This window comes from Dryas octopetala, chromosome 1 (assembly GCF_963921425.1).
Source record: "Dryas octopetala chromosome 1, drDryOcto1.1, whole genome shotgun sequence".
NCBI classification, from domain to species: domain Eukaryota; kingdom Viridiplantae; phylum Streptophyta; class Magnoliopsida; order Rosales; family Rosaceae; genus Dryas; species Dryas octopetala.
The window spans coordinates 22,852,322-22,924,191 of NC_141366.1; the positions used below are offsets into that span (position 1 = coordinate 22,852,322).

The 71,870-nt window shown below is 36.5% G+C and overlaps 4 protein-coding genes across 4 annotated transcripts; 2 read left to right on the forward strand and 2 right to left on the reverse strand.

Moving 5' to 3' along the window:
* Positions 1–16,723: 16,723 nt before the first annotated feature.
* On the forward strand, positions 16,724–35,419 carry TTN7 (Structural maintenance of chromosomes (SMC) family protein). Its single transcript, XM_086249543.1, has 30 exons — positions 16,724–16,975; positions 17,337–17,388; positions 17,517–17,592; positions 19,432–19,470; positions 19,605–19,672; positions 19,775–19,846; positions 20,967–21,046; positions 21,160–21,238; positions 21,338–21,455; positions 21,536–21,711; positions 22,989–23,234; positions 23,354–23,475; positions 25,167–25,311; positions 26,222–26,394; positions 26,489–26,588; positions 27,877–28,013; positions 28,158–28,359; positions 29,304–29,391; positions 29,488–29,637; positions 31,228–31,379; positions 31,498–31,689; positions 31,792–31,975; positions 32,062–32,132; positions 32,208–32,359; positions 32,713–32,881; positions 33,007–33,153; positions 33,461–33,556; positions 33,695–33,869; positions 34,648–34,840; positions 35,125–35,419. The coding sequence occupies exons 2-29, from the start codon at positions 17,374–17,376 to the stop codon at positions 34,836–34,838; spliced, it is 3,615 nt and encodes a 1,204-aa protein (XP_086105669.1). The 5' UTR covers positions 16,724–16,975; positions 17,337–17,373; the 3' UTR covers positions 34,839–34,840; positions 35,125–35,419.
* Positions 35,420–43,306: 7,887 nt separating this feature from the next.
* LOC147299216 (stromal 70 kDa heat shock-related protein, chloroplastic-like) lies at positions 43,307–47,949 on the forward strand. Its single transcript, XM_086228647.1, has 8 exons — positions 43,307–43,960; positions 45,266–45,518; positions 45,656–45,735; positions 45,890–46,032; positions 46,140–46,238; positions 46,445–46,634; positions 46,812–47,210; positions 47,355–47,949. The coding sequence occupies exons 1-8, from the start codon at positions 43,421–43,423 to the stop codon at positions 47,778–47,780; spliced, it is 2,130 nt and encodes a 709-aa protein (XP_086084773.1). The 5' UTR covers positions 43,307–43,420; the 3' UTR covers positions 47,781–47,949.
* Positions 47,950–48,671: 722 nt separating this feature from the next.
* On the reverse strand, positions 48,672–51,709 carry LOC147299217 (uncharacterized). Its single transcript, XM_086235675.1, has 8 exons — positions 51,273–51,709; positions 50,871–50,961; positions 50,617–50,762; positions 50,230–50,473; positions 50,028–50,132; positions 49,742–49,924; positions 49,431–49,635; positions 48,672–49,299 (listed from the first exon to the last, which is right to left on the reverse strand). The coding sequence occupies exons 1-8, from the start codon at positions 51,707–51,709 to the stop codon at positions 48,809–48,811; spliced, it is 1,902 nt and encodes a 633-aa protein (XP_086091801.1). The 3' UTR covers positions 48,672–48,808.
* Positions 51,710–53,094: 1,385 nt separating this feature from the next.
* LOC147299218 (asparagine--tRNA ligase, cytoplasmic 1-like) lies at positions 53,095–57,432 on the reverse strand. The gene is made up of 7 exons (XM_086235686.1): positions 57,244–57,432; positions 56,030–56,612; positions 55,070–55,660; positions 54,133–54,389; positions 53,914–54,043; positions 53,740–53,798; positions 53,095–53,514 (listed from the first exon to the last, which is right to left on the reverse strand). Exons 2-7 carry the CDS (start codon positions 56,516–56,518, stop codon positions 53,331–53,333), a joined length of 1,710 nt encoding a protein of 569 aa, XP_086091812.1. The 5' UTR covers positions 56,519–56,612; positions 57,244–57,432; the 3' UTR covers positions 53,095–53,330.
* Positions 57,433–71,870: the final 14,438 nt, after the last annotated feature.

Genomic DNA, 71,870 nt, shown 5'->3' on the forward strand with positions numbered 1-71,870 from the left:
GTTAATTTGTTTTAAATTTTAAATGCCTCTCAACCTAGAGGTGTCAAACGGGCCGGCCCGGCCCGGCCCGACCCGTTTAAGTTGAGTCCATCGTGCTTTCGTGCCGTGCTCGGGCCGGCCCATATAGTTAAGATCTAAGCCCAGCACGGCCCATGGCCCGCGAGCCATTCGTGCTCGTGCCGTGCCTTAAACGGGCCGGCCCACGGACCTATTTTTATTTTTATTTTTTATGGTGATAAAACTAATCTTATGATATTTTTTCTTATTTATAATTAAATATTAACATTATTTTTCATGAAAATTGAATATTTTTGTTGAAAAGTTCTTTAAAAATAGAAAAAACAATGTTAAAATAGTCGTGCCTAATTCGGGCCCATTTCGTGCCCGTGCTCGTGCCGTGCTTGGCCCGTGTCGTGCTCGTGCCGTGCCGTGCCCGATGGGCTAAAAACTTCGGCCCAGCCCGGCCCATTTAATCGTGCCGTGCCGTGTCGTGCTCGGGCCGGCCTGACCCGTTTGACACCTCTATCTCAACCTTTGGATGAAGATGCATCTAAGATTAGAAAGTGTGTGTCAAGATGTGTTGGTTTTATGTGTCCATTGAGCTTGACTCTAGATAAAATATAGAATATAGGGAAATGCTATCTATATTCTCCCTTCTACCTTCTTTTTTGGACTTTCTCTTTTATTATTTTCATTCCGTAGTGTAGACTCATAATCGTAACTGTTTATTTTTTAGATCACTCTTTAGAAAAAAAAAAAAATTGAACTAAATCAGCATGACCAAACAATTTATGAATTAGTTTATTTTTTGCAAAGAAACATTCATCTAGAATATATATGTTATAAACAATATAAATTATGTGGATGTCCATGAGTGTATTTAGTATTAATTTATCTCTTATATTTATCTAAGATAAATATTGTATGATGATTGATAAGAGTTCTATTTGATGTAAATTAGGAGACCTTAAGAGTCAATCCATGGTCATCTTAGAGCCTATAAATAGAGGCCTAATCAAAAGGAATAATACACTATGAATTCTCCCCAATTCTCTCTTATGTTCTCTTGTTATTTTCTTTAGTTTTATAACAATTTACATGTTATTAAACATAAGAGAAAAATTCACAAATGGTCCACGAACTATATCATTTTTCCCAAATTAGTCCACTAATTAATTTTTGTATCACATTGGTCCATTAATTCTATTTCGCGGCCCAACTTGGTTCATTTCGTCTATTTTGTGTCAACTTCCGTTAATTCTGGCCATGTAACTCACACGTGGGATTTTTGTGAGGATTGGTATTTAAAATTAAAATAAAAGTGAAAAAAAAAATTGGGATTTTTGTGAGGACAAATGCAACACCCCTCCCCCCTCCCACCCCCTCCTCTCATCTTTAACACGCCGACATCCCTTCTCATCACCGGCAACCCTTCTCCCTCTCTTTCTCTCACTTCATATCTACTCTCTCTTTGCCTTTCTTTCTCACTGCCTCTCCTCCCTCCCTCTTTCTTTCTCCGGTTCTTCACAATCAAACCACCAACCCATTCAAATTTGCAGGTGGGGAAGTTGGTGGCGACTTGAGTGGGGGAAGTCAACAGCAACTAGGGTGGGTGAAATCGGCTGCGACTGGGGTAGGCGAAGTCAGTTGCAGTAGGTGGGGGAAAAAAAGGAAGAAGATAGTAGCGATAGGGGTAGGCAAAGTCGTCGGCGACTGGAATGGACGAAGTTGGCGGCGACTGGGGTGGGGGAAATGGAGGGAGGAAGGAGATGGTGGCGGTGGTTTGGAAGAAGGAGATGGGATTTTGGGAATGTAGCCGGCAACTGAAGGTGGGGGAAGTCGGTGGCTGGGAAAGTCGCCAGAGGTCACCCCTTGGTGGGGTGGGGTGGGGTGGGGTGGGGGAAAGGGAGGAAGGAGATGGTGGTGGTGGTTTGCTGGGGTGGGGGTGCACGGGTGAAGGAGAGGAGGGAGGAAGGAGATGGTTTTTTATTTTTTATTTTTAATTGATTTAAAGTTCAATATAAATTTTAAAAAATATATAATAATTTTTATTTGATTTTTTTTGCACAAATTTTAATTTGATATTAATATATATTTTTAATATTAATTTATTTGAAAAGGTAATTGTTTGTATTTCTTTTCAAGATTTTCATTTAGGACAAGAGGGAAGGCTTGTCTTGGGGGATGAAAATACTAATTTGTCCTCACAAAAGTGCACATGAGACACACATGATGGACTTTAACGGCCAAATGGGTTAAATGTGATGGAAAGGACCAATTTGGGCTGCAAAATAGAATTAATGGACCAATGTGATATGAAAATTAATTAGTGGATCAATTTGGAAAAAAATGATATAGTTCATGGACTAGTGATGCATTTTTCTCTCAAGATAATTATCCAACTCATAAAAATCATATATATGTGTTAATTCAATAAATTTATTAAAACTCCATGAAAATTTTGGCTAAAAGATATGAAAAGGACAAGTTTATAAGTGCAACATATACATTGGTAATATAATAAAAAAAACGATTACACAAGCCACATGTATTTAATTAATTTTATATAAAATCACAACTAATAGTCTAATAGTTTGATAAAAAAAATAGCAATAGTATTTTAAATAAGTAACCATTTTTATTATTAAAAAGATAATACTACAACATGACTTTTCTATGAAAAAATCATGCAAATATGACTCTTTCTTTCACACGAAAAATCCATTCATAATGTTGTGATCATATTCATATGAAACCTATATTTAAGTGAGAATGTATCTTAAAGCATTGATTGTTGTCCACCATCGAATTTGTCAAAACTATAATCAATGTTTTAATAATTTTTTTTATTAGAAGTGAGATATTGGGAGAAATTAATATCAATTTTTTTTTGCCACCATATTTTGTAAGGGATTAAATTTGATATTTCTCACATTGTTCTAAATCTATTTCTTATTTAATTTGACTATTTTAGTCTTGTTATTTTTATAAGGGCATTTCAAGTTATTTGAAAATTTAATTAAACTTGGTTTGTTGTCGTTACAAACATGAATTTTTCTTTTACACAAAAAATCTATTCATGATGTTGTGATCATATATATATATATATATATATATATATGAAAACTATATTTAAGTGAGAATGTATCTTAAAGCATTGATTGTTGTCCACCATTGATTTTATAGGTGGACTTGTTCTTCAAAGCTGCCATATGTCACTTTATTGGCAGGAAGCTTATTCAGTCATCCATTGGAAATAATGACAAAGTCTCAAAGATGGTAAGTAGTTTTTTTATTTAACTTTTTTTATTTCTCAGTTGTTCTTTTCCTTCCTTTTCTAACATTATTTTATTCTCTTGTAGATGGGCTCAAGAAACATGTGCATAAAGTTCTTGAAGACACAATGAAAGATGAATGAGAAAAAAGGAAGAGAGACCAAGAAGGATCATTTTTTGTAAATGAAAATAGAGCAGGGAGGATAGAGAATACCAGAGACCCAGTCAATAGACTTCATCATGTACTAAGAGTTGTAATACAAAAATCTCACATACAGTTGTAAAGATTGTAAAGATTGAAAAAGGATCATTTTAGAATATTCCAACTATTGATAGTTGATAATAGGGCCACTTGTGCAAAGTAGGAGGCCCAATATTAAGTCACTGGTTCATCCACTGCATTCTTTTAATAGAAAATTATTTAAGAATGTGGAGAATGTTTTTTCTTTTGTCTCATTTAGGACAGCTGATTAAATATACTAATGTTTATCCAATATTAGTTGGGAGTTATAGTTATTAACCAAACAAATCCAAAGAAAACTTATTTCTTTAGATGGATCAAAACTAAACCTTAGTAGTAGTACAGTTATAGGAAATTATTCTTTGATAAGAGATTTACTTTTTATTTATTTATTTGATGCTACTATGCTAGTGGCTTTAGTTGTGTTTTTACACATTGAAGAATTGTAAAGGTTAAAAATAGAATTGTTTAAACACAATCATACACTGAGCATAACTATTGTATAAAACCACACAAGCCGCCAAGCCAAGGCAAAACCTCCTACCCGAATGAACATCCTCTGCCTTCAAATCAACCTCTGGCATTCTCCTCAGAAGCCGGCTGCCAAGTCAAATCCCTAAGCAAGCAACTAACACCCACATTCCATAGGAGGCACGTACAGACATTCTGTGTACTTGCCACATCATTGACCTACCAAGTAGACCATGCCAAGAGGATGCAAAGCCAGGTTGCACCACTTTGGGTCGGGTCAACGATGTGTTGACATACCTGTCCTTTCACCTACCTGCTAAAGGTCTCATTTATGGCCTCTATGTATAGTTCCACAGCTATTTAAGTATGGTTAGATGCATAGGCTTCGTTTCGTGTATAGAATAAGATTAGAATGGATAAATTAGCCAAATTCATGTCTATTCAAGGAAGAACATGAATGGTGTCTTCTAACTTGAAGGAAGAAGATGAATTATTTAATCTTACCATTTTTGGGGGGATTGGAATAGATAAGTCTCCCATTATGATTAGTCTATCTTAATACACCTTATTCCTTCAAGTTATAAATTTCTTCCTTGAATACACATGGATTTAGCCATGTATCATATCTAATCCTATCATATGCACCAAATGAGACCATAGTGGCAAAAAATAAAAAGTATGGTTAGACACATTAGTTGCACTCACCCCTTGCCATTACTATGCTAACTTAAGCGTCAAAAGAATTTAGGCTTGTACCACACTGATGCCATTCCTCCTTACCTCAACTCTTTCATCTTAAAAAGCGTGTGTCCCACCTACCGGCCTCACGTCACATAGTAGTGCTCTCCTCAAATTGGAAGTCAAACCTAATGACCGCTAAGCCGAATTTTGTGCAACAACAATTGGCGTCATATGTGTGAAAGACATATATTCCTATTAGATCGCTACCAATAAACCTCAAAACGAAGATACAAAGAACCTTGCATTTCCCCTCAAAAATCAAAGATATTGATTATAAGGAGCATCCCGTCAGCGAACAGCACGACACTCCTCTAGAGAGTAAAAGAAAGAAAAAAGAGAACAAAGAATATTTGATTCAAAAGCTCAGAGATGAGCTAAAGTGTACCGAAGAAGCCCTTCAAACATACAAAGAACCTTGCATTTCCCTTCGAAAACCAAAGATATTTACTATGAGGAGCATCCCGTCAATGAACAACACATCACTTTTTTTGAGTAGGGGTGGGCATTAAGACCGAAAATACTGAAACCATTCCGTTCCGTGCCATTTCGTATCGTTTGGTCCCATCCCGTTTTTTTTTTTCCAATCTCATACTGATCCCGTACTGTACCGATCTCAAACGAGATGTGATCGGTCTTGAAGGTTCAATATTGGGATGGTCCCATCCGGTACCGATTAATTAAAATTTAATTATTTAATTTAATGGGCCCAAATATCATTAAGCCCAATTCATTTTTTAACTTGGATTTAAAAGATGAACATTGTCTTGAAGAACTTGAATTTTATGAAAGTGTTGAAGCATGTAATGTTTTGTTTATTATCTTAAACTTTACTTGGTTTGCTTTGTAAGTTTGTATTTGTTTTATAAGTTTCATGGACTAAGTTACTAATTGCTATGAATTATTTTGTGTAAAAAAAAACAAGTGTTACCATTGATGCCACTTGTAGTTTGAAGAGTTCAAATCCAAAAGCAAAGGAAAAGTAATTTGGATTTCAATTACTTATGAGTTTGAGATGTAATAAGCCATAAGGCTTAATTCTAATTTATGAGTTTGAGATGTAATAAGTCATAAGGCTTAATTATGTTTGTTGTGTTTGTGATGTAATAAGCCATATGCTTAATTATGTTTTTCAGTTTTTTTTTTTTTTAGTTTGGGATGTAATAAGTCATAAGGCTTAATTATGTTTTTTAGTTTGGATTTGGTAAATAAGCCATGAGGCTTAATTGTGATTTACTGATTTATGAGTTTATGTTTGAATTTGAAACTTTGAATATTTGAATTGTTGAAGTTTATGTTGTATTGTTGTTTATTTGAATTTTGAATTGTTGAATAATTGAATTGTTGAAGTCTTGAAGATGAATTTTCAATCTTAAAAACAGGTTATTACTTGAATTCTTGTTCCGTTTGCATAGTTGAATAAAAATAGATTATGTTTACAGGTTATTATTTGAAGATGAATCTTGAATAAAAATTTAATAATTGAATTTTTATTATTTTTTAGTCTGGGATCGGGATGGTACCGAACCCGTACCGAACCAGTTTGGTACGGAACGAGATGGTACCATAATCCCAAAACCCCAATCCCGTCCCGTACCAATCCCGAACTCAAATCATGAGATGAGAACGAGATGAGGTAAGTCCCGTCCCCCCCATCCCATGCCCACCCCTACTTTTGAGAGTAGAAGAAAGAAAAAAGAGAACAAAGAGTTTGTCACGGCCCGATTTAGAATATGTCCATATATCTCGAATTGAGGTGTGAACCACATCTTGATCGAAGTAAATAAAATTTCTTCAACCACGATGTGATAAATTACTAGGATAAATTAAAATAAGTTGGCCTATAATTTAAACTTTGTTCCATAATAAGAAAACATAAACTTTTAATTGAAAATTTGGTATAACTGGTTTATTAAATTACACTCAATTATATATAAAGATAACAACAAGATAGCAAGCACAATAATTCTGGCACATTTCTAAGCATCACTTTGTTGTTTCCACCTCAGGATTGATACCTGCACATTGCCGAAGGGTTTCATTCTTCAACTGCCAGCAACTAATTCAGAAAGCAATGGCGGTTTTCTATCTCCTATACTATATATAGGTTGCTGTGCTGTCACGGCCTCTCTTTACTTCCGAAGCGAAGTTCCTCCTCTCCCTTTGAATATTATTACAATATGGGTTGAAGAATTGGAAACAAAACGAAAGGCATAATCAGCCAAATCTTCGGGAAAACAAACATATGGGAAGAAGAGAGGCGAACAACTGCATGCATAGTTCCGGACGGAAACCGTCAGAAGAAAGACCAGAAGCAGTTGAGACCTGAGGTGAATTCAGAAGCAGCTAAAGCCTACTATTCTATCTAATTTATTTGCTAGTAATCTCTTAAAGCTGCTAGGGGCCCCTATCTCTATAGTGTGGTCAAGGGTTATTTTATAGCGGATTATTTACCCGGATAGAGATAGAAACTCTTACACACCGTGGGAAGGTTAACAGTGTGAGCTTTAAAGCTCAGTAGAAGCTTTTAGTTCCTCATGGACAATTATTATGCTTCATCAATATTTAATAAAATAGTAAATAATCACAGTTAGATGACATGCGTACAAGATAAACAATGCATGTACTCACTCCTTATCTACTCATGTTGACACACACAAAAGACAAACATACCTACATGTCTCATACCGTGCATCCTACTTCTGTGGCCCCGAATGTTCCATGTATGAGCCAACACCTATCCGTTCTTTAACCTCACATATTTTTAATATTATTCTTTCCACTTTTCCTTCAACAATTCTTCCACAAATCATGGGACTACTAAGTACATCTATCTTTCTCCTTAGTGTCTCTAATATAAATCATGAGACCATCAAGTCCATCTCCCTCTCTTCTTGGTGTCTCAATTAATCGTTTTTTTAACACTGTTCACAACCACACTTTCCTCATGCACTTATAATTATGCATGCAAAGCCATAATCAATAATGAAAATTAAATAACCATGATCACAAATATATCTTCAATATCATGATTAATAATGAAAATAGTAATTAGAATCAAGCCATGTAATTCCACAATTAATTTTTGTGAACAATAATAATGATTGAACAATATTAAAATGTCCAAGTAAATCATATAATGATGAGAATGAGAACACTTTGAATTGAATAAAGTAGAATATATCACACCGAGATTATATCAAAGATTATACCAAAGAACAATATATATATATAATTGTATAGTTATATAGTCCAATCCTTGGGTATGACCTACCTTAATTCCTTGAAGGGTTCTCTCTCGGTTCGTTCCCACGTGCTTGGTCTAAACAATTAAAAAAAAAACAAATTATAGTTTAGATACAATTTAACACAATTTAATTTAATCTCACTCGATCTCCTTTTAAAGAGAGTGTAACTCACACTCTAATTTATAGGTGTCAAGTTGTCGTGAAACTAATACCATTAGACTCGTATCGAAAAATAGAGTTGGGAAGGTGAAAATTGGGCGAAAATGGTTGTTGAAAACAGCCGCATGCGCCACCACGTGCCGGCGGTGCGAGTGGGGCTGGTTGGAAAGGGTCATCTTCAACACTCTGTTTTTCTGGTTTTTGGCAGATTTTTGGTCCAACTTTGACCCGTGTTTTACCCTATCAAAACTTCATCAAATCCTACAAACTTATACGCATTTTAAAGTCAGATAAAAATATTTCAAAACGGAGTTCTAGAACTCAAGTTATAAGGCTCGAAAGTAGACAATGTGAAAGCTGCGAAATTTTGGAAAAAATTTTCAGATTTTTATCTCAACTTTGGCTCAACTTTTAACCTATCAAATCTTCACCAAACTATGCAAACTTATACTTGTTTTAAAGCTCTGCATCACTTCTTTACAACCATAAAAAGAACATAAAAAATGGACGGTTAAAACTCAAGTTATAAGGCTCGAAAGGAGGTCATACGAACATGCAAATTTTCTGGAAAAAATTTCCAGATTTTTCATATTTATTTGTTTTTCATTTTCTTTCAATTCCAAACCGCAAAACATGTTTCTAAGGCTATAAAAAGACTATCTACAACCTCATTTTTAGTTTTACAGCATAAAACAAAGGTGTGTAAACAAAATTATAAAACAACAAGTTTTAGAAAAATTTGATAAGGACACCCATGTTTCCATGGGTTCCTTAAGCTCACCTTTTTTTATACCCCCTTGAGTTCTATAGAGGCTAAAAGCTGTGAGTTCCTTACTAGAGTATCCAACCTCTCATTCTCTAACTCTTTCTCTTCTTGTTCTTGTTCTTGTTCTTGTTCTTGTTCTTGTTCTTGTTCCTCTTCTCTCTCTCTCTCTCTCTCTCTCTCTCTCTCTCTCTCTCTCTCTCTCTTTCTCTATTTTTGTTGTTACGTACGAGTGCTCTTAACTCACATACAAGCCTCTTATTTATAGCCAACTTCTTGGTTCAAATAACCATTTAGTTGGCTCCTCTAGTTATGCCATTGTTATGACTACTCTTTACTAAGTGGTGACTCACCTCTCTAAAAACAATTGTCAACATTGATCAAAGGTTCTAGTGGTGACTCATAACTCTAAAAACAATCTTCACCATTGATCAAAAATATATTCAATAGGTTGATAAGGATACTCAATCCTTGAGTTAATATTGATCGGCATCTTCCTCCTCTCACATAAAACTCAGCCATTCACAAGCTCACACATACACACACAAAACCAATTAGAAGAAGTCACCTAAAAATATCTAAGTGAAGAAGTTGCTGGACTTTTACGTGTCCAGCCAGCAAAATATATATATATATATATTTTTTCCGAGACATTACAGAGTTTTTGATTCAAAATCTATCTAGTTATTCTTCTGATAACCCATGCTAGGGTGAACTTGAATTGTGGTAATATTATTGTATTGACGGGTCTGAGACCTTTTGGATTGTGGTTGGGGTGGCTGCTATTAAATAAAAGTGTTTTCTTCATGTTTTACAGGTGGAAATAGTTCAATTCTTTTCGTAGAATTTTCCCTTTAACTGACTTCCCTATTTTAAACTCAAGGGTAGTCCAAGTTAATGGGCCCAATGTCTATATGATCGATGTTGGACCCCACATGGCCATCTTAGGATTCAAGGTGGATCTCGAGGTCAGTCATGTCACAGTTGGTTTCAATAACTGATACTGATGTTCTGTTTTGTGTTTGTGCTTATTTCCAACGTTTTTCACTGGCTAATCAGTAGTAAATATTTTCAACACTATTTTTAAACCTAGCTAGTCAAAGTCCCCTAAGGGAAAGTTATGAACATATGTGATGTTTACCCTCTACTGTGCTCTTTGAGTATAGATCACATTCTGGTTGACGACTTGGATTAAGGGCACAGCCTTGCTTTTTTTCGGCTCCAGTATTTATTTGGTTTAGATCCTTTCTTGGGTAGGTCAATGTTGTTGATGATCTTTTGCGACTTTTGTTGTGTTCTATATCTTTGACTTGTATATAAATTTGAACATCTACTATTTATCCTTAGGTTGGTATCATTTTGTAACATTAACATCTTTATGCATGTGTTTATCCAGGTTACTTTTGTCTTTTACGTAACCTTGGTGAGTTGATTATTTATCAAAAAATGTTTTATTTAAATTATTTATTTTTGCTGGCAATAAAAACTTTTATCCAACACGTTTTATTTAAATTCAAAGGTTTAACCTATTCCTATTTTGAGAATATTTGGGATTATAATACTTGAGATATTAGTGTTATAGCCTCAGGTGTTCTCAAAGTAGGTGTTGTTGTGAGGTACTTGGGTTTTGGGGCATCACAAGTGACTACCAAAATCTGTTCAAAGAAATTATACAACTTCTCATTTTCTTTCTTGTAAACTTTAAAGGATATCAAACCTTATTGTATTTCCTATCACAATTAAGCTTAAACATTAGTTGAAGAATATTCAAAAATATTTTAAAATATTCATGTTCAACCATATTGAACAGATAATTATGCTTAATAATCATTTTAGCAAAATCCAACATACTTATATCTTGGTCAAACTTATGGTTTTTAAGGACGGTAATAGATTTTGTAGCATCTTTTGTCACTGTTAACAATTCTTGACCAATATCTTGAAAAATTATTGGGTGTATCCGATACACCGCCACGTGGTGTAACCAATTCAACGTGTAAAAGTATTATTAGACGGTATATTTATATTAGTAGGGTATAATATTAATAACATTCAGTCATATTATGACACGTTGGATTGATTATACCACGTGGCAGTGTATCGGTTACACATAATAATTTCTCCAACATCTCTACTATTTCTCCCAATACACCTAGTCAAGTGACTCTTTAAGTGGGTGGCTAGCTAGTTCCTTTATCAGTCCCCTTTCACCCCACAAATTCCCTACGTGCTTACACTTTGCAATTACATTCTCGTTTAGCCCTTTAAATTTATCAAATTACAGCCATACCCTAGATGTCAACTTCCTTCTGTTGGGAGAACTTGAAGCTGGAGGTGAATCTTTCACTAGCTTCTATAACATTTCCGTCATCATCTGTCTTCCTTAATCTTCAACCATCCTATGAATCAGAAAATCACGAAATAACAATTAACATAAGAACAGAAGAAAAGAAAATAAAGCATGAATATTTGATTAAACAAATTTAAAAGCCCATATAATCAATGACACTACAACAATCAATCATAATTTTCTTAGAAAAAAAAAAGAAGGAACAAATTTCCAGAGATAATTGACATACCTGTGAGGTTGTGAATTAATAAGAAGTTTCTTTTTTGTTTTGAATTTGAACAATAAGGATGTGGATTCTTGGGTTTTGTCAATAGAGGCAGATCGATTGGGTTTTGTAGGAGCATATTGGATTTAATTTGTGGATGGAAGCTTCAAGAAAGGGTCTTGTAAGTCTTATGTTGGTCGTGTGGGATTGGAGAGTCTAGGACTGAAAGTCTTTATGACATGTTTACTAATCCGTAATCGGAATCAAAATAAGGACTTGGATGCCGATTACGGATTACTCATGTGTTTACTAACCATATAAGAATAAAAACACAAGTGGGGCCCACATGATATCAAAAATTCAACTCCTTATTTTGGAGAAATTGGATTCTTGGGTGATGGGTAGTATTCTGATTGTTGGAGAAACAACCAATTAGGAGTCCATTTTTTTTCCCATTATACCCTCACATTATTTCTACAATTCCAAGTTTGCCCATTCACTAGCATATAAAATATTTATTTAGAACAAAGGCATTTTAGTAATCAAATTGGTTTCAATTCCGATTCAAGTGAATTAGTAAACAGCTTATATATAATCAATAGCATTTATATTATGATTTCAAATAATTTAGTAAACAACTTCAATGGAAATCCGGATTCTAACTCCTCCTAACTCGATTACGGATTAGTAAACATGCTATTATTAGAGTCTAAGAGCAAAAGTGTTTTAATTTCTACAACTTCCAATGAGTCAGTGACACAGAGAAGCTGGAAAGTTTTAAAACATATCTTTTGATTAATTATCCACTTAACCTTGGTTTTGGCAGACATAATGTCAAAAAGTTATCAGGTGTTTTGGGCAATTTTTTAATCATTTACTTTGACATGTAAATTTTAAATAAATTGAAAGTGTTTTTTTAATGAGTAAAATAATTTAGATATTTATAATGTATAAAAAATTCAAATTACTATTATATATATGGGAAATTCTATTTATACTCAATAATTTTCTTTGGAAAACAGTCGCTAATAGCACCTTTGCATGATCCGTTTACAATTTTATCACCTAATACTAATCTTTGCGGAAATAACACTTTTGCCTTTTTGGACACGAATTATCCCAAATGCCCTTTGCAATCAAATCAAATTTCAATTCAAACCCTCACCAATCTGCATTTAATTTTCTTTAATAAAAATTTATCTTTTACACTTAACTTATTATGATCAACCAAAACTCCCACCAAGCTCGTGTCTTCTTCCTCCCACCTACCCACAGTTACAGTGTCCAAACCACCCACCACTTTGCCGCCGACCACTTCCTCTTCCTCCACCTCTTTCTCTCTCTCTCCATCTCTTTCTTTCTCTCTTTCCCTCTCGCTCTCTTTTATGTCTTGCAGCAAAATACCTTGTTCCCCCTCTCAATCTCGATCTTCATCATCTTCATCCTCTCAAACCCACCACCATCCTCAGCCCAACAACAACAACAAACCCCTTAGCCTAACAACAATTTGGTAGTGAATTGTCGACCATAATTAATATATTGGTCTTTGTCGACCATAATTAATACATTGGTCGTTGTTGACCATAATAAAATGTCGACCATATAATTGACATTGACCAAAATATAGAGGACCATGGAAGAAGAAAATGGCAATACCTAGCAACTCGGCTACGACACCAAGCGCTCGGCGCTGGAAATTTGTGAAGAAGAAGAAGACCACCACCACCTATTGGTGATTAAGTTGGTCTCGATGAGCCAGAGGACCTGGAGGTTGGTCAAGGTATCGAGCTCTGGCGGGATCCGACCAGGATAAAAGGGGTTGTAAGAGAGGTTTAACGTTTTGAGCGTGGTGATTCAAGCAAACCCAGAGTTGCAGCGATTGGGACCATTTTGATTCAAGCAAACCTAGAGCAAAAATTAAAGCAAACTCAGAGTTACAGCAGCTGGGTTCATTTTGATTCAAGCAAACCCAAAGGAAAAATTTATAGAGAGATTATAAATTAATTTGTTTTTTGTTTTTAATTTTTAATTCTTTCAATATTATTTTTGTGGTCAAACATGGTTCAATGACAAAAAGTAATAACAAGAAAATGCAAGGGGCATTTGGGACAATTCATGTCCAGAAAGTGTTATTTTTGCAAAATTTAGTGTTGGGTGCTAAAATCGTAAAAACGTTTTGAGCGTGGTGATTCAAGCAAACCCAGAGTTGCAGCGATTGGGTCCATTTTGATTCAAGCAAACCTAGAGCAAAAATTAAAGCAAACCCAGAGTTACAGCAGCTGGGTTCATTTTGATTCAAGCAAACCCAAAGGAAAAATTTATAGAAAGATTATAAATTAATTTGTTTTTTGTTTTTAATTTTTAATTCTTTCAATATTATTTTTGTGGTCAAACATGGTTCAATGACAAAAAGTAATAACAAGAAAATGCAAGGGGCATTTGGGACAATTCATGTGCAAAAAGTGTTATTTTTGCAAAATTTAGTGTTGGGTGCTAAAATCGTAAACGCATCATGCAAAGGTGCTAGTGGTGGCTATTATCCATTTTCTTTTCTTACCCAACATTAATTTTTTAATTTCTTCATTTTCGTATTATACCCAACCTAATTGACTATTATACCTTCATTTTTTATTACCCAACATAAAATTGAAATTTATTTTCTTACTCAAAATAACTCTCATAACGAATATTACCAAACACCCAACTCTATACAAGCAACCCCTCCATCGAAATAGCAAGCAGCGAACGATTGAGCCTAGCCATACCCAGCGCACCCAGGACCCGCCGCTGCTTGCCGATGTAATCCCTCCCTTCTGGCGCAACCACCCACCGCCATTGCTTGCTAAGCAAACCGTTTATTTTACAAACGGTGGTAGCCCCAAATATTCTCATTTTTCTATCAATTAGATAAATCAAACATCTTTTCTAATTTTGTTGGATTGATTTTTCAAATTTGTTGATAAATATGATGTTTTTGTATGAATTTTAAAACAATAATTTGAGTTTTTGCAAGTAAATGCGGTTTATGGGTATTTATGGCGGAGGGATTCCTTCGGTACTGGTATGCCGAATATGAGGATAGTATTCGGTAGCCAACCACCGAATTAATTTAGTAGATTGAAACACTTCCACTGAATGATTCCAAAAATACTTGCATCATATGTGTATTCGGTGAGAGAGTTTTGATTACTTGTGAGTTGTTTGGTAGATGCCAACCGAATGTGAGTATGTTGTTTGGTGACTGCCTGTCGAATGGCCCATTCGGTTGGAACCCATCGAAATTTGTTATTGTGTTTTGTACTGGTCCACCGAATGAAACGCAAAACAGAAATTTTCGAAAGCGTCATATGCACGAAAAATTACAGAAAAAAAGAAAGGAAAAATATGCACACATACCCCATTTGGAGGCTCCCAAATAACGATTTCACTGTCTATTCGTCTAAAAAAACTTGTTTGGATGAGATGAGGAAAAAAATTGTTTAGGATTTGAAATTGGTTTTGAGAGTGAGGTTGATGAAATGAGGCTTGTTTGTCCAAAAATCTTAAGCTTTTGAATCCTACAAAGAGCACAAAGAACCCTAGGATTCTCAAGCAACTTGTCAGGAACACATAACCACCAATAAAAAAACCTATCAACAAGTGAATAAGCAAAGTAAAGCGAAAATCCGGGGTTGTTGGGTGTGGAAAAAAATTGAGATTTTTATTCTAAACATAATTTGTCCTTGATGGTCATTTCATTGTGGGATATAATAGTCAATTAATGGTCAATAATTTTGTTGGGTAAAAAATGGAGAGTGTTGGGTATAATAGAATTTCTCTCTCTATATATATAATATTTATAGGAGAAGGATATGTGACATTCTATTTTTGACACAATATTTAAATGAGGCCCACTCCATATATGATTTCAATTTCAATAACCTGAACCATTTATTTTTTAGGTCTTTATTAAAGAATCATCATTGCAAAAAATTAGGTAAATCGAAACCTATTGGGCTATCTAATTTTGATCAAACAAATAAACAATTTGAAATGATGACCATTTAATATTTGTAGATGAATATATAGTTTCCAGTTTACTTAATTTTTTGCAAGGATGATTTTTTAGTGAAAGCCTAAATATTAGACGGTTCAGATAATTGAAATCTTACATGGAATATGATCCATTTAAATAGTGTCAAAACTTGTGTTAAAAATGTAATGCCACGAATCTGCCTCATATTTATAACCAAATGAAAATAAACTATATTTTATATTAATTCGGATCGATTAGCTTAAATCTATATTTGATCCATACGGGTTATCGAATTCGAATTACAATTAGATTAGGGTGCCGCTATTTGGACACAACTTTTTTATCAGTAGTCCAACACACTCTTTATACTCACTTTCAATTTAAAAAGTTTAAAAATTTATTAGTACACCCAACATTTTATCGAAAAATACCCTTACTAAAACCCAACCTATTCCTACTCTTTATACCCAACAACACACTCAACACCATCACCATCATCACCAACCAACACCCAACACCTCACCACCCATTGCCCTTACATCAAATAATTTATTTTAGAACTGTAATAGTTTGAATCCTAATTGTTTAATGTCAAACTTTAGCACAAAGGGGAGGGTTTTGAAATTTTTTTTCGAATTTTGTTCCGCACGGATTCACCAAATAAGTAGAACAATGTTCAGCGCTGCACAACCGAACGGGTGAAAGGATGTTCGGCAGCGCACAATTGAAAGTGTAGAAGGATGTTCAATTGGCAACCACCAAACACTTTTATTTTTTTAATTTCCTAGAAGTGTTCGTTAGTTTATGGCTGAATGAACAATACTGTTCGGTGTGTTATTGCCGAACGACTCATAACATGTTCGGCTCTGGTGTGCCGAATATGTTGCGATTTCAGTTTTTGAAAATAAATATTTAGTCTATTAAAACTCAAAGAAATGATGAAAATACTTCATTTAAAGATTCCCAAACCACATTTTAACTATCTATTCGTCAATATTAAACTTGTTACACTATTTGATAGAGAGTTGAGTGGAAATGTGAGTGGATAATTGATGTTGGATATAAGTTCAAGTTAATTTTATTTTTTAAAATTAAATGTTTAAGTCCTTAAAATGTCAATTTACCTTAGAATAAAATTGAAAATTATATTTTTATTAAAAGATAGGGAATGTAAATGAAAAATTTGGGTAGCGGCACACCCATTTGGAATAAATCTATATCGTAGGTCGGATTCGGATGGGATTCGAATCGGATTCGAATTAATGATTTTCATTTTCCGATACATACTCATGCTTTTTGAAGAAAAAAACTCCCCAAAATTTCACGTTTGCCGCCTTTTACTTCCTTTCGATCTGCGCTAAAAGTTACTGCTTAACCTGCGCACCACCCCAGCAACGGAAAACTTAGAAGGAAAAGACTCGGAGTCCTCCTTTACTCTACTGCTACTCTCTCTCTCTCTCCGTCTCTCTCCTACTGTGCAACACATGAACTGAATTGGCAGCTTCAACTGGTAAGTCTCTCATTTTTTTCAAAGCTTTGCCCCAAATTCAGAAGCAATATATAGTTTGGCTGTGTTTGAAACCCTAGAACTAACTCCGAGCTTCAATTTTTCCATTATTGAAGTTAAATTTCATTTTTGGTAGACTGCGTATATATGGATTGGGTATAGTTAGGGTTTGGGTTCAGTTCACTACCTTCACTCTCTCTGCGGTGGTTGTGTGCTTTAGTTTCGGTCACGAAGGCCCTGTTTGGTTTCGTGGATTTGGCATTGGCCTCTGCAGTGTCAAATCCATGGTTTGGCTTTCCTAAATAGGCCAATTCCAAATAAGCCACTGACGTGTTTTTTTTTCGAACTTTTTTTTTTTTTTTAGATTTTCTCGCAGAGGTTGATAGTCTGGTGATTTCAACATGTACATTAAGCAGGTGAGTTGGTGATAGGTGGAGTACTGTTACTTTGTTTCTCTGAGTGACATCTATAGTGTAACGTTCTATTCATTTTTGGAGTTTTTGTTTTTTCTAATAATTTATTGTTATTTGCGGTCCTGAATTAGGTTATAATTGAAGGATTTAAGAGCTACAAGGAACAAGTTGCTACTGAGCCCTTCAGTCCAAAAATTAATTGTGTTGGTAATAATATCCTTCCTTGCAATTGCATTTTTTGATTTTCTTTGGTGTTTGTTCTTTCTTTGCTGGTGTCATCTGTATGGTCGAAAAGTTTATTATATTTTTTTTAATATATTGATTAGCATATGCTTTGTGAAGTGGACATGCAAATTATTAAAACACCTGCTGCACAATGAAATTAAAACGTTCATTGTTATCAAATGGTGTATTAGAGAGAAACCAATGGGGGAGGGGGAGGGGGAGGGGGAGGAGAGCTAGAGAGAGAGAACATACAAACACTATTCCAGGGATTTCAGGATTGGGCAGAAGATTATTATCCTGGAAGTTGACGAGAAGTCTTATGGAGAAAGCAAGGGGAAAGTTTAAAATCTGAAAATTTCTCCATCATGATAGATGGGAGGCCAAGGGGAAAGTTTGGGGCATCAAGAGGTCTAAGCCAAGGTGACCCACTTTCGCCTTTCTTATTGACATTAGTAGTGGATGTTTTAATCAGGTTAATGGAGAAGGCAAAGGAGTTTCAGTTAGTGAAAGGGCCGGAAGTGGGAAGAGAGAAGGTGAAGTTTATCAGAGTTGCTATTCCTTAATGGTGGAAAATTACTTGGGTCCTTATTGGAACCACCAAAAAGGTTATCACTCTTTCAAGATGTGAGGTTTTGGCCTCTATGTTCGGCTGTTTGGTGGAGGAGAAATAATAGGCTTTTGGAGATACAGTGGAATTAGTGGATTTTCTGTAGGATAGAATTAGATTTTTGGTTTCTTTTTGGGTATCAATGTCAAAGCATTTTAGGCGATTGGGGGGGGAGTGGAGTTTTGAGCTAAATTTATATTGTTTGTCTATGATGTGTTGATAGATTTGTTTTTGATGGACATCTTGTCCATCCTCCTTGTTCTCTTACTTTTTAAATAGAAGTTTCTATTTCTTAAAAAAAAGAGTTGTGGTCTTCTTGAATTACTTTTTAATGGTGAAGTGGATGATGCTTGGCTCCATGGTGGATTTCTTATGGCTCTGGATGGGTTATAGGATGAAAAGGGAGTTTTGTGATTGTTGGCGAATGGTTTCCTTACCTTCAGGATGGTGTATATGCAGGGAAAGGAACAAGAGATGTTTTGTTATTGTGGAGGTTCCAATCAGTATTTTTAAGCTTTCCATTCTGCTCACACTATCTTTTTGGATCACAGCAGCCCTTCTCTTGATACTTTTGTGCCAAAAAGTTTTGTTCTTTTTTATTCTTCTTGGTTCTTGTTGTGAATAAAATTGACTAATAAAAAAGGTTCAGTATCAGAGTTGAAACAAATTACGGTTCTTCCTTTCAAGGGTTTCACACTGGTCTTTGAAATTGGCATGTACACTATAGTACTAATCAGCTCAAATTATCAAATTTTGCATCCTTGGTTTGGGTTATCGATTAACTTATTGTCTTGTACTTTGCTAACCACTTCATCATATCTAATACATTTTATATTTTTATCTAGAAAATTTGAAAATTTATGGACTAATATGTTTTTATGGAAAAAGACTTGATTTTGACCGTTGTGCAACTTCGTAGCATAATATATAATCTTGTGTGTATGAGCATCTGATGTAATTAAGAATTTGTGAGAAGAAATGAATCTCTTACAACCATAGAGGGATCACACTGCAAATTCTAGTATCAATATTTTGTCTATTTTTATACTTTTCCATTTCCTTTAAAAGTAGGTATATCTGTGTTGGAGATTTTCTCCAGTAAAATAAAAATGTCAATGGTATGTCTGTATCTGGCTTTACTTCTTTCGCGATGGCATTTTCTATTATGTTTGCTTATAAAATTCCCTATCTATTTCAACCATGTTCTACTGCAGTTGGTGCTAATGGGTCTGGAAAGACGAACTTCTTCCATGGTAAGTGAAAGCACAAAATGATCATTGCAGTGGTTTTTTTTCCTTTAGTTGGTATTTTTCCTTTGGGGAAATATTAACATTTACCTTCTCAAATTTTGTTGGATTTGAAATATGTTTTTTTTTTGTGTGTGTAGCAATTCGGTTTGTACTAAGTGATCTTTTCCATAACCTTCGGAGTGAGGATAGGCATGCTCTACTCCATGTATGTATCACCAATGTTTATTTTTGTTTTCAAGCCATCCTGTTGAATCACTTGCTTAATAAACATTTTTAATTCAATATACTCTATTTCATAATTGAACAGGAAGGTGCAGGGCACCAAGTCTTATCTGCGTTTGTGGAGATTGTCTTTGATAATTCTGACAATCGAATCCCGGTAATATTTTCTATTATATCACGTCAGTCTTTTTTTGTGACTATTTTTTTTCCCTTTTTCCCTTTTTTCCTTTCAGTATTTCATGAGCTTGAATAGCATCTCTCTCTCTCTCTCACCCCTGCTCCACTCTCTAGCTCTCCCTTCCTCTCTTCTAGTCTTCCTCTTGCTCTCTACGCGCACACATATGTTGTCTTTTTCTTATGAATATGGGAACTTTGCTTAAAGGTGCTACCGTCTAGTCGTTGTTTGTGGTCATTCAACGCAAATTACATCACTTTCAAAGATTGTTGTGACACATCTTTTGTGTGTGAGTGGTCTCTGGGCCACCTAATCATGTTTTTCCATTTTTGTTGGTGCATGGATTTTGCGTCTCTAGGACCATACCACAATGTGCTTGCGCTTGAAAAAGTTTATTTCTTTCTTTTAAAAAAAGCGCACACACACAAATGGGGATATTAAATACCTGCTTTTGTTTTGTTTGTTTGTTTGTTTGTTTTTTTTTTTTTGACAAGAAACTGATAACTTTTCGGTACAAAAAAAAACTAATATTTTATTAAAATGGAAACAATAAAGTACAGATTGTGGACAAGGTTTCCACATCAGCAGTACCTCTTACATCTAAAACATAATGCCACCCCCTAAATCAGAACAATGCAATCCCCTAACTGAAACACTAACTTACAGCAGATTTCAAATCTATCCTGATATCAGGAAAAGAAGCCCCCCCCCCAAATTCTGAAGATCATGCCCACAAAGCTGACCAAAATCTGATACTCTTCCACTCCTTTATAGTCCTCCAACATCCTCCTAATTTGCTCCATCAAAATGACCCAAAAAATTGCTTACACCATGCACCCCCATAAAGTTTTTGCTTTCTTATTTCTTCACAATGCCTTAAGTTTTGTCACAAAGCAAAGCATAAGAGCCCCTAGGGATAACCGCTACGGATATTGCATAACAGACCCTAGGGATATTGCATGCTTGCTTGTATGGACTAGTGTTTTTTTTTTTTCAAGTTCCAGCTTTCTTCTCCACCTCTTCAACATAAATTGAGGCATTTGGCATGTTTGCTTATATGGGTTATACTTCTCATTTTCCCTTTTGCATCACTTCTTGATAGGTTGATAAGGATGAAGTGCGTTTGCGAAGAACAATAGGTTTGAAGAAGGATGAGTATTTCTTGGATGGAAAGCATATTACGTGAGTGTATAATTTTTTGAAAACAAATTTAATGTGCTGTATATTACACTGTTTAATTATTAGATCCCTTTCCATGGTTTTTGTTGAATGAAAGAAGATAACTTTATTTTCAGAAAAACCGAGGTTATGAATTTACTTGAAAGTGCTGGGTTCTCTCGCTCCAATCCTTATTATGTTGTGCAGCAAGGAAAGGTAAGATTTTTCTACTTGTTTGAACTTCATTGTTATTGTTTTAGTATGCTTGAAGATTAACATTTTGTTTATCTTTTTATTTTGTGGACTGTTTCATAGATAGCGATGTTGACACTGATGAAAGACTCTGAACGACTGGATTTACTGAAGGAAATTGGTGGTACTCGAGTGTATGAGGAGAGACGTCGAGAAAGTTTGAAAATTATGCAGGAAACTGGCAAGTCATTATTATTACGTCGGTTGCTCCTGGTGTGTTATATATGCTTTCTTACACTTTCTTTTTTCTTTACTAATCAGGAAACAAAAGAAAGCAGATAATTCAAGTTGTTCAGTACTTGGACGAGAGATTAAAGGAGCTGGATGAAGAGAAAGAGGAACTGAGAAAGTATCAGCAGCTTGACAAGCAGCGAAAATCTTTGGAATACACTATATATGACAAGGAACTTCAGGATGCTCGCCAAAAACTGGCAGAGGTTAGTTGATGCTAGATTCTAGGCCATGTTAACGTCACATTGTTTTTGTTCTCATTGCTCGAGTAGTGTTATTTTGTATTATTTATTGTTTTAAACTCTGTGGGGATCATAATTTGGAAGTGCACGCAATTGCATATTATTGCATGCATTGATAGAGAGGAGGAGAAGAAAAAGTTGATCAAAGCCTTTACTCTTTTTTGTGCTTGTTTTGTTATTGTCATATGGGGAGATAAATGTGCACATTGCGAGACCTGTGTACAAAAAAAGAGGGGAAGGGCTATATTTATGTAAATAGCCCCTAGTGGGCTGGGTGTGTATTTACATTGTAATGTGGTCCAAGTACAGATGATTAATTGTACATAAGGAGTAGCATATGTGATGGACATTTAATGCACATATAAGATGTGATGATCATTGACTGATGAGAATGAAGGGACAAAATTTCTAGAGGTCCTTATTGGTTTTTCATCTGTTTTTGATTGTTGCTCTATGGGTAGATAAGAGCTTCATTATGAAATATTTGAGTTCGTAGTGGCAGGAATATGTGAAATTGAACTATACGCATTGTTCAGAGTTGATCCTTGTCTGAAATAAGTGTCTTTGTTCCTTGAAGGATGGTAACACATAGAAGTCTTTTGATCTCAACGACTCAAATTGATTTCCTGTGTCATATGATATTGTTTACGCTACATGGATGCCTCTTACTCCTTTGACCTCTTTCTCTTTTTCTCCCACGTAATTTTAATTTATTATCCAAATAGTAAAATATGAGGATCATACAGCTTTGTGGCAAAAAAGAACTGAGATATTAAGTCAACATTGGGCGTGTACTTGGAAAAAGATAGTAACTTTTGAAGTCAGGGTAAATATACAAGTATTTAGTGTCTGGTTATCCACAACTTTTGGCTAGTTTCCTTTTACAACTGTGGGGGCATGTTTGATGTCCAGTGCATGTCTGGCACATAAATGGTTCCCTCTGAAGTGTTTGTGCTCCTTTCACTCTACATCTTCAAAGAGATGAACAATTGTGTTATGGTGATTATTCTGTTAAGGGAGTTTGAATAATTAGTAGAACAGAGAAAAAAGCTTCGGTTTGATGGTAATACAGTAAACTAATATGGAAACTGTTTTGGAAGTACCACAATAACAACTGTCCCTGATATGTATTATGTGTCCAAAATCTCTCTTTCTCCCCCACCCCCCTTCTCTCTCTGTACAAAGACATACGCAATGCTGACCTTTATCCGTAAATCTTCATTATTTTCACCTTGATTCAGGTGGAAGATGCTCGAAACAAGGTTTCTGAAACGTCAACGAAGATGTATAATAGTGTGCTGGATGCCCATGAAAAGTCCAAGGACTTAGACAAGGCTTTGAAGGATCTCACAAAAGAGCTTCAATCTTTAAGTAAAGAGAAAGAAGCAATAGAAAAACGAAGAACAGAAGCAATAAAGAAACACACAGAGCTTGAGCTTGATGTCAATGATTTGCAGGAAAAGATGTCTGGAAACTTCCGAGCCAAAGTAATATTCCAATTATGTTCTCTGCAGTGGGTTTTTTTCTTCTTTTTCTTTTTGTATTATTTGTTTCCATGATAGGTGGGACATAAATGCTGCTTATGTTGATGTTTACATGCTTCCAGGAAGATGCTATGAAACAGATGCAGAGTCTGCAGAAAGAAATTCAGGAATCAATGGATGAACTTGAGAAAATAAATCCACTGTATGAGAATCAAGCCATGAAGGAGAAGGAGATAACAAAAGGGTATGTCCATAGGAAAGTTGATATTATAAAAATTAACACATCAGCTTGTGAAGGTTCTTCCGTAGTTCCGTTTCATCCCATTGTAAATATATAATTTCATTCTCTTTTCACAATGTCATGAATATTCATAACATTCATGTGTAGCTCATTATACAAAAATTAATTTGTTCATCGAGTCTTTCTCTTTAGACAAATTCTTTGTTTATTTGCACACTAATTCCAAGTGCCTACCCCTCTGCCTTCTCCCTCTACTCACTACACTGGGTAAAATTATAGGTTAATAAATTTAAGTAGGTAAGTAGGTCCAGGTAATGAATTATAGAATGTTTTGGAGTCGAGAGAAAAATCTTAAACTAAAATGGGGGTTATTGATTGGGAACTTAATGCTTAGGAATATAGCTCTTTTCGGTAAATGGTTGTGGAGATTTCCTCCGAGCACGGCAAGCAGGATTCATTCTGGTGTTCTGTTATTCCAAGTGAGAGTCTGGTTTGTAGTCTAGTGGGTGGGACTCTAGGATTCTAGAGCGAGGTGTGTTTCGTGGTCCTTGGAAATTCATTTCTCAATGATTTCCTTCTTTCATCTTGTGGTCCAAGTTGGTGGTGGGGAATGGTTCTAGAATTAGATTTTGGGAAGATGTTTGACTAGGAGAGTTTTCCTTTTGAATCTTTATTCCCATCATTTATATCGGGTGTCCCATAACCATTTTGCTGTGATATTATCCGTGGTTTCCTCTCTTCTCTATACTTATGTTTTTTGGGAGTTGACTTTTAGGTGTAAGTTAAATAAGAGAGAAGTAGCAGAATTTTCAAATCTTTTGTCCCAAATCAGTAATGTCTCTTTGCGTAGTAGACCTGATAGACGTGTTTGGAACTCTTCTTCTTCGGGAATTGTTTCTTGTAATTCATTATTTCTTTTTTATCATTACTTGCTAGAAAACCCTGATCCCGTCTTTTGAGCCTTATAGAATGATTTGGAAGTCTCTTATCCCCACTACAATTCAGATTTTTTCTTGGATGGTGGCCCATGGGAATATTAACATCTGTGATCTTCTCCAAAGAAGAAGACCAAATACTTGCTCGTCGCCTCATTGGTGCTCTTTGTGCTTTAGAGTTACCATACTTTTCTACATTGTTGTACCACTCAGTTTTGGGTGAACTTGCTTCAGGCTTTTGGTTTGGTGGGTGTGTTTCCTAGAGATTGCTACTCTTTCTTGGTGGAGGTTCCTATGGGGGTTAATTCGAATAAGAAGGCTACTACTTTGTGGCGTTGTGCAGTTTTGGAATTTTTGTGGACTGTTTAGACAAAGAGAAACAACTGGATTTCTGAGGTTGGGGTGGGGGGGACTGTATGCCTGTATTGATGTTGGTTTGTTGTTATCTTTCCTTTGATGGATGTCTTGTCCGTCTTTCCATGTACCTTTTATCCTCTTTATAAAAGTGCAGCCTATGCTACCTTTCCCTGCCCCCCATCCTCCTTGGTTTTGCTTTTACTTTTAGAATTCATTTTTTCTGTTTTCTAATATTGTATGTCTTCTTCACTTGATTGAACTATAGTTTTGTAACATTAATGTATGTTTGTACACATATTTTATCAAGTCTCTCAAAAAGTTGGGAATTTATTCTGACACATGGAGAAGTCTTTGTGATAGGTGCTAGTATCTTTGCTCACAATTGGTTCTTTTGGTTAATAGAATAATGGAGCGTGAGAAGCAGCTTAGCATACTTTATCAAAAACAAGGTCGTGCCACCCAGTTTTCAAGTAAAGCTTCTCGTGACAAATGGCTCCAAAGGGAAATTGATGATCTTGAGCGAGTTCTTTCTTCAAATATGGCACAGGTATGCTGAATTCTTTTTCAAGCGATTTGAGCCTCTAATCACTATATTAGAATGCCAGTCATTCATTGACTTGTAACTTATATCTACTTATACAGCTTGTGATATAGAATCCTTTCTACTCCACAACCGTTTCCCGAAAAAGGCCATATTTTGCCTACCACTAAACCACCATTTTCTAGAGAGTGAGATGCAGTATCCTATCCAAGCAAATGCTCCTTGCTCCCTTCACCCAAACCTTCCCACAGAAAACCCTTATTAGATTATCCCTTATGAAAAAAATATCCATCATTAAATTCTCTAATCTCTAAGTGCCTGTGCTTGGAATTCCAAAAGGAGAAAGGTAAAAAGTTGGCACAGTGTTTAAGACTGATTGAATAAAAGTAAGTATACCTCCTCTAGATAGAAACACTTTATTCCAACCTTCCAACCTTCCAACCTCTTTTCCATTTTCTCCACACCGGATCCCCCTGCATGTGGATTACCTAATGAAAGCCCAAATATTTCATAGGCCAACTACCCACGCTTTGGGAGTTCTGAATTAGTTTTGTTGTGATGTTTGCTGAACCAGTTTGTGTTTCTTAGGGTTCTGTTGGGGTTCTGTGCTTTGATTGCTGCTTTGGAGTTTTGTTGTGTTATTTTCTGTTCTGGCTTTGTTTAGGCTGCCTTGTTTGTGTGTTCAGTTTGGTGAATGCTGGTTCACTATGTTATTTTATCATCATTTCCATTAATATAATCATATCAGTTTCCTTTAAAAAAATAGTTGACTTGACATTCCTCCTTCCAGCTCTTTTGTCCATGTGCTTAAGCTACTAGTTACTTTATCTCCAACATTTATCAAGTCATCTATATTGTATTTATTATTTGCACAACATATCTACTTCATTTATTTATCTACTCTTATATGTTCTAGGAGCAAAAACTTCGGGATGAAATTGAACGGCTTAATGCTGAGTTGAGCGAGCGGGATGTCTACATTGAGTCTCGAAGAACTGAAATTGCTACTATGGAATCTCTCATCTCACAGTCACATGAAGGGTTCAGCCATCAAAAAGCACAGAGGGACAAGATGCAGAATGAGCGCAAGTATGATCTTTTGCACTTACTATTTTAAATGAATTTGTTATAACTGTTCCAATCTGATTGTTTTTTATTTTTTATTTTTGGGGGGGGAGAGTAGGTCCCTGTGGAAGAAAGAAACTGAACTTTCTAATGAAATTGAGAAGCTGAGAACAGAAGTTGAGAAGGCAGAAAAGAGTCTTGATCATGCAACTCCTGGTGTGAGTAATTGCTTTCTTCACCTTTTGTAGCTTTTCATATGCTGAACATGGTCTGTCAAGTTAATGTATGAAAAACTTTTGCCTCTCCTAGCAAAGCTGCGCTCCCTGATGGAATAACCCGGCTAATATTTTCTTCGTTACACAAATTCTGCCATAAACTCAAAGCTACCAGACAATGAATAAGCAGGTGGTCACCAGTTTCATATCTAGCTCTGCACATAATGCACCACTGAGGTGACAAGCACATAGGTCTTCACCTTTGGAGTCTGTCAATTGTGTTCACCCTTCCATGTGCCCCCAGAAAACCCAATAACTGCCCCTTTGAGGTGCTTTTGCTTTCCAAATGGAAGAATAGGGATAAAACACTGAGCTACTCACATTGCTGCATAATCTTTGAAAATAGGAATTAACTGAGAATTTCCCTGAAGAGTCCAGGTGCCATCTTCTCGTGCCCTCTCTGCTAGCATGCAATCTTATTCCCTTCAGTATGCTGCAACTCAGCCAACTCCCTGGTTTCTGCTTCTCTTAAATACCTTCTAAATCCATATTCTCAGCTTAATTGTGAAGTAGTAGTTACTGCCATCCTTGCAATAACCTCATCTTGAGATCTATCTAGAAATATTGTATAGCTGAGGAAAAGCTGTCTTTAGAGATTTAATGGACTCTATGGCATAGTAGCCAGAGAGAAATTGCCCATTTGCTAGAATTTTTGGGTAAGGGAAGAAGTGGTTTAGGTCTCAAGAGCATATTGCTCTGATATTGGGTTGAAAAGAAAGATTGAGCAATGGTGAAAGGAATCATCATATTTTCATATTACATATTAATACACGGGTGGTTATTTGGGTGCTTTGAATTAAGCTAATCAAACAATCTTATCTTGAACCAAACAATCAGACCTTAAATTAAGCTTAACAGATTTAATTTAGGCTCAATGCCTAACAATCAGACATTAAGCTTAATTACTAATAATCATCCTATCAATGACAAGGTACAATAGTTTAGACCTTCTCAAGGCTGTTTAGAAAGTAGAGAAGAATTTAAGCTATTGTTCTATGTTAAAAGTGCAGAAAAGAATCTAAGTTATAATTATTATTTTTATTCTAAATTATGATTCAACTTGTTTTGTTTTGTTTTAATTATGTATGACCTTCTGATTGTAGCTTTCCATTGATGCATTTTCAAATAATAAGCTTTTTTCTTCTCACTTTTCCTTGTTTAAAATAGTTGGATTTGCAAGAGTTCCTTGGGTATTATTATATGTATCATCTCACTTCCGTAATACTTTCAGGATGTGAGGAGAGGGCTAAATTCTGTTCGTAAGATCTGCAGAGAGTATAATATTCCTGGGGTATTTGGCCCAATTATTGAGTTGCTTGATTGTGATGAAAGGTTTTTTACTGCTGTTGAGGTTACTGCTGGTAACAGGTATTCAGAATGTCTAAGCTTTCTACACATAATCTCTTAGTTGTTGCCATATCTACTAAATGGTGTTATGATCTATTAGCAATTTCCTTCCTCGCTGCTTTGCAGTTGAAGTTATATAATTTGATGTCTGTTCTTCCTGAACAGCTTATTTCACGTTGTGGTCGAAAATGATGAAATATCAACTCAGATAATTAGGCACCTTAATTCATTGAAAGGTGGAAGGGTTACGTTTATCCCTCTGAATAGGGTGAGGGCTCCACGAGTAACTTATCCACAGAATTCAGATGTGGTTCCTCTGTTGAAGAAATTAAAATTTTCTCCAAACTATAGCCCGGCATTTGCTCAGGTTAGCTTTTACCTGGATTATCTTTCTTGTACCATTGCTTGTTGTTGGGTCCCCGTCTGATTTGTGATAGAATTTTAGTAATCGAGTTGTGGGTTTCTGAGAAGTTATGATGTTAAATCCTTGGTTGTAGAACCACTATTTTCAGCTTTAAAGGTGGACTCTGAATAACTACCTCTACTACCAATATTTCTAACATTGAACCATTCAAAGAGAAGACTAAACTTAATTCTTGAACCGCACAACAGTAACTTCTCTATCCTAAAATCCGGTCTATTCCACTCCTTGCAAAGAGTCCACAACACTGCATGTGGGAAAATTTCCAAATCAATGTCAGAATTTTGTTGGAGGAGCACTCTTTGCAACTTTAAATTAGTGTCTTACAAAAATGGCTTCATTTGCTTCTAGATCAAGAGGCTTGCAATGCACTTAGTGAGCCCGGAAAGTCTGACTAAATTGATTGTGACAATAGTGAGAGAAAGAAACTGGTTATTTTATTAGAAGTAACATCTGTTTCACACATGGATTATTTAATTGGTGTCTTTTAGCACTGGTATGTAATTGTTCTTGTTCTTATGCTTCCAACAGAGTGAATGGTGGAAAAATAATTTAGATTGACCTAAATATTTGGAATGTTGTCTCACTTTTGGTATATTGTATCATGCTTGATATAGATAGAGGTTTAAATTTCGTTGGTCTACTTCTTAAGTGGCTTCACTTTTGGTAAATTGTATCATGCAGTCATGCTGCATATAGATAATAGGTTCAAAATTTCGTTGGTCTACCTTCTTAAGTATGTGGGTTCACTTGAGGAATATGGATTCTCTACTAGGTATGAAGGCTTACTGTATGATGTCCATTTGTATGGGTATCTTAGCATTGTTGAATGAAAACTGCTAATAGTGTTAAGAATGACCTTTCATAATTATATTTTTCATCTTTTTTAGGTATTTGCAAGAACAGTTGTTTGTCGAGATCTGGATGTGGCTACAAGGGTTGCTCGCACTGATGGTCTAGACTGCATTACTTTAGAAGGTTTACATAGAGCTGCAGTCTTTTGTGTGCATTATTTGTTGCATAACATTATTATTTTTCCTAATATCTTGACAAGTCACTACTTATACTCAACAGGAGATCAAGTCAGTAAGAAGGGTGGTATGACAGGAGGATTTTATGACCATAGACGCTCAAAATTGAAGTTTATGACTATAATTATTCAGAACACAAAATCTATCAACATGAAGGAAGAAGAACTGGAGAAAGTCAGATTTATGCTTCAAGATATCCTTTTGGAATGCTTTCATATACTTTCTCAGCAGTTATTTGCCATTGTCGCTTTTAATTTAGATCCCCCCAAATGCATACGTTTGAAAGCAGGACATAAAACTCTTTGAAAACCAAACCATGAACTTTGTTGCCTCAAAATCCATAATTTAAAATAACTGCATAAAATTGACAATAATAAAAACTAAATCAAAATAAAACTTGAACCACCTAGCAATAAAATTGCCAACATAAATCGAAACTTATCTTAAGAAAAGCATAAATATAATCCCAATAGCCTAAACTCCCTAAGGGGTTGCGGCTCTACCAACTCTGCCTAATTCGTTTATGTGTGAAGAGCATCATTGTTACCTAATCACAATAAATTACTAATGAGATTACTTAGTAAGTAAACTACAGCATGCTTCAAGTAAACAAACAAGCTTCAATACATAATACTATTTTTTTTTTTATAGGAAACGTGAAACTTGAATTAATGGGGAAAAAAAAAGTACAATCAAAAGTGGACCAGCTGTCCACAAAAGAGACTACCTCAGCCTACAAAAACAAGGACAAAACAAGGACACAAGCTGACAAATAAGGAGAAACAACATACAACCGTAGGAAACACAGAAACAGAACCACCCAAAACTTACAAACCAAACAAAGGTGTCCCAACCACACCCAAAACCTACAACCACAAGAAATACATAATACTCATACATATATATCTTACATGCATGAAATGCATTGCGTGCATTAACTTAAACCTTATTTTAAAAACTAATATTTTTCTATATAAAACAAGAGACCTTAGCGGCTTAGTAGGACTTAACTTATACTTATCTTATTGGAGCCATAGGTCACAAGTGGTAAACCACAAGTGAGACACTTACCCAATAAACAGTCATACCTAAAGGTTAGAGCCCTACTCCTACCATGATCATCAGTAGGCCCTATCACATACACCAATACGTCTCCACACGAATGTGTAAACAATTAACTTATTTCTCAAAGAATTCCTACCAAGCATATAATAGTCTAAAAGCTTCCCTAGATATCAAAAGAGGGATCCCTTTTGGTTAGAAGTTAAAGGGATCACATGTGGGCCAACCCTCAGTGCGATCCAATGATCCGAATGGGCCATTTGTTAGGTCCTCATTCAATAATCATCCTTACAAAAATCAACCGTATTGGAAAACATCTAGTCATCTACCTGTAATAATAGACGAACACAATTAAAGCTGAATTCAAGAGATGGATAAATTCCAGGGTTACGTTTTCTCTGCATCCTATTACAGGTTTTTTGAGGTTTTTTTTTTTTTTTTTCATTAGCTGAAACATTATCTTTCTTACTCTTAACTACTACTATTTACGTTGGGTAAAGGTCTGAGAAGGAAATAGAATAAAACGTCTAGTGTCTTGTGTGTTTGCTTTAGCATATATTCCCAAAATGTTGAATGATAGATAGTGGCATTGAATGGTAAGGGTAAAAAATTAATAGTCAGACTACCATATAGTTCTCTTATGAATGTCACTCTGTACTCCTTCATGGTCCTATATTTCAATGTATAGTTTTAAGCCTTGTTTTTACTAAATTTACCTCACAGATAGACCAGAAAATTACAGATCAATTAACTGAGCAGCAGAAAATTGATGCTAAGAGGACCCATGACAAATCAGAACTGGAACAGCTTAAGCAAGACATTAATAATGCTAATAAGCAGAAACAGTTGATTTCTAAAGCTCTTGGGAATAAGGTATTTTTGGGAACTGAGATGACTTCATATTGCATTGCCTGTGGAATCATTAATTACTAGCTGTTTGTTATATCATTTGTCTGTTCTTCCTACTTATATTCTTCCCTCTGGTTTGCAGGAAAAATCACTTGCTGATGTGCGGACTCAAATTGATCAGCTTAGAGCCAGTATGGCCATGAAGCGTGCTGAAATGGGCACAGATCTCATTGATCATTTAACGCCAGAGGAGAAGGATCTTCTCTCAAGATTGAACCCTGAAATAGCAGATCTTAAAGAGATGCTTATTACTTGCAAGACAGATCGCATTGAGGTTAGCAAAACATAGTTAATTGATTGTTATATAGTGTTCTATGCCTTTCTGTGTCCTTATGTGCATATTTCATTCTAATGTCTCCTCATATGCATTTTACAGGCTGAAGCGAGAAAGGCAGAGCTTGAGACTAATTTAACCACAAACCTTAAGAGGCGGAAGCAAGAACTAGAGGCCATAATATCTTCCGTGGAGACTGACAATTTGCATGGTGAAGCTGAAATAAAGAGCCAGGAACTGAATGATGCTAGATTATTGGTTGAAGATGCAACCGAGCAGCTCAGAAGTGAGAGGATTGACCTGCTTTTTTCGAATGTCCAGTTCTGAAATTTTAAGTTCTGCTCGTGTTTTGACTACAGTTTTGTTCATCAGGAGTTTCTGAAAGTATAGATGGCCAGTCCAAGCAACTCAGGAAAATTAAAGATGAAAAGACCAAGTTAAAGGTAACGCTATTCCTCATATACTGTTAGATTGGAAATGCTTGTTGCCACTGCTAAGATGATCACTTCTGAATGCAGAATTTGGAAGAAAATTATGAGAGAACACTTCAGGATGAAGCCAAAGAGCTAGAGCAACTATTGAGCAAAAGAAATATGTTTCTTGCTAAACAAGAAGAGTACTCAAAGAAAATCAGGGAATTGGGTCCATTGTCATCAGATGCTTTTGAAACGTATTACTTCTGTCTATATTTTGAAATTTTATCTAATAATTGATATCTGGAGCTCTTTTAGGTCTCAAAATTCTCATCATCTATTTTGGTATTGACTAGATTTACTATTTGTTGAAATTATTTGTATCCTTTAGAGTTTTTACCACTTCTTCTGCCACCCTTTCCCCCCCCCCCCCCCCACCTTTTACTTGAGCCAGAGCTCTAGTAGCTTAGGTCCTTTAGGGCTATTAGTTTGTAATTCATCATGTTGATGCATACAGTTGGCTAGGTTCATATTTGTTTATTCTTACGTGAAGATGTAAAAAAATTGGATAGGTTTGTATTTATTTGTTCTCTTACTTTGGAAATGTTAGGTATAAGCGAAGGAGCATCAAAGAGTTGCATAAAATGTTGCACAGATGCAATGAGCAACTGCAACAATTTAGTCATGTCAACAAGAAAGCACTCGATCAGTATGTAAATTTTACAGAACAACGAGAAGAACTCCAGAAAAGGCAAGCTGAACTGAATGCGGGTGATGAGGTATCAACTCACTAGAATCTCTATCAGATCTCTTGTATTGAGTTGTTGTTATTGTTGTTTTTTTCCTCCTTAATGGTTGGCTAACATTTGGTATCTTGACTTTATTGTCTTTTCAAAATTTTCAGAAAATTGCAGAACTTATATCTGTTTTGGATCTAAGGAAGGATGAATCAATAGAACGTACTTTTAAAGGAGTTGCTAGACACTTTCGAGAAGTTTTCTCCGAACTTGTGCAAGGTGGTCATGGTCACCTTGTTATGATGAAGAAAAAGGTTTATTGTTGAACTGCATCTCTTTAGTTTGTCCACTTTCTGTCCAATCCCGGGATGCATGGACTTGGCTTGATGCTTTGTGTTTACCGGTCCAGTACAGCTGAAAGAAAATTTTATTAATGAAGCTATGTTAGATCAGTGGCTGAGAGACACTCAGACCATATAAATGTTGTTTTACAAAGTACATTTTTTTATTTGAACGAACATAAATTTTTTTCCCAAAAACAAAAAAGCAGAGGCACAGTTAGATTATCTATGTACTGTTTTCTTGAAAGATGTCTTAATTTTCATGTGATATTTTCCATAGGATGGTCCCCATGGTGATGATGATCAGGATGAGGATGGACCTCGTGAAGCAGATTTGGAGGGAAGAGTTGAGAAATATATTGGTGTAAAAGTGAAGGTATGTACTTTCTTGCAGAAGCTATATTTTCTTTTTAACAAAAAATGACGTCTCCGTGGTACTTATTTGTGATATAAAGTGGCAAGCACTGTAATTTTGTTATGGCATTTTTTTTTTTTAATCTTCTTTCTGTGGCAGGTTTCTTTTACTGGGCAAGGGGAGACTCAGTCCATGAAGCAATTGTCTGGGGGTCAAAAGACTGTTGTTGCGCTGACACTTATCTTTGCTATCCAGCGATGTGATCCTGCTCCCTTTTATCTTTTCGATGAAATAGATGCAGCACTGGATCCTCAGTATAGAACTGCTGTTGGAAGTATCCTTTCTGTCATATTTTTTGTGTTTTGTGTTTTGTTTCTCTCCCAGATTAAATAGTTTTTTACTGAGATATATACCATAAAGCCTTTCATATCCGATCCTTAGCCACCGCCACACCATGGTCAAATATATGCCAGCCAACTGTAGGGGTCTCCATCATGGTCAAATGTATGTCTCCTAGCAGTAGGTGTCTCCATTTGTAGTTCCCTTTTCAAAGATTAATCTGCATAAATGGTTAATGCTGATGGGTTGCAATTTACTTATGTCCTTGCATGTGCCTCTCTATCATAATGATTTATTCACGAGGGTCGTAACAGAATGAGAATGTCTGAGAACACTAGATGACATGCTTGGTATTATGATAATCCATATTCAGGGAGCAGTTGGAGGGCCGAAATCTATTGCAAGTCATGATGGATGGTGAGGATTTCAAAAAAGGTAGCTTGCATCTCAAAAATGCCTGCCTTGCTTGTTTACGTAGGGCACATTGTCAAGTTTTGTGCAGGATACATGCTGGATACAGATTGTAGGTTCCAATGTACTGCACATCAATTGGGGGATAGATTTTTCCTTATGAACAAAGCCTGCACAAATGCAGTCTTTTTTTTTTTTTTTGGATGAGATGCACAAGACAAAGGTGAACTTAGGAAACAGCGCCCATATTCAAAATGCTAATCCTTTCTATACATTTAATGGGTGCTTTCTCTGCATTTATTTCAGATATTCTTTTTTGAAAGTTTTATTTCCATTGGTGTTCCTTAATTACCTGTTGATAGATATGATCCGACGCCTGGCAGACGGGGCAAATACTCAATTTATAACAACAACATTCCGGCAAGAGCTTGTAAAAGTTTCGGACAAGATATATGGTGTCACACATAAAAACAGGGTGAGCCGTGTCAATGTTGTTTCGAAGGAAGATGCGTTGGAGTTTATCGAACATGACCAGTCTCACAATACTGACTGAAGGTTAGATCAAGTTTTGTATTTGCATTTCATTGCTTATTTTCTTCATGAATTTGGCTTGGTTATTTAGGGAACAGGTTGCAATAAAAATAATTTCTACAAACTGAGGTGTTCCTGAGTTAAAAAAAAAAAAATAAATAATGACTGATTTCTTGGGGGTGCTTATGTCAATGTAGAGACTGCCTCTTTTCTATGCCGGCCTGGGTATGTAGGCTGGCAGTGTGATCATTTTATTCTTATATTACCTATTTCTGGAACTGAACAAATTTTTGTTTTTGCCCTTCCAGCATAGTTCAATAAAAGAATGACGGAGCAATTTGCGTTCTGGATGTTATGAAACATTCTTGTCATAGCTGTTAAATCCACACATTCATAGAGGAGTCGGATCTTGTACAAAGTAGGTTTGCTGCTGTAGGCTTAAGACTTTATAGATGCTGTATGTATCAACCATGAGTACATAATACTCGAGAACCATGGAATGGCATCTTGAACCTAAGAAATTGTAATCGAAATTTGATTATGCTGTTCATATATATATGGCATATTATATATTATTATAAGATTAAGAAAATTCAGGTTTGCTATCTTCTGATTTCTTTTACACTCTTTGGAATGGCACCTTGAACCTAAGAAATTGTAATCGTGATTCTGCTGTTCATATATATAATACATATTATATATTATTATAATATTAAGAAAATTCAGGTTTGCTATCTTCTGATTTCTTTTACATTCTCTTTGGAAAGGTTTACATCATGCCCAACCGGAGTTGGTAAAATGTGTTTGGACAATATTTGATTTTCCTATGTGATTCTATCACAAACTTTTACAAACCATGCAATTGCATGATTTACCTGTCCCGAAATCATAGGTGTAATTCTATTTTACAAAATAAATCCTGCAACAAACTCTGCTTCCGCATTGTGGAATTGGTTTTGTGCAAGTATATATTATTTTGAAGAGCTAATTACAAAAACTATCCCAAAACTATAACCGGTTTTGCATTTTACCCCTTACTATTTTTATTGACACTTAAGTTACTTAACCCTACAGATTATGCAGCGTCCAAGACTTTATCCCATTCGATTAAAAAAAGTTACAAATTTTGTTAGTTTGCATACATGGCACATATGTGGCACCATGTTGCTATTTGTCTCAGACCATTTTTGTCTTTATTAGTGTACATCTATTCTTGTTACGTGGCACCACATAAGTCTAACGTATGCAACACTAACGAAAGCTGTAACTTTTGACAGAATGGGGTAAAGTAGACGATGCATAGTCTAGCGGGTGAAGTGTCGTAAAAATAGTAATGGATGTAAAGCGTAAAACCGGTTGTGACGCCCTAAAATTTTCTCCTAATTTATCTTGAGCTAACGTTTTTTTTTTAGGGCTGCTATTTGCACACCCTCTTTTATCTTTTTGCACACCTCTTCTGAAAAAAAAAAAAAAAAAAAAACTCAAAGAAAAAGACCACTTTGGCCTTCCCCTCACCTACACACTCACACACCCCATTCCCATCTCCCCCCCCCCCCCCCGTACACACCCCATCTTTTTGCACACACCGGCGCAACACCGCCACCGTGGGCAGCACCACCCCCTGTATGCGCCACCCTCCTGCACCACCCTTTCATTCTCTCTCTCTCCTCCCTGCTGCACTACCCTCTCATTCTCTCTCTCCTCCCTGCTGCACCACCCTCCCCGCGCCCACCACCATGCCAAGCTCGCACAGCCACGCCCACCACCATGCCAAGCTCGCACAGCCCCAACGCCCGACCACGCCGCCGACGCCCGACCTCGCTCTGCCCAGCTCGCACAACCACGCCGCAGCCCTGCCAAAAGGATGAGCTTCGTAGGCCGTTTGGCAGTCATCCGCCGAAACCTGCGGGTTCGTTCGGCAGCCATCCGCCGAAACAGGCGATTTCCTTCGGCAGCCACCCACCGAACATTCTAGTTGCCTTCGGCAAACACCCACCCAACCTTCGGCAGCCACATGTTTCTTCTTCACCGTCAACCTTGGCCGCCGCCCACACGCTGCTACACCTCTGCCCGCAGCACCTCGTCTTCCACCTCGAAGCCCAGAACCAGCCACCATTAAAAAAATATATATGCAATTCGGCAGTTCGGCGGACCGGTGCCGAACCGGGCTGTTTGGTTCGGCAGTCATCCGCCGAATATAACAGGATTGTTCGGCGGATGAGTGCCGAACGAAACAGCCCAGTTTGGCACTGGTCCGCCGAACCTGCTGAACTGAAATTTTTTTTTAATGGTGTTCGGAGGGTGGTGCTGCTGCGGAAGAAGAGAGAGAGATAGGAGGGTGGTGCTGCGGGGAGGAGAGAGAGAGAGAGAGAGAGAGAGAGAGAGAGAGAGAGAGAGAGAGAGAGAGAGAGAGAGAGAGGTCGGTGCTGCGAGGAGGAGAGAGAAAGGGAAGTGGTCAGTGAGGGAAGGAGAGAGGGAGGGAGGTGGTCGAGGGTGAGGGAGGGGCTGTGTGTTTTTTTTTTTTTTGGTATGGTTGATGGGGTGTGGTGGGTGAAGGGGTGTGTTGTGAGAAATTTTGTGAAATGTATAAAATAGGGGTATTAGGGTAATTGGAGGGGTGTGTTAAAGAGAAATTTTAAATTTTGGGAGAAGATAGGGGGTGTGTAGGAGAAAAGTGTGTGCAAAAAGAAAAAAAAGGGTGTGCAAATAGCAGCACTTTTTTTTTTTTTTTTGAGATTTTAATTAAACTCATTATAATTTTTAGGCTTATTAGCACATTTGCCCCCTGATTTTTAGGTTTTTTCTCACTTTACCTCCTCATATTTATTTGTTTCATATAATCCCCTGAATTTTTATGTCGTTTCCCACATTGCCCAATTTCGTTAACTTCGTCTACACCACTGTTAGAAATGCTGACGTAGCGTCTACGTAGCGGGGCAATTTCGTCTCTTTAGCCACAGAGGACCAATCTTTGCCATGTTTGTGCCATGTGGTCATTTGTGGGACCCAATATGCCATGTTGGCAACCTTACCACATTTTTTTAATTAAAAACATAAAACTGAAATTTTAATTAAAATAAATAAATCTCTGGATTGTGGGTTTGAGGTGAGGCTGGGGGAGGGGAGAGGGTGTGGGACAGTGGGAGGTGCTGGGTGGAGGCGGGCGAGGGGGAGGGGTTGGACCGAGCTGGGGCTGGTCGGGGAAGAGCTGGGCCGAGCTAGGGCTGGGCGGGGAGGGGCTCGGCTGTGTGGGGCAGATCGGGGCAGAGCGAGGGTCGGGCTAGGTTGGGCTGCGTGCGACGGATCGGGGCAGGGTGAGGCTGTGCAGGGCAGGGGAGGGGTTGAGTGGGGGTGGGCGGGGTGGGGGAGGGCTGGGCTGCATAGGGCAAATCGGGGCAGGGTGAGGCTGTGCGGGAAGAGGCTGGGTGAGGCTGGGCGGGGCGGGTTTAGGGCTGGGTGGTATGGGTCTTGGCTGGGCAGGGATGAGTTGGGGCTGGGTGGGGTGTGGCTGGCATGTGTAGGGGAGGGGGAGAGAGAGAGAAAGAGAGAGAGAGAGAGAGAGAGAGAGAGAGAGAGAGAGAGAGAGAGAGAGAGAGAGAAAAAAAAAAGAATGGAGGAGGTTGTGGGCATATGCAGTGGGTGGAGAAGGTGGGGTGGTCGGAATGTGCAAAGTGTGGGAAGAGTGGGATGGCCGGCATTCGCAGTGGGTGGGGAGGGAGGGGTTTGGTCTTTTTTTTTTTAAATTTAATTTAATTTTAAAAGTTTTATTTTAATTTAAAGTTTTATTAGTTTGTTAATTTAAATATTATTTTAAATATATTTTACAGGTGAAATGACAAAATTACCCTTCCACGTCAGCTAAGGGTAGGCATTAAGACCAAAAATACTGAAACCATACCGTTCTGTGTCATTCTATATCGTTTGGTCCTATCCCGTTTTTTTTTTTCTAATCCCATACCGATCCCATACCGTATCGATCTCAAACGGGATGAGATCGGTCCTGAAGGTTCAATACCAGGATGGTCCCATCCTGTACTGATTAATTAAAATTTAATTAAAAATTTATTTATTTAATTTAATGGGCCCAAATATCACTAAGCCCAATTCATTTTTTAACTTGGATTTAGAAGATGAACCTTGTCTTAAAGAACTTGAATTTTATGAAAGTGTTGAAGCATGTAATATTTTTTTTATTATCTTAAACTTTACTTGGTTTGATTTGTAAGTTTGTACTTGTTTTGTAAGTTTCATGGACTAAGTTACTAATTGCTATAAATTATTTTGTGAAGAATATGCAAGTACTACCATTGATGTCACTTGTAGTTTGAAGAGTTCAAATCCAAAAGCAAAGGGAAAGTAATTTGGATTTCAATTACTCATGAGTTTGAGATGTAATAAGCCATAAGGCTTAATTTTAATTTATGAGTTTGAGATGTAATAAGCCACAAGCCTTAATTATGTTTGTTGTGTTTGTGATGTAATAAGCCATATGCTTAATTATGTTTTTCAGTTTTTTTTTTAGTTTGGGATGTAATAAGTCATAAGGCTTAATTATGTTTTTTAGTTTGGATTTGGTAAATAAGCCATGAGGCTTAATTGTGACTTACTGATTTATGAGTTTATGTTTGAACTTTGAAACTTTGAATATTTGAATTGTTGAAGTTTATGTTGTATTGTTGTTTATTTGAATTTTGAATTGTTGAATGATTGAATTGTTGAAGTCTTAAAGATGAATTTTCAATCTTGAATAAAAATAGATTATTACTTGAATTCTTGTTTCGTTTGTAAATAGGTTATGTTTACAAGTTATTATTCGAAGATGAATCTTGAATAAAAATTGAATAATTGAATTTTTATTATTTTTTAGTCTGGGATCGGGATGGTACCGAACCCGTACCGAACCAGTTTGGTACGGGATAAGATGGTACCATAATCCCAAAACCCCTTATCCCATCCCGTACCAATCCCGAACTCAAATCATGAGATGGGAACGAGATGAGGTAAGTCTCGTCCCCCCCATCTCGTGCCCACCCCTAACGTCAGCATTTCTAACGGTGGTGTAGATGGAGTTGAAGGAATCGGGCAATGTGGGAAACGACATAAAAGTTCAAGGGATTATATGAGACAAATAAATGTGAGGGGGAAAAGTGAAAAAAAAAAAAAAACCTAAAAATCAGGGGACAAATGTGCTAATAAGCCTAATTTTTATAATCATTTTTACAAATTTAGGAAACATACTTTTTAGTGCTCTTGGATTTATTCAACTAGATTTTCGAGGTTATTTGGTCAAAGTAAAACTATTACATAGTATTCATCGATACGAATTCAACGACTATCAAATCATTATTCAGCATGAAATAATCTAAGAACAAGAAGTATCTACGGATAGGTTGATTTTGTTAGCAAAACGTGAATATTATAACACTGGCTGAGGTGGTATATATTATAGGAATGTAGTTAAGTAAAGATTTAAGGCATTAGTTGTAGGAAGGAGCTATTCACGCTTGTCTCGTGCACTCCCCGGTCCTGGCAAGGATGGGAGAGTACACGAGGAGAGCGTGAATGACGCTTGACCAGTAAGTAAATTTTACACAACAATGAAACTAAATGCAGGAAAAGGAAATTTGTTGAATCGGATAAGCATCTATTGACTAGAGTCTTTGTCAGATGTCTCCTATAGAATTGGTGTTATTATCTATATTGTGGTCTAATTACTTGTTTCTGCATGCAATTTAGTTTTAGGTTTTAGCTCTTTGCTCGAGGTCTTGTGTTTGGGTTCCCTACCCCAAGTGCCGTTGGTTGAAGAAAATGTCTTTGCAAATTTGCATAGAATTAGAAAACTTATATCTCTTTGAGATCAAAGAGAATGAATTAACAGAACTTGCTTTAAAAGGTCTTGACAGGCACTCTCCACAAGTTCTTTATCATATATAATAGACTAAATGATGTAACATTTGATATGTTAATGTCACGTCGTCATTTTTGGGTCATATTTCACCGTAAGGACGTTGCACTACAACCTCCATTTCAAGTTCTCTTACATTCATTCAAGGATTTTTGCACTGTATATATTAACTAAAACTACAACCCAGCATGAAAATTATCAATAACAAAGAATGACGGTTCACAACAAGATTTCTCATGCATTTATGTAGGGGAAAAAAGACAAAAAATAATGCAGCAATAAAATATAAGCATAGTCGGAAGTGTGTTCTATTTTTAGATTGTGAATCTGGATATGACTGATTTGGTTGAGTCTTCACTAAAGGCATGGTTCAAATGAGGAGCATATACATCTAAACATTTCCATGCATGTAAATAGCGATTCAAGATGAATAAAGGCTGTTCTAGACACAATCCAAACAGGTCAAGGTCAATTTATGCTCATGTATGAGAACTCCATGGAAAAAATAAAGAAATTACAACATTCTTTTTTATTGGGGAAAAAAATGCATGACCTTCAGCTCAACTTACTTAGTTGGTTGTCCTTTAGACCAACAATTTTAGTTGTCATAACCTATAATCTAATAAACTCTTCTTTTTAACTCTTTTGATCGGACTTTACTCTCTTCGGAACTTGTCTAACACAAATTTTGGCAAAGTTTTGTGAGCGAAAGTAAAATCGTAGTGAGACCGGCCAATACATTTAAATTATACATTTTTTAATTTTTAAAATAAAATTACTAATTTATTTACCTAGCATCACGTAGCGATTGCATTATTAAGTTCTAAGACAAAAATTAGAATGCTTGGCAACTACATATGCGTCTGTTAATATCTATAATTTTAGTGTATCTTCAGTTACAACATTATAGCTACATTATATATTTTTAATAAAAAAATTGCCTAAAACTACAAGCACCAATCTAATTGGTTTGAATATGTCCTCAATCAAACTTTACCAAACCATATAGTTAATTGAACCAAACCAATTCTTTTATTGGTTTGATTAGTTTGAGCAGTTTGAGAGAGGATAAAGAAAAAAAAAAAAAAGGTTGGCTCAAGCATGAGTTTCTTAAAGTTGAAGAACGGGCCTGAAAGATGATAAGCGACAAATCTCCGCCATATACATCATCTGGTGAGGAGTTCCCTTAAGAATAAAGAAAACGAATAGAATCTAATTCATGTTCATGCTAACAAAGAGCGGATCGAAGATAATAAGAATACCTCTAACTTTTGGTCGCTAGAGAGTTGAAAACCTGTTGTCCGGAAAAGGTAGATTGGGTAGGCTCTTTGGAAGAGCGGCAGGAGAACATCCCATTACGAAGAAATTAAGAAAGACAATAGAAAAGAGTAGCAAACATAGAAATAAAATGAAGGCATTGACTAGAGAAAGGTTAAGATTAAGGGGAGAGAAATAATGACAATAGTGGAAGAAAATGAATATGAGAAATTTTTAGAAGTTTTATTTGGTTTCGTTTATGTGGTTTATAGCCATTTAGTTTGATTTATAAATTGATAAATGTGTAAGACCAAACCAAATGGTTTTGTTTGGTAGATATAATTGTTTAAATACACTTTGCTAAGCATGTGCATTGATTAGCTATAAGCAATAGCTAAAGTTAAAATTTAGGTAAAAGTTACAAAATTCATCTACATTGGTTAGCATTTAGTTAAGTTAAAATTGCAATACTTAAATTTTTAGCTAAACTTAACTATTGCAAGCTCAAAAGTCAAGAAAAAGCTGGACCTTATGTGCACAGATGCTCTTGGCATGAGAGAGAAACTAAGGATGTGGCTCACGCTAATTGAACGATATACTGCAGCTAGGTCCCATGCTAAAAGCTAAAAGCTAAATAGGTGAGTTTTAGTTATAATATTTATCAATGTACAAGTTTGTGATTTTAGCTAAAAGTTATAACTAAATATTGGTTTTAGCTATAGCTATAACTAAAACCAATGCACATGTTAAAGTGCGTTTATGTTTTTGTTGATTTACAAGTATACGCTGGAGTTGGTCCGATGACACTTTAATGGCTGAATTAAACATTTTGTTCACTTATTTTATTATCGTTATTTGTAAATATATGCTTAGAGATTGTAAACAAGCACCTAGTAGCGCACCTACTATTATAGAGAAAAATTTACTTATAATAGAGATAGAGACTAATTTGACATCTCAATATATAGTTTATGTTTTGAAATTAGGAAAAATTATATATAATAAAGTATAAAACATAAGTGTCATGGTTGAAATACTAAACAAAGAACTTTCTCTAACTATTATAAATCTATTATGAATAAAATATTGTCACTCTAAAAAAAATTGGTTAAATACACACCCTAACTTTTTTGTGTGGAAGTACACTGTACACACCCCCTGCCTTTAACTCTAGAAAAGTAATGTTTTGGTAACCTACCATCCCTTAGCTGATGTGGTGTATTCTCAGCCGAGAGATCTTAATTGAACGGTCAAGACTAAAAACAAGAAGAAACAAGCAGAGAAACAGCTGATGTAGAGGATCCTGGTGCCCTTATCTCCTTCTTTCTCCGCCAACTCTCTCATCTACTTCTGCTTCTCCCGATTGTAGGATTAGGGTTTCTCTACAACTAACAAAAACCCTAATTCTACATCCCCAATTTTGCACTTGAAAACTCTCAGAAATGGCGTACTCCACAGCTCAAATCAACGTCCTCGGCTCTGCGCCCGGTTCTTCATTCAAGAGGCCCAATTTTGCAACCCCGAGGACGGCGTTTTTGGGTCAGAGACTGGGCCAAACGGTGCCGTTGAAGGGCTTCCTGAGCCTACACTCCAATGGAGTCAGAAGGGTCGGACCACTTCGCATTGTCAACGAGAAAGTTGTGGGTATTGATTTGGGGACGACGAACTCGGCCGTTGGTGTTATGGAGGGTGGGAAACCCACCATAGTGACCAACGCCGAGGGTCAGAGAACGACGCCGTCTGTGGTGGCGTACACTAAGAACGGGGACAGGCTTGTGGGTCAGATTGCGAAACGACAGGCCGTTGTGAACCCGGAGAACACCTTCTTCTCGGTGAAGAGGTTCATTGGGAGGAAGATGTCTGAGGTAGACGAGGAGTCTAAGCAGGTGTCGTACAAGGTTGTTAGGGATGAGAATGGGAATGTCAAGCTTGACTGTCCTGCTATAGGGAAACAGTTTGCTGCCGAAGAAATCTCAGCTCAGGTATAATTTTATTTTAGAATTTTGTGTTTGGCCTGTGTGCTTCTGTGTTTTTGGTGATGGGTTGTTGAAATTTTACTGTTTGGCTCTGTTTAGGTATTGGGAAAATTAAAGAATTGAAATATGGTGAAGTTCTTAGAGTAACTCGTTGTCTTATGCTGCTTTAGTTTGTATAAAGTAAGATTTTCACGTTTATTGTTGGTCGTACAATGGTGGTTATCAACATGGGTTTGTGGGAATTTGTATATGGGTCACTTTTGGGCGGTAGGAAAACGAAGGAAAATGGATGAAACGCGATGGTAATTTTGTTTTAGGCTGGTTAATGGAGAGTGGAAAACTTGCATTGAATGAAGCTAGTGAGTAGAAACAGGCACAACTGAGACTGAGATTGCTATATTGTGATGTTTCACTGGTGGGAAAATTGCGTGAAGAGTGCTAGGCACAATTGGGTTGTTAATTTGATTGTTGGTGAAGGTTTACATTTGAAATATTAGCATACCCATTTGCCCACCCTAACCCAGCCTAAATAAATGGGTAGTAGATCAGTGGGTATGAATGGGTTATTATGCATTAAGTTCTAAGCGAATGGTAATATACTACTATGTTGGTATCAGTCGTACCCATACCCATTTACCTGCCTTAAATAGTTGGATATAAATGACATGATGTTGAGGTTCATCTGGATTGAGATGTTCTGGTCGGTGGTCACAATGGTTGATTTTCTGTAGAATGTGGTTGAGTAGCTTCATGATCTGCTGGTCAATATTCAGCATTAATGTCTTTTTATGTGAAAACTGCCTTTTTTCTAAGTCTTGGCCAACACAAACCCTAAGAGTCTTAGTATTTTGTGGCTTTCCCAGTTTCTGCCTTGATTGCCCAATTTGCGACCCTTATGTACCATGCATATAGATTCTGTATTTTCTTCTGTCTGTTGAGTGAATCCATTATGGTATTGATAAGACTTTTTTTATATGGGATTAGTTTAAGTGTACATGTATGTTTACATATGTATTTATCTGCATTCTTGATAGTTCATTTGTGTGGATGTCAGCACATGATGGTGGCTTTTGCCAGGAATGTTTGTTGTTGTCCATTAATGTGAATTTGTGTGGTTCATGTGGTTTGTTCTTCTCATATTATGCTATGAACGCTAGCTGTCCTAGTTTCCAATCTTATGGTATTTCACTTTACCCTTAAAAACTGTTCTAATTGTCTTCTCCAAGTGAACCATCTGCATGAGGTTTATTGCTGAAACCAATATTATGCCTTGGTTATGTTATTGTTAATCTCAGTTTATCACTGATTTAGGTTTTGAGGAAGCTTGTGGATGATGCTTCAAAGTTTTTGAATGATAAAGTCAATAAAGCTGTGGTCACTGTGCCTGCTTACTTCAATGATTCTCAAAGAACTGCTACAAAAGATGCCGGCCGTATTGCTGGTTTGGAAGTTCTTAGGATCATAAATGAACCTACTGCTGCTTCTTTAGCATATGGGTTTGAAAGGAAGAATAACGAAACAATCTTGGTATTTGACCTTGGAGGTGGTACTTTTGATGTCTCAGGTATAGTGTTTGTTACTGGTATACATTGCCTTTAGTCAGTTATGTCAATAAGATATTGATTTGTATCTTTGTTAGATTTATTTATAGATTTCTCTTTGCATGAAGAATATTTACAAACTTGTCTCATTCCATTACAGTGTTGGAGGTCGGTGATGGAGTGTTTGAAGTTCTATCTACTTCTGGAGACACACATTTGGGTGGTGATGACTTTGATAAGGTTAGGATTTTTTTTTTCTGATGTACTATGATTAATACGCTTAAGATATATATATATATTTTTTTTCATTTGTTTCCTTAAGTCTTCTCCTTTTGGTGAAGTTTGAGGACTAAATAGTGATAAGGATGGTTCTAATGTTGTTGTTATTATGCAGAGGATTGTTGATTGGCTTGCTGCAAGCTTCAAACGAGATGAAGGAATAGATTTGTTGAAGGATAAACAAGCTCTTCAGCGGCTGACAGAGACCGCTGAGAAAGCCAAAATGGAGTTGTCATCTTTGACTCAGGCAAACATTAGGTATGTTGCTAATATCTGATAATTTCGATGATTATCTCTCTCTCTCTCTCTTTCTGTGTCTTTTCATTTCTCACAATGTTTTGTTTGTGATATTTGTAATGTTCCAGCTTGCCTTTCATTACCGCGACTCAAGATGGCCCCAAGCACATTGAGACAACCCTTACAAGGGCCAAGTTTGAGGAGTTGTGCTCAGACCTGCTAGACAGGTATGCACTATTGCTTCAAAACTTGTAATGAGATTATTCATATCTGCATATTTGTGTGCAGTTCTTTTGCATTGCTTATTTCACGCTATCACATTTAATGCTTAGGATTGTAGAAGGTTTTCTGGGTGCTATCTTTGTGGGTTTTCCTGGTATAAACCCTGGAAATTTTGCATTCTAAAGTAATTCTCATTGCTATATTATTTCAGGCTTAAAACACCAGTTGAGAATTCCTTGAGGGATGCAAAACTCTCCTTCAAAGATTTAGATGAGGTGATACTTGTTGGTGGTTCAACACGTATTCCAGCTGTTCAGGAGGTTGTGAAGAAGCTAACAGGGAAGGAACCTAATGTTACAGTCAATCCTGATGAAGTTGTTGCCCTAGGGGCTGCAGTTCAGGTGGGTCCATTATTGCTTTCTACAATTAGCAACATCCTATGTCCAATGTTGTATAGTTATCATCTTTCTTAACTGGTAAAGTGCTTTACAGTTATTGCTTCTTTCATTTATGCGCCAGTTTTTCTGGTTACTATTATGATTGCCTGACTGGTGCTACTTTTATTTGCTTGATTCTAGGCCGGTGTATTAGCTGGAGATGTCAGTGATATTGTACTCTTGGATGTGACACCACTGTCTCTGGGATTGGAGACCCTTGGTGGCGTCATGACAAAGATCATTCCCAGAAACACCACTTTACCTACCTCAAAATCAGAGGTGTTCTCAACGGCTGCAGATGGGCAGACAAGTGTAGAGATTAGCGTTCTCCAAGGGGAGAGAGAATTTGTTAGAGATAACAAATCTCTTGGTAGCTTCCGTTTGGATGGTATCCCGCCTGCGCCACGTGGGGTTCCTCAAATTGAAGTCAAATTTGACATTGATGCCAACGGTATTCTCTCGGTAGCTGCTATTGATAAGGGCACAGGGAAGAAGCAAGACATCACCATTACTGGTGCTAGTACATTGCCCAGTGATGAGGTATGTTTATGATGTAGTTAACTAGCGAATAAAAACACTGTTAGCTTTATGATATTAGATTTGAAGCTAAAAGTCTAGGCATGTCTTAGCCCTTTGTGTTTTAAGTCTTGAATTAAATTAAGGGAAACTTCTGGAAACATACAGGTGCAAAGGATGGTTAGCGAAGCTGAAAGGTTTGCAAAGGAGGACAAGGAGAAGAGAGATGCCATTGACACAAAGAACCAGGCTGATTCTGTTGTCTACCAAACTGAGAAGCAGCTGAAGGAGCTGGGAGACAAGGTACCAGCCCCAGTTAAAGAGAAGGTTGAGGCAAAACTTGGAGAGCTTAAGGAGGCGATTTCAGGGGGTTCAACCCAAGCTATAAAAGATACCATGGCTGCCCTTAACCAGGAAGTCATGCAGATTGGCCAGTCTCTTTACAACCAGCCTGGCGCTCCTGGTGCTCCGGGTGCTCCTGGTGCTGATGCTGGTCCAGGGCCATCACCTGGTGCTGAAGCTGGGCCTTCAGAATCATCTGGCAAGGGACCCGATGGAGATGTTATTGATGCAGATTTCACAGACAGCAAGTGAGGAAGATGGTTGGATAGTTGGTAGTTTTCTTGTTTATTTTGCTTTGTCAGTAAATGTATAGGAGAATTGATTTTGCCGGAATAGGATGCGGTGTTGGAGATGTTGGAGTTTATACCTATGTTTCTGAATGGGCAAGAGCAATCTGTTTAAAGGTGGTTTATGAGAGCAATTTTGTTTTTTTTGTTTTTATTGAACTGTGCCATCTATTTTGTTCACAAAGCTATATTCATATCCAAAGGAGCAAGGTGAGGATGCAGAGATTTGGTGACATGTGTAAGTTAACATAATGATGACGTGCACTCTCAAAACAACAGGCAAATGTGTGTGACTTTTAGAGGGACCCTATTGGTCGAACTAGGTTATGAAGCATGCTTATTTTGTATGTCTTCTCGTAATCTATGAAGGCATCGACATGGATACAAGAATGACAACACCGGCCAGCATGGTTTTAGTTACCAACGGCTCTTGGAACAGCAAGCAGTAGATGCTAATCTAACCAATGCATCCTTTGTTTTTATATCATTCACATTTGCCACCATGGTTCGTTATCTTTCTCTGCAGTCAAACATTTTTTTATTCTCAGTCCTCTGTATTGCATTTTGTTATATTTCTTTGTATCTGCTTTTGTTTTCAGGTGAGACTTCTGTAATCATGTATAGAGCACAAGTATATTTACCTGAATGTTATCCAATCTTTGGTGTAGTGCAAATGAACTATAAATTCAAAATATATACTTTGCAAATTCAGAGTTAATATTGCAAATTGAACTATAAATTGTGTCATGCATGTTATTTATCTAGTCATCCTGTATTTTGGTGTAATGTTTATCTTTTGATCACTGTCACATTTTCTCTCTCATTGTGACCTCTTGTTCTTCCATTCAATGAAAATCGTTTGCTAAAGCACACGACATCATTGCATTAAAAAGAATAACAATGTGGAAATCCAATGTAATAATCAAAGAGGACAAGAAAAAGAGACAATGCATGCCTAAACAATACTAATTATTGATTGTTTGAAGCCAATGCCTAACTTGACTGATTAGCAGGCTGAGTTGTAAGTCCAAAACCAAAGGGGAAGAGTGGATCATAATGTGCATCACCAACATTCATAGGGAGCTGATCAACTGTCTTGAACCAAGTCCTTGGAAGCTTTCCAGTGAATCCATAATCACCAAAAAGAACATCAGCAATTCCTTGCCCTTCAGTTCCAGGCAGCCATGCAGCCACAATAGCATCCATTGAAGAAACGTAGGGCTCAATCACAACCGGGCGGCCGGATACAATAATAACAACGCATTTGGCTCCACCGCAGACGTTGGTGATAGTGTTTGGACCCGGGTCTGCAATCGTCAAATTCAAACTGTCCCCGTTTGTCTCGGCGTAGGGGTGCTCTCCAACAGCAACAATGGCATAGTCGAACTTGTTTGACTTCACAAAATCAGCATCAGGGTTTTCACTAAAGACAACTTCTGTGCTGGGATCAACTGCAGCTTTGATGGCACTTAGGATTGTGGTTCCTGTACACAGATGAATATTATGGTCGAAATTAATTAAGCAGATCGACTATGACATTATATATTGTAATGCAAGGCTTAACATTTCCAGTGTTAAATATACACTTAACACAAAAAAGCAGATATAAATATACCAGCAGTGAGGTTGTTGCCACCAAGTCCTTGCCAAGTGAGAGTCCACCCACCACATTGATAGCCCAAATTGTCAACATGGGTTCCAGCAACTAGGATCTTCATAATCTTTTTAGGGAGTGGCAGTACTGGTGTGTCTGCATTTTCTCCATTCTTCAAAAGGACAAGTGACTTCCTCACTGCTTCCCTTGCCAAATCTCTATGAGCCTGCAATTAATAATTATATAACATAACATAAGCTTTCATGAATACTTGATCATCATTCATCATGTGCATTAATTATTTTAGAAGGTTTAGTATAAGAGATCAAAACCTGGCTTCCAAGCTTGTCAGCGAAGCTCTGATCAGCCAAGGAGTTCTCAAACAGACCCATCATGAACTTGACTCTCAAAATTCTCCTAACTGCATCATCGATACGGTTCATGGGGATACGTTTGGTATTGACAAGGTTGGTTACAGTGCCAATGAACTCAGTATGATTGAAGGGAACCATGACCTGAAAAATTAACACAATTTATTAGAGTTGCATAGTTTGCAAATCAGAATTAGAGTTATATTTGATTTGTATACATACTGAAGATATGTATGTAGCAACTAACCATGTCAATGCCAGCTAGAATACCAGCAAGAACTGAATTCGGGTAATCCGAATGGGGTGGATAGGTAATTTTGTCAATACCCTGAAAGTCTGAGATGACAAAACCCTGAAATTTGAGCAATAACATGGTAGTAATTAGTACTTCTCACTCATTCATTCATTCATGTCCAAGTAACTATTTGAATTTTATTTTTAGTGTATACCCTAAACCTAAGGGTGTTTTTGAGAAATCTGGTGACAAGGTCACGATTAGCATGCATCTTCTTTCCATTCCAGCTGGAGTAGGACACCATGACAGTGGACACACCCTTGATGATAGAATCGTCGTAAGCAGGCATGTGAATGCTCAACAATTCATGCCAATCGGTCACTGTGTTGTTCTCATTGATGCCCTTGATGGTACCTCCATCTCCAACAAAGTGTTTTGCACAGGCTGCTACCTTATCCCTAAATATCATAACAATAATTAAGCAGGAATAATGCTAGAGGGACCTCCATTTTGGTATCGCGTTGTGTACGTATATAATGTGGTACCAAAATGTGGCACAAGTAGTATTATCCAAAGCAAAATTGATACTTGTTCAACTTACTTTCCACCAACGTAAGGAACGCCCTTCCTTGAACCAGCTGGAATTTCGCCTTGCAATCCAAGTATGATGTCAGTCATTTGTTTTACGATTTCAGGATCCTCACTATAACTCTCGTAACACCTACCCCATCTCGGATCTCTGCAGACCTATTATTTTATGCACATTAAGGTTTAAGATTAGTTTTTTTTCTTTATCAAATTAGTCTGTAATTACTAGAAAAGCAGCATTGCAAGTTCTCTTCATGGATTGCTTACCGCAATGCATGGTGCAAATACATAGTGAATGCCAGTAGCTCTAACTTCAAGAGCAGTTGCGGCACCAATCTTTTTCACAAGTTCTGGATCCCTGCAACATGGGAAATTTGTCATATACAAATCAAACAACATTAATTGCAAATTAAAACATAGTTTTATTAGTTAACTATATATGTCAAATACTTTAATTAGAATCAAAGCCAAAGACCACATAAAATGGAAGGGCAAAAAAGAAAAAAATAAAAGAAAGAGCAGTTTCAAAGTGATATATATGTCTAAGAATTCAGCTAATTCCAACCTGAATTAAACTTCATGAACACTTTTTTGTTTGGACAGGAAACTTCATTACCACCCTTTTCTTTTTCTCCTTTTCAGTAATTAATTACAAAAAATCTCACTTGCCTGGTAGCTCCAAGACCAATATTATGTGGGAAAATTGTGGCCTTATAAACATTATTGTGGCCATGAAGAGCATCAATCCCATATATCATAGGGATCCCAAGCCGGCTTGAAAGTGCACCCTTTTGAAACTCATTCACCATTTCCATCCAATCCTGTGGACTAGCCTGCAGCTTTGGCACACTCCCTCCAGCACTCAGCAAACTGCCTATGGAGTAGTCCCTCATGATCTCGGCCGTGACATTGGCACGGTCCAGCTGCGTCATCTGGCCAATCTTTTCGGCTAGTGTCATTCGGTCCATGAGGTCCTTTATTCGAGCATTCATTGGCCTTTTAGGGTCCTTGTATGCCATGTATTCTGCTTCTGCTTGTGCCATTGCTGCCCAGCAGCATAGGCACACAAGTCCCACTAAGAGGACTGATGAAGTTGGCCTTAGCATCATTATAATCTAGTCTGTCAAACCTGTACAAGTAAACTATATATATTAGATCGATATTGCACTGACGGGTCATATATCTAACAACTGTGAATCTCGACTACAAATTTAAACAAAATTTCACCTAATTATTGACACTTTGAAAACATATATAACATTTCATAAATGACCATATGGCGAAAGAGAGAGAGAGAGAGAGAGAGAGAGAGAGAGAGAGAATCACATATCTCACATGATAAATTCATAGTTGAATTTACAGATATAACTAAATAAGGTATGCATAGACTATAAAACACACCCCAATCAATTTAAATATTGTCATTGAGAATCGAAAGCTAAAAGGAATATATATATTGAAAATTTTTCATGCAACTAAAACCATCATTCCTTTTCATTGGAAAATAGAAAACTTCAAGACCACCAAGGAAGCAAAATAATAAGGACATACTACAAATCACATATTTACAAATTGAACAGACCTTTCAACAGAGATTGTACGTGAATTCTAAAGAATGTAACACTGACCAAGCTGTACGTAGTGAGGTGTATTTATAGAAACGCAGGTTCCAAGGGTAAAGATTTAAGGGATTAGGTATAAAGATTTAAAATTGGATAACTTTTTGGATAAGAATAAAACAAAGCCTTGACTAACTGATTTATAGAGATTTTCAAAGAATAATTCTAAATTTGTCTTACAGTACTTACAAAATCTTATCAAATGAATGGAATGGATTTATTGTTTGATTTAAGAAAAATATGTCACGCTCAGTTTTTTAAACTTACTCTTACCTCTATATCTATATTTTTTTGAGAAATTTTTAGTTGTATACCATCAAATAAAATACAATCATTTACCTTGATATTAAGAAGGCTGGAAGGCCTTAAAGACATATATATTGCAAGAAGATGTTTCTCTAGTGGTATTTCTACTCATAATGTCAAGAGATCCAAAAACCTAACTCATAGAATTCTTGCCATTAACCAAAAAAAAAATTTCTCATTGTCAAAGGAGGCCCTGAGTTTAATCGTATGGACGACAGTTAATTAATAAAAAAAAATAATAGAATTCTTGGAAACCAATCAAAGAATTGATTTTCTTAGTTAAATATTAATTGGCTATCTCTCTCAGGCAATCTTTTACCCTCCTTCTACCTCTGCAAGAAATACCTGGCCCCAATTCAAAAATTCAAGAATTTCTGAAAACATTGGAAATGGGAGTCTCTTTATAAGCACTATTTTGTTAATAAAAAGAAAAGTTTAGCTTGTATTCTTTTTGTTTTGGTATGATGGCCGGCTGAAGCCCAAAGAAGACAGGCCAGAACTTACACGGCCACGTAGTTCCAAAAAGAAGACAAAACTGGTCAAGAAATCACACGGAAACCAATTAATGAAATCAACAAAACACTGGCTTTCCAAAACAAAAACATACACTGGATTTTAACACACAGTAAGTAATTAGAGTTTCTCGAGGCATATAACAATCCCAACTCTGCAAACTGTTTGATCTATGTTGTATGGAAGAAACAATCGGCCATCTATGTAGTTAGCCTAGACAAAGGCAAAATGGATACACAACTCTATGAACAAATTCAAATAATCCCTGTCAACCTATAGACTAAACATTTCAAAGATCTGCTCTTCCAGGATATCTGGGGAAGGGAATAACATCTCTAATATTGTCAATCCCAGTAGCAAACATAAGCATCCTTTCAAAGCCTAAACCAAAACCACTATGTTTGACAGTCCCAAAGCGCCGCAAGTCTAGGTACCACTCATATGGCTCAGTGGGGAGCCCCATCTCCTTAATCCTGCAATAAAAGATGCGCCCCAAAATACATACATTTGTTAGTTCAAACATTACATGTTCACCATTCAACGTATGGGAGGACAAAGCAACCACTACCAAAAATTGCGCATAAGAAAACTACAATGGAAATATGTCAGAGAAACTTACTAAAAATAACAAAAAGGAAGCAGTACATGCATATAAGAATATGATTAGGATGATCAATCGAGTAGCAAAATTCTCATACCTGCTCTGAATAACATCATATCGCTCTTCCCTTTGGCTTCCACCAACCAACTCTCCCACCTGAAATATAAGAAAAATATAAAGGTGCATACATGCAAAAGATACACAATGTTTATGTATAACAGAACTATGCGCACTGAACTCAATGATAGAAAATTTAGAAGAAAATGACCACCTTTGGTACCAGGACATCCATAGCAGCCACTGTTTTAGAATCATCATTGAGCCTCATGTAGAATGCTTTGATCCCTTTGGGGTAATTGTAAACAATAACAGGCTTCTGAAATTTCACCTCTGTCAGGTATCTGCATAAAAGCAAAACAATAAATTAGTAAGTTCAATTTAATCAGTACCCATAATAGACAAACCGAGCAGAATAATGATATGGGAGTACCTTTCATGCTCAGATGCCAAATCAATCCCCCACTCTACCTGGTTTTCAAACCTCTTACCATTTTTCACAGCCTCAATAAGCAGCTCCACCGCTTCCGTATATGTAATCCGTATAAAGGGTGTTGAAGCAACCATTCTTAGACGATCAATGCAACTTTTATCAATTTTGTCAGCCATAAATTGCATATCATCAAGGCAATTGTCAAGCAACCACTGACACAGAAATTTCACATACGCCTCTGCGCAGTTCATATCATCCTACAAGAGTAAGCAAACTGTAAGACTTCTACATGGACAATACGACAAAAGAAAATACAAAATTCATGGACAATAGAAAGTTAAGGGGCAGCTTTTATGCTCCCATGAAAAACTAGCCATCCGTGGCATAGACACAGCATTTCAAAGTGAAAGTTGGCATTAAATTCCAGACAGATCACCATTAGAAACAATGAACTTTGGAATGAGGGTCCCTTAACAATACTTCAAATAAGGAAAGCTAGAAACAGATACAAATTATAAAAGAGAGAGCACTAAAAAGAAGGCCATGTGGCCCCTCCTCGGAAAGCTGTTGAGATATAGAGCATAGCAAAGTGAACTTGTCAAGGATATTGATATAAAAAATACAGCACACAGGATTTCAACATGAAAGTTGGCATTCAATTTCAAATAGATCACCATTAGCAACAATGACCTTTGGATATGAGGACCCTTAACAATACTACAAACGAGAAAAATAAAACAAATAAAACTTATAGAAGAGATTCTTGGAGGACTATTAAGATATAGATTGTTGGAAGGTGGATCTGATGTCAGGGATTTTGACATTAAACATAACTGCAACTTGCAAGCAACCAAATAGTAACACCATATACGTACAGACTAAACATCAAAATCCAAAATGTATAGTGATGACTGCATAAGATTTAAGCTTCACAAACCTCAAGATCCGCAAACGCTAATTCAGGCTCCACCATCCAGAATTCTGCCAAATGCCTAGAAGTATGTGAGTTCTCAGCTCGAAAAGTAGGCCCAAATGTATAGACACTACTAAGAGAACACGCATAAGATTCAACTTGGAGTTGGCCAGAAACAGTCAAAAAGGCTTGACGAGCAAAAAAATCTTGGGTATAGTCAATCTTCCCATCCTTTCGGGGGATACCCGGTTGAAGCTTGGATCTCTCCTCCAACTTCAAGACATTCTCCTTTGCCTTTTTTAGTTCAGCCACAGCAGCACCAATTTCCTGCTTACTCGCTTTATCAGATTTCAGCTGAGCAACAGCATCTCCTTTCTCCTTTTCAGTAAGCTTGGCAGCTTCTATGTCTGCTTCTGATGGAGGAGGGTTCTTAATCAGCTCCTTCTCCAACTTTTCAGCTTCATTAATCAAGGTTGTGACTTGAAACATCTCACCAGCACCCTCACAATCACTGGTGGTGATAATTGGAGTGTGCACCCAAAGAAAGCCATGCTTTTGGAAAAATGTGTGCGTTGAATATGCCAGGGCATTTCTGATTCGAGCAACAGCAGAGATCTAAAAGCGAAACATGATAATCAAATACTAATTATCAAAAACATAAAAGGTCCTAGAAAAAAGGCCTTCAAAGCAACACATCATCATCAACGACAACTGCCCTTTAACATTTCTGCATATATAAAAGTACAAACAGCTGTGGACAAGCTACATTGGAACAATCTAATAATCAGCGAGGACTAAACTACATTGGAACTATCTAAATCACATTTTCTTTATATAAATACATCTAACTCACATACATAACACCAAAATTCAAAAAAGTAAACAAATTAACCATACCCAAGGTACAAATAGAAAATATATATGTAAGCACAGACACACACATGTATATACTATGTGTGTTTCACATTTATGCAAACAGCTTACCGTGTTGGTTCTGGGACGCAAATGGACGAAGTCCCTTAAAAGCTCAATGGAGAGCCTGGTCTTGGGCAACGGGTACTTAGCTGGGTCAACCAGACCCACATGGACTACCCTCTCGACCCGAAGCTCCACCTTCTGCTTGGTCCCAGCTGGGGGGAGCTTAAGCATGCCATCCACGACCACACATGTACCAGTTGGCACAAGGTGCCCCAGGTCAGCCTTGTCTGCTTCCACAATCACCTGCAAGTTGCCTGCGCATGACCCATCATTCAGCTCCAGAAACGCAAATGCATCCTTGTCTGCCTTCCGACCCGTCTTCACCCACCCACCAACCTGGACCTGCTGCCCGGCTAGCCCAGATCCCCCATCAGGTCGCAAGATGATGGATCGGATCAGGACTCTATCAGAAAATTCCTCTTTTTGAATGGAGACAGTGCCGTTTAAGGTTGCTTGGGCTAGTTGGGTACTTAGCAGCACAGAATCCTCAGCCATTTGGGGGTGTTGTAACTTGTAACCCAAGGCAAAGATTGGGAATCCAAAGTTAAGATAAAGCTGCTCGCTTGGGCTGGCAGCTGGGTGTTGTTACCTAAAGAAATGTCAATAAAAGGCAAAGCACAACCATTTTATTAGGATTTAATCTGTAAAATCAAGGCATGCATTTGTATTCCAAAGCATTCAAAACATACAAGGCAGGGACACCAGAACGGACTAAAGCGAAATGTATAAACTGGGTGGTAGATGAAAAGCTCAATGGAATTCATAATAGACACCTGCAAGGCTTCCATGGATGAAGCACTAAATAGGACCAGCCAAACTAACAGCCACTATTGCATAATAAGTTCTTCAAGATTGCAAAACTTTTACCAAGAAAATTGGCTAGTAAACTTTTACCAAGTGTTCAAAATATCGGTCGACATTCCGAGAAATGTCGCTTTTCGGAGTCGGCGACACCGATAGGGCGGTGAAGCAAAATCTTCACCCGTATCCCCGATATTTCCTCGATATCGACGATAATTTCGGTAAATATCGGAAATCCCCAATATTGGGCCGACATCACCGAAAATCAGAGGAAAATTTTGAAAAAAAAAAGGGGAAGAATGAGAAATTAAGCCAAATTAACCCTAGTTTTCCATACTCATGTACTTTCAGAAACCTAATCAATGTCTTAACATTGCAAAATCAAAATCGAATAATTGAATAGGAAGAATCTGACATACCTTTAACCCCAAACTAAAACTCGTTTCGGCACCCACACTTTGTTTGAGCAGGAACAACAATCAGCAGCTGTCTGCTTAGTGAAGGTGAGTCTCCTCCTCTTTCTCTGTCTCTCTCTATCGCACTCTCTGTCTCACTCACTCACTCACTCTCTCTCGTGTCTGGTCTGTGCTGAAGAAAAACAAGTTATACTAGGCATGGTTTGGGCTGATTTATATGGGTTTGGACTTGAGGATCTCATTAGGGAAATTTTTTTAAAGAAAACATTTTAGAGTTTAGTGAAATTCTAACATTTTTTATTGGTTTTTTTTTCATATTTAGTACCTGAACTTTAACCATTGTCTTAATGTGGTACCTAAACTTTTATTTGTCCCAATTGAGTACCCAAACTTTTATTTTGTGTCTAATAGGTACCAAAATGAATTTCTGTTAAAATTATCAACAAAAGTTAGGGGCAATATAGTCACTTCAAAAAATTTATTTTTTAATTTTAATTTTTAATTTTTTTTGTTTGTTGTGTGTGTTTTTTTAATAATTTTAAACATATAAAGAAAATAATTAAAATATACTTTGACTATATTGCCCCTAATTTTTATTGACAATTTTAACAAAAATTTATTTTGGTACCTATTAGACACAAAATAAAAGTTTAGGTACTCAATTGGGACAAATAAAAGTTTAGGTACCACATTAAGACAAGGGTCAAAGTTTAGGTACTAAATATGAAATAAACCCTTTTTTATTTATAAAAAGATCATATGGATTTTTTTTTTTCTAAATAAAACCCTTGTTTTTATCTAAATAAAGCCTTCTAGTCATTGCTTTGTCAAATAAATATGTCATTATTTTTTTATTTTTTGAGGACATAGGTTTTTTGTGGAGGTTGGATTCAAATGAGACGCAATGATGAATTGGAGTAAACAATTGAACAATTATGTCTACACAAATCATTTGATTACCATCGTTATTATTTCAAATTTTTTTTTTTAGAAACTGCTTATCTAATTATTTGATAACCAAACCCTTTTCAATTGCTGATAGGATGTCCTTGTGAGGTGGCTCTAACAAGGAGTTCAGTATTTTTCTTAAAGCTCTCTCTTATGCATGATGTTCTAAGGACAAGCTAGTATGTCAGTATATGTACTTTATACTAAAAAAATTTCGCGTGAGTACAATTTTTCATGTCATAATTAAACATTCAAACTTCTAAGCAAGGTAACTAGGTTGGTGAGAAGTTAATTTAGAGATTTGAATTAAGTTTTGCATTGTATAGCATATTATCTCGTAAATGGAAAGATAGTATAAATCCTAAAATTAGGAAATCAATTCCAGTTAAGGCCATGTGTGTTTTATTATTTATTCTTAGGTGGCATAACATTTTAAATTCATGAGACATAAAAACAAAGGATTAAAAGCTAAAGTAAGGATCTCATTTGTATAGTGGGAAAAATTGGGAGTCGGGATCCATTTAACCTAGAATCTCATTTGCAATTCTAAAATTGAATTAAATGAAAATTCTCATGTAAGAACAATAACTTGTCACTCACTTGTAATATATATTAATGGTGCTAAACATATTAAAAAATAGAAAAAATATTTAGTTTTTATTACCGTTTTTTTATTTCTTCAAAGGAAAAAAAAAACTGATTTTGATGTATAATAAAATTATTCTTTTTATGATTTTTATGAGTGACTGTAAATATTTTATATAATAATGATGATATAATTTAAACAGACTTAACCCCACAATTTAATGACTGCTGTGGTTAATTGAAGAGTGGTACTATTCCCATCCATCAATTCTATTTTCTCACCCCTTTTTTGAAAAAAAAAATAATAATAATTACAATTTAAAATTTTAATAAAATTACTAAAGGTGACATGCTAAAAAATAAAGAAAACTCAAGCTATCATGTTTGACTGCCATGTGTCACGGACGGACTTCTCGTAGCGCGTCCATGAGAGAAATATGGAGGGAATATCCATTATGACTCCTCGCGCATATTGATGTTCCATCCTGCCAGATGGAAGATGGCTCAGAATACTATATAGGGGAGTGACACGTGGAATAAGACTCTCCACCACCCCGAGTGCCGTTACGATGTTGGGCACTAAGCGAGTCCCTCTCTTGGCAGCGTGTGGCAACGTGCGATATCATGAGTGTACCGGACACTAGATTGTCATAAGGGCAATTAGTGTCTCTGTAGAATAGGAGGTCCTGCAGACAGTACTGGTAGTAAGGGGCACTAGTATTGCGGCTCCCATATAGGGGCCGAGGTTGTGGCATGTATCCTCCATTGTGGCTCGATATATCATTTGTGCGGATCATGCCATCGTCTTGGAGTGTCGTGGTGAACCCTGACCACGTTGAAGCTTGGCTTGGGTTCGGCCTTGCTAAAGGAAATGCATGGATGTCGACAAGTGCAGGTTGGGCGACCCTGCGCTGCGATGAAGGTTTGATGTATGGACATTCGATGGTATATGTGTTGCTCTTGGGTGGCATGCACGTCTGGCAGCGTGCATGACTAGCCGAAGAATAGGATTGTGGGTAAACCTTACCCTCAGTCTCTTGTGGGTTATGTGCGCTATTAAGAGATTGTCCCGACAGAGTACGGATGCTGGTTGGATATGGGTGTGGCAGACCATGTCTCGTCACCAACACATGACACGGGTCTGTGGCTGGACTTGTTAAGGATGCGTGTTAGATGTCTTCCGTATCTTCTGTCACTGGACATAATCATGTGTTATACATGGGCAAAACAGGCTGACTAGGATTGAGTGGATCCTGGTGCCACACGGGATGACGAAAACGATGCAATATCCGATGCTTCCGCTGGGCTTTGGTGTCTTCCAGTGACAGAAGGTATCAGAGCCAAACGATCACTTTGGGGAAATTTTGGTTGTTGAGGTGAAGGAACTTCACAATTCATTTCATCCGATCAGAACTAATCCCTTTGTGTAATGGTACTACCATTTGTTGAATTAGAGATGGAAAAAGAGTGAGAATTCCTGTGATGTTGGGAGTACAACCATCAGAGAAGGAAAACATGTAGATTTGGATGGAAGACCTATGGAGTTGGAGAATCCACCCACATTTAGGCAAAAGAAACCCAAAGGGTGAAGGAACTTGGGATGCAGGTAACGTGTCCAGGTGGGAGAGGATACCTGGGATACGTTATGATACGAGTTGATGCCGAGTGGTATGGAGAAGACGACCCAGTCTATTGTCCATATGCGCTAAGCGCCCACACTGACTTGGTGTTCACGTGTTAGTGGGTGTCCCACGGAAGGGGGAACACGGGTAGGCAGGGACCCGGTAGCAACTAAGGAAGTGAAGTTGTGTGATCGGTTGGGACTTTGACGAAATGGGTGCAGTCTAGGTTTGATCTTAGGTAGGCAGCACTTCGGGCAAGCACCTAGGTTATAACAAAGACTCGTGTTTGTTGAAGCTTTGGAGATGGGAGAGCTCATTGAGCCAGGATGAGCCTTTTAGACGTGTCAGGTTGATATGCAGCCGTTGTGGACTAAAAGCTGGGACGAAGTCGAAGCATGTTTACTCCTTGATCGAAATGTATAGGCTGATCTTCAGTGCGGAGTTAGCATTTGTGTTGGACTAATGCCTGGTTGGTTCGAGGAGGAGTTTCAGGAGCATGGAAATTCCACGACATTGTGACTTCTGGGGGAGCATGCCAAGTGCATGGCTTCAAGGTCGTCAAGTCGGGTAGCTTCTGGGATAGTCGAGGACGAGCTAGTCATGATCGGTGTGACACAAGAAGGCTAACGACTTGTAGAAGGGAAGTTCTGTGTGGATATCTTGGAGTTTCTTGTGGGGATGGACCAGTAAAATTACACTTGGAGGTAGACGAGTGTATTTGGGAGTTGTTGCAACCTGGCGTGTCGATGAGGACATCAAGAGATTTGGTGTGGGAGAATGTCATGGACAGGATCCTCTACTCTTCGTCAATGAGAACATTGACAGATTTGGTGTGGGAGAATGTCACGGACGGACTTCTCGTAGCGCGTCCATGGGAGAAATATGGGGGAAATATCCATTATGACTTCTCGCGCATATTGATGTTCCATCCTGCCAGATGGAAGATGGCTCTGAATGTTATATAGGGGAGTGACATGTGGTGTAAGACTCTCCACTACCCCGAGTGCCGTTACGATGTTGGGCACTAAGCGAGTCCCTCTCTTGGTAGCGTGTGGCAATGTGCGATATCATGAGTATGCCGGACACTAGATTGTCACAAGGGCAATTAGTGTCTCTGTAGGATAGGAGGTTCTGCAGACAGTACTGGTAGTAAGGGGCACCAGTATTGCGGCTCTCATATAGGGGCCGAGGTTGTGGCATGTATCCACCATTGTGGCTCGATATATCGTTTGTGCGGATCATGCCATCGTCTTGGAGTGTCATGGTGAACCCTGACCACGTCAGAGCTTGGCTTAGGTTCGGCCTTGCTAAAAGAAATGCATGGATGTCGACAAGTGCAGGTTGGGCGACCCTGCGCTGCGATGAAGGTTTGATGTATGGACATTCGATGGTATATGTGTTGCTCTTGGGTGGCATGCACGTCTGGCATCGTGCATGACTAGCCGAAGAATAGGATTGTGGGTAAACCTTACCCTCAGTCTCTTGTGGGTTATGTGCGCTATTAAGAGATTGTCCCGACATAGTACGGATGCTGGTTGGATATGGGTGTGGCAGACCATGTCCCGTCACCAACACATGACACGGGTCTGTGGCTGGACTTGTTAAGGATGCGTATTGGATGTCTTCCGTATCTTTTGTCACTGGACATAATCATGTGTTATACATGGGCAAAACAGGCTGACCATGATTGAATGGATCCTGGTGCCGCACGGGATGACGAAAACGATGCAATATCCGATGCTTTCGCTGGGCTTTGGTGTCGTCCCGTGACACATGGCAACCCATCTTCCATGACATTGCAGCACTCCTATGCACTTCTCAATTATTTCAAAAATTGGCTATATATTTCAGAACCATAATATCTTAAATGTATGGATTAAAATTGCAATTAACTAAAAAAAAAGGATTAAAGTTGCGATATTCAATATCAAAATTTTGCATGTACATAAATTTTCCCAGCATAGTTATAATACTTAATTGATTCTTCATCAAACTAAGCACAACAAGTGCTCTTAATCTCCATATTATTATCCAACCCATTTAGAATATATATATATATATATATATATTGATAGGACAAATAAGAAAATAGTATAAGAAAATAATTTATACTTTTTAGGGGCTGCTAATTAGGATTACAGATTAGAACTTTGTTAATTGGTAATTTTTGGCAAAACTTGTGCAGATTTTTTTGCTGCTGTTGTGTTAGCTTTTTATCTTTATTTTTTTAGGTTTAGGATTAGTGTTAGGTTGGGGGAAGAAGGAAAGAAAAGGAGAAAGGGTAGGGGCAGTTTTGGAATAATGGGGGTGAGTAGACTAAAAAATTTTAAAATTCAATGGAGGGTGTGGAAATAAGGTGGGTTGGAAAATAAGATTGATAATAGTACCACTCTTAATTGAAACTCAAATCTCTTTCCTTTCATGACTAAAAGTACAGTTAATTTAAATTAGCCATTGATTGTGATCTAAATCATTCTATTTTCTTATGGGTCAATCTAAACCGTTCTATACACCATTTTTATTTTTGCTCAGATCTAGTCACACAACAATTGACTTTTGGGAACCCGAGCATTAGAATGGAATGAACCTTTTCGATTAAGTTGGAAAAATTCATATATTGCTTATTTTCTTCAACATATATAGTTATTATGATCCACTAAATAGTGTTAAGAATGTCGATTATACCATGTACCAAGACAAAACTATGCATAAGACTACTATAGAAAAAAGGAAATACATGGATATATGTTCTCCTTACATGGATATATGTTCCAATTATCTTCACAAAATTATCAATGTAATTTACTTTATCTCTAAAGGCTATCACAAAGGTACACTAAATTTTTAAATATTGAGGATATGATCCAATAACAAAGGATAGTGTGAATATTACCATATAGAATTTATCAACACATTAGTAGTACAAGGTAACATGAATTGGGGTATACATCATCAACCATCCATTTATAAAGTTGACTTTCTTAAGCCGGATTTTTAAGATAAAAAAAAAGATACATGCATTAATAATATTGATTTGTTTTCAATATTGGCTTGACTTCCCTATGAAAAACAATATCTCCAATTTTCTATAAAATCATTAGAAACTCCATTAGATTCATATTAAATCATAGAATTAAGTTGTACAAGAGGCCATTTAAGAGGTGGGTGAATTGCTGTCTTTTTTTTTTTTTTTTTTCTTCTGGTCAGAGCTTCAGTTATTCTCTTTGTTTATTTCAAAATCACTAGTGTGTTTTCACGTATGTATTGCCTTTATTCATGAATTTTCCTTTATTCATGTACTGCCTTTAGCTAGTATGTGCAGCTAGCAGGCATGGTTGACATTGTCAAAATGATTATAGGCATCTTCTGATTTGTTCGTTTATATCTATGAAATTAGATCTCTGTTCTAAAATAATGAAGTACTTTCTGAATTAAACTTCAATATTTAATTTTGTGTTTATTGCATGTGCTAGTTACTTTACAACTTTCATCTTGTACATGTTATTTTTCTTGAGATAAGGACAATATGTTTATATCTAATTGTACGTGTTATTGTCAATATGTTTTTCTTGAGTGGACATTCATTTTTAATCTTATATATATATAAGGGTAATTAAGGAATTTCTTGTGGGGCTCACTTCATATTATAATTTGAAGATCAAAGTCATCTACTTTTTAAGTCTCTATTCAAGAATAAACAGTACTGCTAGATATACCACATTTTTATACCATAATTTCATACCACCTTATGTGGCAACTTACATGACATTCATACATTGGATACTAAAAAATAAAAATAAAAACCCAAAAAGAAAAAGAAAAATTCTGTTCAATAAAGTAATGACACGTGAGATGGTATAAGAATGTGGTATAAGAAATGTGGTAAGTATAGCATTATTCAAGAATAAACTTTGCATAAAATTAGATAAATCGGAAACCATGTAAGTGTTTGATTCAATAGTCAATATTTCAAGTGTTTGTCGAAAGATTATATTTGTCTATTTATTTGATCAAAGTTAGATATTTTAATGATTTCTGATATACAATATGAAATAGGCCTCACGAGGGATTCTTTAAATAAAATTATTTGAGGGATCCCTTTATTGGAAGGAGCTTGTATATATATAAAGACCTCTCCATTGAGGTATACTTCATCTTAAACATGATGAGATATGACTTGTGCACTACAAAAAAAAATTTATTTGGGCAACGAAACTTTGGGCAACAAACTCAAATTCGTTGCACAAAGAGGCTTTGGGCGACGAATATGGTGTTTGTAGCCTAAAATTATGCGCCAAAATGGTCTTGGACCATACTTTGGGCGACGAATATGCAGAGTCGTTGCCCAAAATGTCCTTAGGAGACGAAATTTGGAGTTCGTCGCCTAAGGTGACTTTGGGCGATGAAGCATATTCATCACCTAAAGTTACCTTAGGCGACAGACTTCTGATTTTGTCGCCTAAGGTAGCTTTAGGTGACGAATATGCTTTGTCGCCCAAAGTCCCAGTGCCATTTTTGTGTACAATTTTATGTATGTAATAGCATACGATGCGATTGTGTTTCCAACTATCCAAACCGTTCATTTTTTAATTCCCCACTCAAAGATCATACTTACAAAAAATTAGCTCAATCAGAGATGTAGAAGTTAGGTAACAGTGCTCGAATTTATGAATGATTGTGGATTTTCTAATACTAATCGAACGAGTAGATGAATTCCGATTTGTCCGATTTTTTGCATGGATGATATTTGAGTATAAACGAATAAAATGAAGAACTCCGATCGTTGAAATCACATTGTAGTCTTCACAATTGTTGAATTGACAAAGTTTCAAGGAAAAAGTTAATAGAATTACTCTTCAAGTGTATTTATATATAGAAGTTCACATCTAGATCATGTTTCCAATGATTCAAACCGTTAATTTTTTAGCTCCCCACTCAAAGATCATCCTTGCAAAAAATTACCTCACTCAGAGATGTAGAAGTTAGGTAACGATGGTCAAACTTATGAACGATCGTGGTTTTTCTAATGCTAATCGAACGGGTAGATGAATTTTGATTTGACCAATTTTTCGCAGGGATGATCTTTGAGTATGAACATAGAAAATGAACAGCTCCGATCATTGAAATCACGCTGTTGTCTTCACAGTTATTAAAACAGCAAGGTTTTAACGAAAGAGTTAATTGAATTATACTCTTCAAGTGTATTTATATGTAGAAGCTTACATCTCTATCGTGTTTTTAATGATCCAAATCGATCATTTCTTAGTCCCCCACTCAAAGAACATTCATACAAAAACTTATCTCAATCGGAGATGTAAAAGTTATGTTAGCGTTTAAGGTATATGAACGATCCTGATTTTTATAATAATTGAACTCTGATTGGGCCGATTTTTTGCGGGGATGATCTTTGAGTATGAACATAGATAATGAATGGCTCTGATCGTTGTAATCACGTTGCGGTTTTCAAAAATATTGAAATGACAAGGTTTCAACAAAAGAGTTAATAGAATTTTATTCTTCAAGTGTAAAAACCGTTCATTTATATGTAGAAGCTTATATCTCGATCGTGTTTTCAATAATCCGAACCGTTCATTTTTTAGTTTTCCACTCAAAAATCATCCCTCTAAAAAATTAGGTCAATTGGAGATGTAGAAGTTAGGTATCGGAGCTTGAACATATGAACGATCGTGGTTCTCTAATAAAAATGACTTTAAGTGACGAAACAGTGCTTTGGGCGATGAAATGGACCGTCGCCTAAAGTCTGAAATTTTGGTGGAGGAAACGGCGCCCTAAAATTTCGCACTTTGGGCGACGAAGAAGATTCTTTGTCCAAAGTTACTTGAGGCGACGAAAAAAACAATTCATCACCTAAAGATACTTTGGGCGACGGAATCGAATTCGTCTCCCAAAGTTATCACAATTTTTAATTCCGAGTTTTCTTTTTTGTGTTTCTCTATCACTTTCTCATCTCTCAAACTCTCTCATTTCTATCTCTCTCGTTCTCATCCCAACCCCAGCACTGGTTCTCCTCCCAGCCCCATCGAAACCCACCCCCTCCTCCTCATCCTCTCGATCTCTCGCACCCTCTCCTCCCTCATCCCGAAAACCCACCCAAGCCCCAGCTCACCGAAAACCCACTCAAATCTTACCTCTCACCTCTCTCTGCCCCAAATCTCTCTCTCTCTCTCTCTCTCTCTCTCTCTCTCTCACACACAGAAGCCCCCCAAATCCCACAAACCTAGAAATCCCCTAAATCCCAACTCAAAATCTCTCTCTCTCTCTCTCTCTCACCAAAAATCACACCCCAACCCGAAATCTCTCTTTCTTTCTCACCAGAAATCCCACCCCCAACCCGAAACCCTCACACATCAACACCCCGAGTTGTGGGTTTTTTTTTTTTTTCATTTTTTGTTATATTCATTTTTTTAATATTGTGGATTTTGCATTTGTAGGATTGAGAAGTTTGTATTTATTGTGGATTTGCAAGATTGTGGATTTTGCATTTGTAGGATTGAGAAGTTTGCATTTATTGTGGATTTGCAAGATTATGGATTTTGCATTAATTTGTTGTGGATCTTTTGATTTTTTGTGATAATTAATTAATTTTTTAGATTTTTTTTATTTGGTGGTTTGGTTGTGAAATCTGAATTTTGATTGGTTTTGGGCTAATATTTGACAACGATTTGCTTTTTGGTGAAGGCTAGTGTTGCATTTTCAGTGAAGGATAGTTGCATCTTTGTGTTGGGGCTAATTATTTATTGTTTGCATAGAGGTATGTGTTTAATTTATCTCTTAGTTAAGTTTTTGTATGATTTAGTTTGTACGTTAAAATTAATTATAAAATTTATTAGTTAGTTTGTATGATTATATGTATATTGTTAGTAAAATTTAGATTATAAAATTCAAATATAAAATTATTAGATAATTTTTAAATTTAGATTAATGGTTACATTCAAATTAATTGCAAATTAGATTAATTATAGTTTATTTTGTTTGTTAAATTTAATATAGTTGTAATTGCAGAATATATTTCCGATGACATAGTCCAGCACTCCTCGAGTACTGGGTTAGGTTATGTGGCACGGAGCACCAGTGCGAAGTTATCAGTGACTAACTTTGTACATTCAACTAGTCGTGCGAAATTATCAATGGATAACTTTGTACATTCAACTTAAATTCACCGTATACCCGTTCGAGAGTCTATTGAGTATTTATATATATTTCTTAGTATTGTTTGAGTCTTTGTCAACATTACATTCTTTTTCAGGCAGGTTCACAATTCCCGGAGATCAACAACTACGAGGAGGTTTATGGCTGACCCGGTAACAATAAGGGCATGGCGAAGTACGTTAGTTTTTTATCTTTTATTTTTTTCACAATTTTTTAAATTTGTATTTAATTTCCTAACTTGTGTTTAAATTTGTATTTAATTTCCTAATTTTTTATCTTCTAACTTGTGTATAATATTTTGAAGGCTGAGATGCTAGCCAAGAAAGCGAGTTATTTGGATGAGGTGGCCAACCAGTTCCCTCCTGACACACCATTGGAGTCGATCTCAGTCCCCGATCGTGATGCCAGACTTCATGTTATGACATAAACACTGGGTGTTAGGCGCAGTAGAGAGATACGCGGAATGAGAGCGGATCGGGTGCATCAGATGGAGCAGATGTTTGGCCAGCTGGCCCAGATCGTACCTGGGTTTGTGCTTCCACCAAATATTGACCAGTGCATGCCATACTCCACCAATGTCAATGATGTTACTAACTTAGGGGGTCATTAGTGATCATTTGTACGGATATATATTTGGATATAATATTAAATTATTGCTACTTTGTATGGACATTTAGATATAAATTTATTAATTTTGTGCTAAAAAATTTTTGGATAACGATTTTTAAAAAATATTAAATTAAAAAAAAATTCTTTTAAAATAAAATAGGTTTAGGCAATGAATAATTTCGTCACCTAAACATACTTTAGGCCAGGAACCACAAATTTGTCGCCCAAAGTAATGTTTAGGCGATGAAATTATGGTTCCTCGCCCAAAGTTACCTCAGGAGACGAACCAAATTCGTCTCCCCAGGTAGCTTTGGGGCAAGGAAATGATACGTTCGTCGCCCAAAGTCTTGGGCGACCAAACTCTTGACGAACTAATTCCGTCGCCTAAACTTTTGGGCGATGAAATGATACTTTGGGCAAGGACATCATTTCGTCGCCCAAAGTGTTTTTTCTTGTAGTGGTGGGACTCACTCCGTATTGTAATTTGATGATCGAAGCCATCTATTTTCTAAGTCTTTATACAAGGATTATCCTTGCAAAAATTTAAGTAAATCGAAAATCATTAAGATATCTAATTGTGATAGAATAAATAGACGAATATATGGATTCCATTAACACTTGAAATGATAGCCCTTTAATCAAATGGTTAAACGATTTCTGATTTATCTAATTTTTTGCAAGAATGATTCTCGTATATAGACTTAAAAATACACGGCTTCGATCATTGAATTACAATGCGGAGTGGATCCCACAAGTCATACCTCATCATGTTTAGGTTAAGGTATACCTCAATGGAAGGGGCTTGTAGATATATATATAATTTTATTCAGGTGCGAACATCCACACCTGATCGAGCCTATATATATACATGCCTTTTATGTTGAGGGATCCCTCATTTAAAGGGTAAATAAGGGATCATAATTTTTGAGCTCACTCTGATGATCGAAGTCGTCTCATTTTTAAGTTTATATTCAAAGGATCAACAAAATTAAATAAATCGAAAACCATTTAACTGTTTGATTAAATATTAATATTATGTTTGTCGAAACATTTTGTCCGTCTACTTATTTGATCAAATTAATGATTTTCGATTTATCTGATTATTTTACAGAAATGATGTATCTTTGAATAAGAAACTAAAAGATATAGGATTTAGATTGTCGAAATACAATATGGGGTGGCCCCACAAGATATACATTATTTACCCTTAAATGAGGGATATATTTATCTCTCGTAAATGAGAGATATATCAATCTGTCAATAGAAGGAGCCTATATATATAAATAGTTTCAATTTGAGCATCTACATTTCAAGAAAAATGCAAACATATATCTATCCCTAGTTTATCGTTCAAATTCGAAATTGTTCAATTTTAGGTCTTCCTACAAAGATTGTGTCTACCATAAATCATTTGATTATCATGATCATTATTTCAATTTTTTGTTTTTGTTTTGAAAAACTGTGTTTATATACTTCTTTGATCATATTTAGATTACCAAGCCATTTTCAATGGCGATATTTTGGATGATTCTTGAAGAGGGAACTAAGATTGAATTTATTTCATCATTAAAAACTCTAACAAGAGGTCTCTATATATTTTTCTTAAGCTCTATGTATATGTAGTTATGTATATACATACATAATGTTGAAGCACAAACTAGTATATATGTAACTTAATATGCCAGTTAGCATTCTTTTGTGCCCACAACATCACAATATAGTCTGACGTCTGAGTTATCTTTCAGGTCCCACGTACTTGTGGGCACAATATAGTCTGATGTCTGAGTTATCTTTCAGGTCCCACGTACTTTAATTAAGGATCTTTTTACTAAAAATTCAACAAAAATCGATTTGTCATCTAATTTTGATCGAAGAAATAGAAACATTGAAATCATCATCACATTCATAATCAATTAGTTAATGATTTTTATATAACTAATTTTTTGTAATTAAGGATATATATTCCTTGAAATGAGACCTAGGAAAGAAATATCCAACTACATTGTGGGATCATAGACGAAGTTAATTATACTTACACCCCTTGAGGTTTATCCTATTTTCACATACACCCCCTAGGGTTTCAAAAATTACACATACACCCCATGAGGTTTCAAAACTATTGCATATAACCCCTACAGTGAAACGAAAAATGATGAGGAATTATACAAAAAGATATGTTAAGGGGTGGAATGACCTAATAAAATAACTCAAGGTGTAAGATCTAATCTCAATACAATATTTTATATTTTGTTTATTTATTAGTTTCTTTTGTAAGGAGGTTATATGCAACAGTTTTTAAACTTCAGGAGATGCATGTATAATTTGTGAAACCCTAGGGGGTGTATGTGAAAAGACGATAAACCTTAGGGGGTGTAAATGTAATTAACTCATCATAGACGCAAAAAGGTTATAAGTGTCACATTAAGTTAGTTTATTCTTGAACATTCATGTATTATACAGGCCATGATGGCTTTTGTATTTTTATTCTTTTTATTCTTTTAATTTTTGAAGAATTTGTAAAGAAAATTAAATAAATAAAGATAAAGATGATAGGATGAAAATAAATTTACATCGTGTGAAGAAAGCAAAATTTGAGTGAAAAATCCTTTTTCATCTCGTTTGTGTGCCTTTGGCTGTTTTATAGCCTAACGTAACCTTGTCTACTAAATTATTTGTAATAAGGGTTTGTTTGTAAGGAGAAAGAAAGGTTGGTTATGAATTAACCACTTGAAGAATCAGACTTCTAATAAGAAATGCAATGGGATATTGGAGGATATTAAGGATCTATTTGTATTTTGTCGTGAGTGCAAGCGCTAGTGCTGCCAGATAAAAGACACCACTCTAGTCTCTAGCTTTGTGATGTTTGACCAAAATAAATAAAAATAATTCACACCCCGTCAATTCAAATTTGAGCAGTGATATATACTAAAATAAAGCAAAGATGAAAAACTTCGATCAAGATCACAAAAATGTGAATTTTAAACAATGATACTGTAATAATGACAAAATTGTAGAGAGGTGTATGTATAGAAATGTAGATAAGCTATGTTAGGGTATGTATTTGGTTTTCTTTTTCTGGTTGTGCTGCTTGGACGGCTTGTTTGATAGTCTCTAATGTTCTTGTAGCCCACGTGTCTTAGTGATACAAAAGAGTTAAGGGATTATGTATAAAGATTTAGAATTGGATAATTTTGTTAAATAAGAACAAAAACAAGTGTTTTAAAAAAAAAAAAAAAACTCATTTAATAATTTGATTTGTAGAGATTCTATAGAGTAATTAGTTTCTAAATTTGTCTCATAGTTTTAGTAAATCTTATCGAATCAATGGATTTACCGATTTTGGTTTAAGAAAACAATGTCAACCTCAATTTAAAGTTTAAACTGGCCGGATTAATTTTTTGATTGTCAAAGTAAGTTTAAACTGGATTTCCTCTATTCTATTTTTTTAATTTTTTTGAATTGTTTCAAATGTCTTAAGATTGCAAACAAAATAAAACACAAAGACCAAATGTGGATTTTGAAACCACAAAGACCAAATATGTTTTCAGAGTAAAACATGCACAGGCACCAAAATTGTTTTTTTTTTCGTTTTAAAAATTTCAATTTGGGGATAAATTTTTCATTTGTTTTTAAGAAAATTTTTGTTGGGGGATTGAAGGACCATGCATCTTATGGTTTTCTAAACTAATTTCAATT

What these genes read in the sequence shown, in the direction of transcription:
- LOC147299218 (XM_086235686.1), bottom strand. Translation starts at nt 56,518, where the DNA reads ATGGCTGAGGATTCTGTGCTGCTAAGTACCCAACTAGCCCAAGCAACC. An exon ending in TGGATGTCCTGGTACCAAAG is followed by an intron (nt 53,799 to 53,913) that starts GTGGTCATTTTC and finishes CTTATATTTCAG; the next exon opens with GTGGGAGAGTTGGTTGGTGG. An exon ending in TATGATGTTATTCAGAGCAG is followed by an intron (nt 53,515 to 53,739) that starts GTATGAGAATTT and finishes CTTTTATTGCAG; the next exon opens with GATTAAGGAGATGGGGCTCC.
- LOC147299217 (XM_086235675.1), bottom strand. Translation starts at nt 51,709, where the DNA reads ATGCTAAGGCCAACTTCATCAGTCCTCTTAGTGGGACTTGTGTGCCTA. An exon ending in TATTTGCACCATGCATTGCG is followed by an intron (nt 50,763 to 50,870) that starts GTAAGCAATCCA and finishes ATAAAATAATAG; the next exon opens with GTCTGCAGAGATCCGAGATG. An exon ending in CTGACAAGCTTGGAAGCCAG is followed by an intron (nt 49,636 to 49,741) that starts GTTTTGATCTCT and finishes TATTAATTGCAG; the next exon opens with GCTCATAGAGATTTGGCAAG.
- LOC147299216 (XM_086228647.1), top strand. Translation starts at nt 43,421, where the DNA reads ATGGCGTACTCCACAGCTCAAATCAACGTCCTCGGCTCTGCGCCCGGT. An exon ending in CCCTAGGGGCTGCAGTTCAG is followed by an intron (nt 46,635 to 46,811) that starts GTGGGTCCATTA and finishes GCTTGATTCTAG; the next exon opens with GCCGGTGTATTAGCTGGAGA. An exon ending in GTACATTGCCCAGTGATGAG is followed by an intron (nt 47,211 to 47,354) that starts GTATGTTTATGA and finishes GGAAACATACAG; the next exon opens with GTGCAAAGGATGGTTAGCGA.
- TTN7 (XM_086249543.1), top strand. An exon ending in AACTGAATGCGGGTGATGAG is followed by an intron (nt 32,882 to 33,006) that starts GTATCAACTCAC and finishes CAAAATTTTCAG; the next exon opens with AAAATTGCAGAACTTATATC. An exon ending in GTATAGAACTGCTGTTGGAA is followed by an intron (nt 33,870 to 34,647) that starts GTATCCTTTCTG and finishes ACCTGTTGATAG; the next exon opens with ATATGATCCGACGCCTGGCA.